This window comes from Neofelis nebulosa, chromosome 7 (assembly GCF_028018385.1).
Source record: "Neofelis nebulosa isolate mNeoNeb1 chromosome 7, mNeoNeb1.pri, whole genome shotgun sequence".
Lineage (NCBI taxonomy): Eukaryota > Metazoa > Chordata > Mammalia > Carnivora > Felidae > Neofelis > Neofelis nebulosa.
Window position 1 is genome coordinate 147,513,206 of NC_080788.1, and position 57,123 is coordinate 147,570,328.

General features: G+C 61.4%; 2 protein-coding genes and 1 long non-coding RNA gene across 6 annotated transcripts; all 3 read right to left on the reverse strand.

The window, feature by feature from the left end:
* Positions 1 to 987: 987 nt before the first annotated feature.
* On the reverse strand, positions 988 to 30,938 carry CDCA4 (cell division cycle associated 4). Of its 4 annotated transcripts, XM_058740489.1 has the most exons (4): positions 30,821 to 30,938; positions 18,728 to 18,864; positions 15,725 to 15,849; positions 988 to 3,415 (listed from the first exon to the last, which is right to left on the reverse strand). In XM_058740489.1, the coding sequence occupies exon 4, from the start codon at positions 3,407 to 3,409 to the stop codon at positions 2,726 to 2,728; it is 684 nt and encodes a 227-aa protein (XP_058596472.1). In that variant the 5' UTR covers positions 3,410 to 3,415; positions 15,725 to 15,849; positions 18,728 to 18,864; positions 30,821 to 30,938; the 3' UTR covers positions 988 to 2,725. The 4 variants fall into 4 exon arrangements, with proteins under 4 accessions (XP_058596472.1, XP_058596471.1, XP_058596473.1 ...); XM_058740488.1 differs by lacking the exon at positions 18,728 to 18,864; XM_058740490.1 differs by lacking the exons at positions 15,725 to 15,849; positions 18,728 to 18,864; positions 30,821 to 30,938 and adding an exon at positions 11,023 to 11,251.
* GPR132 (G protein-coupled receptor 132) lies at positions 23,118 to 30,938 on the reverse strand. Its single transcript, XM_058740486.1, has 2 exons — positions 30,821 to 30,938; positions 23,118 to 25,685 (listed from the first exon to the last, which is right to left on the reverse strand). The coding sequence occupies exons 1-2, from the start codon at positions 30,825 to 30,827 to the stop codon at positions 24,562 to 24,564; spliced, it is 1,131 nt and encodes a 376-aa protein (XP_058596469.1). The 5' UTR covers positions 30,828 to 30,938; the 3' UTR covers positions 23,118 to 24,561.
* Positions 30,939 to 36,399: 5,461 nt separating this feature from the next.
* LOC131517840 (uncharacterized) lies at positions 36,400 to 41,678 on the reverse strand. Its single transcript, XR_009264863.1, has 3 exons — positions 41,282 to 41,678; positions 40,806 to 40,933; positions 36,400 to 39,358 (listed from the first exon to the last, which is right to left on the reverse strand). It is a non-coding gene; the product is annotated as an uncharacterized LOC131517840 (long non-coding RNA).
* Between the last annotated feature and the right edge of the window lie 15,445 nt (positions 41,679 to 57,123).

Here is a 57,123-nt window from a genome sequence, read left to right on the forward strand (position 1 = left end):
TGTGGGTTCAAGCCCCACGTCGGGCTCTGTGCTGACAGCTCAGAGCCCGTAGCCTGCTTCGGATTGTTTGTCTCCCTCTCTCTTGCCCCTCCCCTGCTCACTCTCTGTCTCTCTCGCTCAAAAATAAACGTTAAAAAAAAATGCTATAAAGACACAAAAATACTAGTTAACCTTAAAAATAAAACTGCCAGTTATTTTATCAGCAAAAGATGGATCTACCTGGGAATAACAGAATTTCAGTACAACACAAGCAAGCTCTGCCCCAGAGCCAAAAAAGCAAACCCCGCGAAGGGGAGGATGCTATTTTATAGAGGAGTGGTGGGTGGGACGGACTGTTGTAAGCAAAAAGTCCATTGGAGTAAACTGGGAAGTAAAAAGTGGGAAGTACTGAGGTTTCTCATTGGCTGAGCTGGGACAGTCTCTCATCTGCTGGGCTATGACCATCTCTCCTGGGCTCAGCTGGGACGGTCTCTCATTGGCTGGGCTGTTGCCAGGGGAGGAGGAAATCTCCCTTCCTCCTGCTGGGAGAGTACCACAGTATCCACGAGCAAGGCGCAATTCTTCCCATTGGGTCTGCAGTAGGCAAGGAACGGTGGGCGTGAGAACTCCCCCTGCTGGCCTCCTGACTCCATTCTAAACGAAGTTCCCTTACTAATTGTCACATTGCTTCAGGTTTATTGGTTATAAAACACATACACTCTATTTTCCACGAGGCAAAAGTACTTTCAAAATCGGAAGGCAACAGCAACCCGTGGGATGTCGCATCCCACCACTGGCTCCTCCAAGGGCGCTGCCCTTGCTCCTGCCGGGGGAACTGGGAGAGAGGAGGGGTGCCGAACCAGAAGCCCGTCTGCTCAGCAAGGTGGAAACGCTCCACCTCGTATTTAACACATATTTAACACAAGCGAAATAGATAATCCAGCCGAAAAAGATCCACTCAAGGATTATGCTGTGGCATAACGAAGCAGATAATAAAACACACTTCCATTTTGTTTGTTGGATAATTGTTTAATAAAGTGATGTATACACGACTGATACTAAAGAATGGTCCTACGCATGAGAGAAAACAAACCTTTTTGGCTAAGGGCTGGGTAAGGAAGAAAAAGCATGAGAAACAGCAACGGGGCAGGGGTGGGACGGGGTGAGCACAGTCTTACTTGTAAACTAGTGAAAACAATACAGAAGGTCTGGGCACTCCCCGTGGCCAGGGCAGGTTCAGGGGTGCACACACGGTACACCAGAGCCCACTTAAGTGGCACCGCCCCACCAACCCCACCATCAACTGCCCTCGGGACTGAGAAGCCACACTGGCAGGAGTCCAGACTTCCTTAGTTCTGGACTTAACCTGACGGTTCTGTCCCAGCACTAGTGTCACCTGGCACGCGGCAGACTCCGTGCACACCAGTGTGGCTAGTGTTGACCTTAAAATAAACGTCGGTTATTTTACCAGCAAACTAGGTTTATTCGGGAATAACAGAATTGTGACCTGGGAGAAACACGCTATGGGAGAACCACAGGCAAGCCCAAGCAACCAACGGGAGGAACGTCACTTACGGACAAAGGAGGGAGCCGGGAGGGCTGCTCTGAACCAAAGTCCACTGGAGAGAAGCGGGGTCCAGGGTGACGAGGGCTTCTCTCTGGCTGAGTGGTCGCGGGCCGTCGGCTTCTGGTGGGAGAGCAAATGTGCATCTTTTCCCGTGGGGGCTGGCACTGACTCCTTCCCGTTCAGGGGTCTCCTGTAGGGTCTGTGACCGGCAATTCTCGACGTCCGCAGGTGCGGCGCGGAAGCCCCCTTCTGGCCTCCTGACTCCCTTTGAGCGAGGTTCCCCTTGTTTAATGTTCACACCGTGGGGGGACTCGACAGCGGCGGGACACAGGGAAAGCCCAGTCGCGCTGGGAGCACCGCACGGGAGGGGCCGCGAGGGTCGGATCCTCTGAAGGCACCACCTGAGACCCCGCCCCTAGATCTCCGGTGGACAAGATGGGCCCTTCTCCAACACTTACATATAAATAGGCATAAATAAACCCCCCAGAATCCGCATGTGATTCTAACGAAGACACAGCCGGCGCAGCGGAGCCGGTAAGGACACTGGAGACTAAGAGGCACTGCTCCGCCCGACGAGGACGCGGAGAAGGTTCGCACCGACGTGAAGTGGAAATTCATGACACACGTGCGCTACACGGAGCTGCCCGAAGTTCCACCCGAAACAAAGTCCTTATCTAAACCTTAAACAATGAAATACGCCAACTGCAACTGTTCAGGTTATAAGTTCCTAATGTAGCAGCAGAAAATGTTTATAGGAAAAATATACTTTGAATAGCTGACAAAATCTAAAAAGATAAAAGTATAAAACGTTTAAAAAATAGATCTTAAGACAAAATATTGCCCCAAACATATAAAACTTAATTTAAAAAACGTCACCTATCTCAAATTACACCAGGCTGGACACCGAGCCCAGGACGGGCCCTGCACAGAGCTCTGGCGGGACGGAGGGCAGAGGGGCCGGGGCGCCGGCGGGCGTCAGGCCGGCTCGGATGGCTAGCCGGAAGGAAACCGCCCAGCCCGCTGGAGGAGGACAGAGGGCACAGGGCAACGGGATGCTGTTCTGGAACGTTCTCCCCGTCGCAGACACACCAGGGGCCGAGCCCGCAGACGCCCAGGCCACGCGCTGCGGAGGCCGCAGGGGCCCCTCCGCCACGAGTCCCGCCGGGGCCGGCTGCCCTCTCAGGTCTCCACCAGGATCTCCACCGCGTGCTCCAGCTCCCCCAGGTCCGACCTGCAGGTGGAACTGGGGGGCGCGGCGGCCGCGGGGGCGAAGGCCGGGAGCCCGGGGCCGGAGGGGGCGCCGCCCACCATGCCGGTCAGCACCGCGTCCAGGTCGTAGTAGGAGCTGTCCACGTCCGAAAACAGCTCTTCCACGGACCCGGGGGTTTTATTCTCCAGCGTTTCAAATATGTGATCCAGCGACTTCTGAAAGCCCCCTCTGCCCTCCCGGGAGCCGTCCAGTCCCCAGGGGCTGCTCTGCGGGCGCCTCGGGGCCTGTCCCGGGGCCGGGTCTGGCAGGGGGCCGTCTCCCTCGCCCTCCTGCTCCCGCCCCGAGCGGCACAGGATCTCCGTGGAGACGAGGCGGTCCAGGGGCGCCCGCCCTGCGGCCTGGGGCGCCACCACCCGCCAGGTCCCGTCCTGGGTCATCTCTTCCTGGATCTGCCGGACCGTGTTGGCTATGAGGACCGAGCGGCAGAGGTTGGGCTCGACCAGCATGTGGCACAGCTGGAGCTTGACGAGGGACATGTCCAAGAGCGACTGCCGCTGCAGGGTGTAGGAGGGCGCGGCCGGAACGCCCGCCACGCCCCCGTCGGCGTCCTCCGCGTCCTCGGCGCTCTTCCTCTTCAACCCTCGTGCGAACATCCTGCCCTGCGGAGAGCGAGGCGGGCCCCGATTAGCACGTTCCAGTCCCCCCCACACACCCCCCGCCCCGACTCAGTCTGCAGTCGTCAAAGGTGGGGGGTTCGGGCGGGGGCTGCCGCGGCCACCCCTTCCCCCCTCCGTGAGCGTCCTTAGGTACCTGCAGCACGGCCACGCCCGGCACCCTCTTTAAACAGCCAGAAGGTGCACCTCCAGATCATTTCTCCCCGAGGGCCTGTGTGTCTACAATTACTCCCAAATAAAAAGCCTAAAACACTAAGTAACCCTAGCTTATCGCCCCCCCCCGCCCAGACTACTTTTCCCAGAACAGCAAACAGGTCGGACTTACCCACAGTCTCTGAAACTCTCTACCATTTCCACCACAGCACCTGGCTCACACTGACTTGAATCAGCGGTTTGTAAACCAGTGAATTAAAGCGTTTACCACCAAAACACATGAAAGAGGTTTCACTCACTGCTGGTGGGACAGGATTCAAGGTTTTTGTTGTGGCGGCAAAATACAACTTGTACACAAGTTTTTTCTCTCATCGCTTTTGTAAAAGTCACTTACTTAGAATTGATGAGTACACTGAGAATCAATGTAAGATTAGGTCAAACTACAAGATAACCTGTGAGGGGGCGGAAGGGGGGGAGAATTAAGTGTCCAGGGTTCCTCTGTGGCAAACCACCGTATCTCTTCGGCTTTTTTTTTCTTCGAAAGAGAGGAGTGGGAGCAGGGGAGGGGGCGGGGGGGGGGGGGGAGCCAGAGAATCGCAAGCAGGCTCTGTGCTGTCAGCGCAGAGCGCGAAGTGGGGCTCGAACTCACAAACCGCGAGATCATGACCTGAGCCGAAATCAAGAGTCGGATGCTTAACCAAGCGAGCCAGCCAGGTGCCCCCCGCCCCCCACGTTTAACTTTTAGTTCTCTTTTCAACCAACTCTAAAATCCCAAACCTGGATGACAACCGATTTGACTCAGGGTCCAACAAAACTCACTCAAGTGGCCCGAGTTACCACCAGGACTCTGGGCTGCCTCTCCTGCTGGCCCTGCACGGCAAGGGTGAGCACCACCACGGGGGCAGCCGGGAGCAGAGACCCACAGCTGGCAGAGCTCAAGGCGCCACATCGAGCACCCGGCTCCCTGGGGGCCCACCTCCCTCTCCTCAGGGGTCCTCTGCAAGCCCGAGACGTGAGTTTGTGAGACGCGAGTTTGTGAGCTGTCGGTCCAGCAGGGGCCTCTCACGCCCAGGCTGGACTCGGGGCCAGCCTCGCCGGGACGGTCAACAGCGGCTGCAGACCGTGCTAGACACACATCACAGCAGGAACCGCCCAGAGAGAGCCCTTATTCATACCTGCTCTGAAAGACCGTATGTTGAGGACGGTCGCTAGATCCATCTAGGACCCCGACCCTTCCCTGTAGCAACCAGCTGAGAAAACAAAGACAAACTCACTAAAACGGAGAGGCTGGAAGGGGGAGCCAGGACCACTCACTGTCCGATCCCAGGAAGAATCACCAGTTATAGGCCCCGCAGGGAAATAAGCCCACTGCCTCCCCCACAAGGACCTGAGCACCCGTGCCACTCAGGCAATGAGAAAGTCACCACCCTGAACTCCCGCTTTTCTCCTTCTCCTTTCCTCCAAACTACCTCCTTACTCTCCTTTGTTGGATTTGCCTATGGCTTTGAAAAAGCTTGCTTGTCCTATTAACTTTAAAAATAAAACTTCCAGGACACCTGGGTGGCTCAACTAGTTAAGGGTCTCTCTTTTTTAAGGTTTACTTATTTTTGAGAGAGCGTGCGTGAGCGGGGGAGAGGCAAAGAGAGAGGGAGACACAGAATCCGAAGCAGGCTGCAGGCTCTGAGTCGTCAGCACAGAGCCTGACGCAAGGCTCAAACCCACCAACCGTGAGATCGTGACCAGAACCGAGGTCAGATGCCCAACCGACTAAGCCACCCAGGCGTCCCAAAGGTCTGACTCTTGATCTTGGCTCCGCTCGTGAGATCGAGCCCCCAAGTCAGGCTCTGTGCTGCGCATGTAGCCTAATAGTCCCTCTCTCTCTCTGCCCTTCTCTTGCTTGCACACGCTTTCTCAAAACAAAACAAAACAAACAAACAAAACAAAACAAAACCTGCCAGTTATTTCACCAGCAAAAGATGGGCGTATTTGGGAATAACAAAATTTCAGGTTTTTTTTTTTTTTTTTTTAATGGTGGGGGGAAGAGGCTAGGGAATGGGGCTATTGTAAAAAAAGTCTATTGGAATAAACTGGGAATTGGAAGTATAGAAGCCTCTCATTGGCTGAGCTGGGACCATCTCTCATTGGCTGAGCTGGGACGGCCTCTCATTGGCTGAGCTGGGACGGCCTCTCATTGGCTGGGCTGGGACGGCCTCTCATTAGCTGGGCTGCAACCATCTCTCATTGGCTGGGCAGCTGCTGGGGAAGGAGGAAACCTTCTTTTCTCCTGCTGGGACACTAACAGGTAGTACCGGTGTGCAAGGGGCATCTCTTCCTGTTGGGTCTGCAGTGGCAATGAGTGTGAGAGCTCCCCTGCCCACCCCCGGACGCCATTTGAAACGGCGTTTCCTTCTACGATTTTTCACACCTGGAACCGCTATTCTGTCATTCCCAAATACACCCATTTGTGCTGGTGAAATAACTGACTTATTTATAAGGCTAACGCAGCCCAGGAGGTCAGACTTCTATCTCCAGTGACAGGCCAGGAAGCCGATGACTTCTGTCACAGTCGCCCCAAGGAAAGGACTTCAATAACTGAGGGCTCCCCTAATACTTGCCCCACTTCCTCGAAACGCCAAACGTGCTCCCCATAAACCCACCAGGGCTCCTTGCTCCCCCAGCCTGCAGGCCCACCGGGCCCCAGAACCCTGTTCCAGGAGGCAGTGCTGCCACTCGGCCGTCTGTAGCCAAGTGCAGCTACCCGAGTAGCTGCAAGCCAGGCAGTGACCCACTCCCTGGCTGCAACTGCGTCCAGCTAACGGCGTTTGCTCTTCTCACATGGGTGCCTCCATTTGCCTCCGCAGCTCACTGTCGACAGCTGAGAAGAGTGTCAGAAAGTACAGGACAGGGGGCCTGGGCAGCTCAGTCAGTTAAGAGTCCGACTTTGGCTCAGGTCATGATCTCACCGTCTGTGGGTCAAGCCCCGCATCTGGCCGTGTGCTGGCAGCTCGGAGCCTGGAGCCTGCTTTGGATGCTGTGTCCCTCTCTCTGCCCCTCCCCTGCTCATGCTCTCTCTCAAAAATAAACAAACGTTTAAAAAAAAAAAAAAAGAAGAAAGTAGAAGACAAAAACCACCCCGGCCCCGCCCCTCTGAACCAGCTATCACGCAGGTTCTTAGCATCGTCCTAAGCACACTCTTCTCTGTGCATCTGAGAGCTCGTTGCGAGTTCTGCTTTCCTGCTGGTCACATTTTCCACGTCGTGTAAAGGTTCACCATCACCTCCGGCGGCCGTGCGTCGCTATGGAGAACAGAGCCTTGTTCCCTGACATTCACACTGCTCACAGTCCTCTCGGTCACAGTGATGCTGGGCTCTAACCCTGGATGTTGGTATTTGTAGCACTTGATTCCGGAGTTTCTACGAGGGCTTAAAAAGGTAGGGGCAGTTGTAAGGCTCACGATGGCCGATATCAAGCCGCTCTCTGGGAAGGCTGAGTCAGTTCACCCTCCACCAGGTTTTTCCATATGGTTCTTTCACAATCGCTGGAAGCTCCCCTTCACCTGGCCCATTATTCCAGCTCCTCCTCCGTGCCTCTGCCATTACCCTGTGTCACCACCCCAGACGTAAACATTATCTTCAGATTCAAAATAAGCAAGTCGAATGGGTAAACTGTGGGGTCTCTGACAACAGAACGCTCCCCAGCAACAAAATCCACACTCGTCTATGCAACAGCAAGGATGGGCCTCAAACGCTATGCCCAATCACAAAGCAAGACCAAAGAAACAGGTACCACACGACTCCATTCATATGAACTTCTGGAAAAGGGAAAGCTAACCTAAGGTGCAAACTAGCAGAGGGGCTGCCAGTGGAGGAGATGGGATCATCCAGAACCCTCCAGGACGACGGAAATGCACCCTATCCAGACAGGAGAATGGCATTCGTCAGATTCACTGAGCAGCGCAAGTAATAACTGTTCATTTCACTGTATTAAGCGATGGCTTGATAAAGAAAAACACGTAAACGAGTTGACGGGGGCAGGCGACGTTAATGTGAATCCAAACCATTTTAGACACTGCCTCCCGTGTATCCCTAAGTGCCTGGATCAGCATGCCAGGACCAGTATGTGCTCAGAGTCGCTCGAATTATTGGCTTCAAATGGGCCAAATGCTGAGCAACTGTTAGGTTTTGTTATACTCCGTACAAGAAAATGCTGGCAGACTTGCGACTTGAGAAGGACTTCGAGGACAGCACGTGCAATCGCAGGAGCCACCGGGCTGCCACCAGAGCCTGTGTCAGCGTGATGCGTCAGGCCGAGCCCAGAAGGTGGCCGGTGAGACTCACCCTCCTACATTTGTGTCCGGGACACAGCACACAATATGGTTCTGAAGGCAGTGGAGGTGAGCACACCGATCCCCCGGCTGGACGGGTCCGAGCCCAGCTTCTTGGGCAGCCCGTGACTATGGCCTGGGGCGCCTGACCCTTTGAACACAGGACACGAGACCCCAGACTCCCCAGGCTGTCCTAACTGCAGAGCCTACTCACCATTAAGTTCTGAACAAGAAAGTACAGTAAAACCTTGGACCGCGAGTAACTTGTTCTGCAAGACCAGTAAACATTTTGAATCAATTTTAACTTGACACACGAGCGGCGTCCTGCGATAGGAGCCGTACGTGCCGCCCGATGTCACATGATCACAACTAGCCAATAGTTCTCTCTCTCTCTCGCTCACTCACTCGCTGTGGGACTGTGGGTGATCATCTCCCATGCTCAGACGCTCGGTCTCAGGCCGCGGTGTTTGGAAGAAATCAGTGATCTTTCAGGACGTTGGAAGGTGCCCACAACTGGCACTTGTGTATTTTTGTCACTTCAAAGCGCCTCTGGACCGCCCTTTGCTTTTCCATCCAAGAGGGAGCTCGGGAATGCTTTGCTTCGTTCTAGGTCATCGGACAGGTTCCTTGTTGAAGTTGCGCGAAAGGAAAGATTCCATGGAGCCAACAGAGAGCGGTGATTCCGTCAGTGATAAAAGTCATCCTACGCGGCAACCCTCCTCTCTTGTGCCCCTCACACCAGCCAGGAGGGTTTTCAAAGGGCAGGTTAATTTAGCTTTGTAATCTGCATTTTATTATGTCGTATTACAGCACCGTAACCATTTTTATATGAATATATTTGGGTTGTACGACGAATCATCTGAGTTTCCGGTATTTCTTATGGGGAAATTCGCTTTGCGATGCAGGTGCTTTGGATAACAAGCATGTTTCCAGAACAAACCTCTGTATTACACACCTCCGTCCACTCCAGATAGCCAGAAGGTCTTGCTGAGTCACACCCCACCAACTCCTCAGGGTCGATGGTGTTTTGCTCAAACCCTCCTGAGCCATGGACAAGCAGGCCAGCAGTGTCAACCCCGTGGTCAAGGCACAGCAGCCTCCAGAACAAGGGGTGACCAACAGAAAAAATTGAAGAAGACAGACTGAGTGGTTCCATGTGGCAGGTGGAGCCAGGGAGGGGTGCTGTGTCTGCCCAATCAGGGCCCCCTCCCCAAGGCAAAGGGGAGCCTGGCCTGGTGGACCCCTCACCCTTCCTGCCCACTGGCCTCTCCTGCAGCTGCTCTCACAACGTGTGGCCAGCAATCTCGAGGCCGGTGGAAAATGCAGATCCCCAGACTCCGAGCAGAAGAGCTGGGGCAGCAGGGGACAGACTCCGCTCAGACCTGACCCTTCACCACGACCTTCAGCCCATGGCACTCAGGTTTTTCAGGCAGACCAACATGGACTCTCAGTTTCTGGCACACGATCAGACCGTCTTTGAAATACCTCACCAGAGGAAAATGGGACGACAGAGCAAGCGTGGCAAAGTCTTGAGAAGCGCTGCTTGGGAGTCCAGCTGTGGGTTCATCACCGTCTGAGACTTTCCTTCAGCAATTACTAGCAAGTGAATTTCGGGGACTTTTGCGACTTGGAATGATACACAGATTCCCTCTACATGGAATATGTCCCATTAGCAAGCTGAAAAAAAACTTCCCAGCCCTCTTCCCAGGATAAAACCTGCCATTCTACTTAGAAAAAAGTCATAACTGACTTTCTATTCTGAACTTCAACTTCAATTGTAAAACGTGCCAAAACTTGAAAATAAAGAGTAGTTATATACAGGAAGTTTATAAGACATCAAACTTAATTTTGTAAACAGGCAATTTCTTTCTTGTTTTAAAACAACAGTTAGCTCGGTCCTGCTGTCCTGTGCATGCGACATAAAGGCCACCAGAGGAGGAAACAGTTGGGAAACCCTGGATTTGGACCAGCTCATCTCCTGGCAAACTGTGGTTACCTGGTAAGCTCTTTTCCTGGCGATCCTATTTTGCAGACAACAGGCTTTCAGGGAGGTGGACTCAAGCTTGCCTCTGACTAGTGGAAGAGTTTCTGATCCCTTTCCTAGTCCCAGCACCACCAGCTCCCACACACCTGAGTGCCACCGCAGGCAGCCACAAGGAGCCGACTGAAAAGTTTCCCAACCGGGGTCTGGGAACCCTCCTCTTCCCACATCCCACCCCGCCCTTCCCCGATGCCCGCCTCCACTGCCCACGCAGCTAGAGCTGAACAGCACAGGGGGCAGGCGCCATCAGCACCCTGAAACTGCCCTGCCAGTTTAAAGAGAAGCTGGGTCTGCTACAGAACGGGGGACAGAAGCCATTGCGAAATATCCCCAACGTTCCTTTTTCAAGCAAGTCAAACCCAGAAACAAAGGAAAAGAAGTGAAAGTGGACCCTCCCGGGCTGCGGCGGACCTCGCTACCCTCCAGGGCTCCAGAGCGTGGTGCCCCGGGCTGGGCCATTCTGGAAGGGCATCAGATTACTAGCGGAACCCGTGCTGCCCAGAGGACTTGGGATGAGGCACCAGCACTGCGCGGCCAGCCACCCACTCACTCCGTGAGGAAGGCGGGCTAGGAGGAAACCCAGGAGCGCGGGCATCCCGCACCACCGGGGAAGGGGCGAAAGATGAGCACGGACGAGGGCGAGGAGGGGAGCGCGGGGACTCTGATCAGGGCTGGAAACTCAAGTCGGCCGGGCTCCCCGAGCGGACCCTTCCCAAGTCCAAGGCAGGAAGGCAGTGGGGGCTGCCCTCGGAGGCCGCACCGCCCCAGCGGCCCCGCCGACCCCGCTTCGCGCTTCCCCTCTTAAAAAGCCCGCAGCGTGATGAGAGCCGGGAGGGGGGGGGGCGCAGGCAGTACTTTCGGACGCCAGTAGCGCAGGGCAGCCGGCACGAGGGGGGATTCCCAGGTGGCGGACGGCCCTCCGGGCGGACGGGCGGGGGGAGCCGGCGGCCCGCGTCGCGCCCCCTCCCCGCCCCCGCGACCCCGGCCTCCCCCCGGGGGCCCGCAGCCCCCACCCCGGGCGCCCAGGCCCGCCCGCCGCCGCACAAAGCCCGCCGCCCGCGCCGAGACGCTCACCTGGCCGCCGCCTTCCGCGCCCGCGCCCGCCGCAGAGGGAGGGGCGGGGCCGGCGGGGCGGGGCCGGGCGGGGCCTCTCCGCGCCCACAAAGGGTCGCCATGGCGCCGGCCGCCCCGCCCGCCGATTGGCCGAGTGCGGGGGCGGGGCCTCCTGTTCAAACCGCGGGCGGGGCCCGGCGCGCGAGTTCCCGCGCGGTCGCGTTGGCCGTTGGGGGCCCGCGTCCTGGCCGCCCCGCCCCCGTCCGCTCCCAGGTCTCCGCGCGCGGCCCCAGCGCGCCGGCGCAGGGCCTTCGGGGCGGGGCGTGGCGGGAGAAGACTGGGACTGGAGGGGAGGGGGAGGGGACTCGGCGCAGTGGGCCTGAGCGGGGGGGGGGGGGGGGGGGGGGGGGGGGGGACGGGAGGGTTGGGTGGGAGGAGTCAGAGCCGTGGGCTGGAAGGGGGGGGAGGAGAGGGTGGGGGGAGTCAGAGCTGTGGGCTGGAGGGGGGCGATGGGAGGGGAAGGAGGGGAAGCTGGGGGGAGTCAGAGCTGTGGGAGGAGGGGGGAGCAGCAAGGGGCAGCAGCTCCCCTCCCCCCCCCCCGCCCCCCCCCCCCCCCCCCCGCCCCCAGCCCAGGTCACTGTAGGAACTTCCCCGGTTTCACGTAAGAAGTGAAACCATGAAAGTCCAAAGCAGGGGAGGTTTTTAAAAAATTTTCTCAGGGGAAAAGGTAAATAGAGGAGCAAATCCTGACTGTTAATTCAACCAACATTGCTCTTGTGCAGGCCAGGGCTGCAGTTACAGGGAGTAAAAGCCCTTCTGGGTCTGCTGTGTCACGTGATGGGGGGGTGGCTGTGAGTGTGGTGCCCCTCATGCTGTCAGGAAAAGCCAAGGTGAGGTGGGCACCCTAGGCACACGGGCCTCTGGGAAAAAGGGGGCATGGAAGAGGGAGAGAATTCCGGGCTGGAGAGGAAGGGAGTTTAAGGGAGGGGGTGAGCTGGAGATCACTGGAGGGTTGTGCAGAAGAGGGGCAGGTTCTGAGGGGGGCCGGGAGAGCGTCGCTGTGGAGAACACATGTGGGAGGGGGAGAGGGGAGATGTAGGGAGGCCACTTAGGGTACGGCAGCCCTGGGCTGGGGGGACTATGGGCTGTGACCAGTGTGACCGCACAAATTTAAAATGTCCGTTTGTGAAACAGTGGAAAAGCTGGGGGGAGATTTTGCTCCCAGCCATATGCCACATGCCCCTTACCACACGTGAAAGCAAGGTGGACGAACCAATAGAAAGTGGGCACAGTTCAGTGCCTAACTGGTGGAGAGGCCGGTGCCGGGCCTCAGAATACGAGCCGAGCATATTCGACCACCCTAGATGCCGTTCGTGCTATCAGATGGGCAAAAATCAAACATCTCTGGAATAAGGGTATCCAGAGCCACCACTCTTTCTCACCCAGCATGTTCAGCATTAAACGAAAACAGGCAGAGCCAGACACAAAACCAAAAAATGAGGGAAAAACAAGGGGAAAAAAAAACCAAACCGCCCACATAATACTAACAGACTCATGGGTGATCCTGATACTGGAATTATCAGAGGTTGAAAAACAGCACTCATTTTCTCCATGAGAACTAATGACAAGGAGACCTAGGATGTATTAAGAGGACCCCAATGGAAGACGTAGCAGCAATCTTACACGAAGCGTTCTGGAGAATAAGGAAGGAAGTCTTCCCACCGAGAGGGCCGACATCGCCCCGATGCTAAAGCTTGAAAGGGCGGGGGTGGCAAGAGGGAGGAAGCACAGGCCGAGCCCTCCTCGTCAACTTCCAACCAAAATGTCGGCAACTCCAGCCCCGTGAGAAGACGACCATCACGGCCACGTTAGGGTCATTCCGGTGGACAGAAGGTTAACGTTCCAAACCAACCAAAACAATTCCTGACGTTAATAAAACGCAGGAAGAAAAATAGCTGAAAATCTCCATAGGTGGAGAAGAATCACCTGATGGCATGAGCCCACATCTGTGATAAGACACGTAGCAAACTAAATATACAAATGCAAGGTTAGGAGCAGTGCACAAGGCCACCCCTCACTTCCGACATGCACTGCAAGTTGGGGGCCGCCAGGACCACCCTGAGTTCCATAATTCAGTACAAAGACTCACCGAACTGGTTGAAAGCTTACAGTCGTGGTCTATTACTGAAAGTGTGCCCATTAAACTCCTGCACGGGAAGAAGTTCATGGGGCAGGGACCAGGAGGGCCCCACGCCTGGGGCTTCCACACCAAGTGACCCGAGGCCCCCTCCCTGTATTCTGCTCTGCGGTGTGGTCCCTGCACCCCCCTCCAACACTCGCCACCGCAGGCAGGACAGCCCAGGGGTTTCGGGATCACCTCCCAGGACCCGGGGCAAAGAACAGACCCCTCCTTGGGCAAGGCCCATATTTCTGCTACACAACAAGGGGGCTCACTCCATTGAAGTGAAGTGCATTTACAAGAACCTACGGGCAGTGCCACGGTGACTAGTCAAACAGTAAAAGCTTCCTCCTGGGATCAGGAGTTAGGGGCGGATTTCTGCTCCCACACTTATACCGGACATTGTGCGGGGGGAGGGGGGCTGGGGGTGGCAAATAGGCGAGGAAAAGGATTTGCAAAGAACTGAAGTCATTATTCCCAGACGATCGGTTTTCAAATGTAGAAAATCCACAGAACCTCATCTTAGCCTGGAGCGCTGCCGAAACCAGAGACCCCAGACTGGGGACTGAGACCCTCGTGATTTGTGTTCTCACAGTTCTGGAGTTTGGAAGGCCAAGGGGAGCGTTCGGCCATCCTGGTTTGGTTTCTGGTGTCCACAACGGGACAGGAGTGCCCGGAAGGGGACAGGAAGGAAGAGGGGGAGAGCTTTCCCTGTGCTGAAGCCAGCAGCCCTGCCTTCCCAGCTCTTTTAACCTTAATTACCTCCTAAAAGCCCTGCCTCCAAAGACCATCACACTGGGGGCCAGGACTTGGACAGAGGAATTTGAGGGAGACACAATTCCGTTCATAGCAAATCGCCAGGTGAATGGATCAAATGAATAAAGATTTAAGCATGACCATCAGATAATCATATTTATATATGCAAGTAACAGGCCACTATAACATTCTTTAGGGGCGCCTGGGTAGCTCAGTCAGTTGAGCGTCGGACTCGATTTCGGCTCAGGTCATGATCCCAGGGTGGTGGGATCGAGACCCGTATTGGGCTCCGTGCTGAGTGTGGAGTCTTTAATGTTTTAATGATACCGTTGCAAAGCACCAAAAACATCGGCACCTGATAAATCTAACTACAGATGTGTAAGAACCGCCCCTGGAAAGCGCAAAGCCCTGCTGGGAGGTCAGTGGCTGTTTAAGTTGGGGAATGTGGTGGGGCCCCCGCTGGAAACTCACCTTCGTAAAGATACCGGTTCTCTCAAACCTACCTTCAGTTCAGTGCCCTCCGAATCCCAGCCCTCACTTGGTTTCGTGGACACTGACAAGTTGATTCTAAAATCTGTATGGAAAGGCAAAGGGCCAGGGACAGCCAGGAGGTCGTGGAGAAGGGCGGCCACACTGTGAGCTGGGACGACTGCTCCGGAGAACCGTGGGACAGACACCTGTTCACAAAAACACTTGTACCCGAATGCCCATAGAAGGGACTCTCCATTACAGCCCCAAAGGGAAAACAACCCAAGCGCCCCCAGCAGGAGAATGGGCATGAGGGGTGGGGCCTGCACCACCAGGCCACACCGCCAGCTAAGCCGTCACTGCCCAGGGCATCGTGGATGGATCTCAGCACAGAACATTGAGAGAAAGAAGCCAGACTGCAGAGCGCACGCCCATTCCACAGATGGAAAGTTCAGATCAAGTGGAGCTATTCTGAGGAAGGGGACAGTGGGCTTGGGGGAGGCCCCGGGGAGATTTCTGGGACCCCGAGACTGCCCATACTTGGTCTGAGTGAAGGTGGCTAACGTATGTTTGATACGGTCCCGTTGGGGACATTCTCTACTCGTGCTCCAATAAGTAAGCCGATTAAGACGTCTAGGGCAGGGTCCACAGAGGCGGGCCCCAGCGGCCAACCCAGGCGATGCACTGGCCACGGGCCCAGGTCGGCTTCGAGCCTCATGTCTGCCTTTAATCCTGGGGACTCCTTACCACATGTGTGTCTGAGCCGGTCAAAGAATCCAGTCTCTTCTGTACTAAAGAGAACCGTGCATGTGGCTCTCCGGCCTCTTGCAGAGCCCCCTCTACAGAGCCAGCCCTGCATGTGCCCGGGCTACGTCCAGGCAGAAAGAGGGGAGCCACAGCCCCTGACTGTCCCCTCGCACTCTGGGACACCTGGGCTCGCCTGGGACCACGCTCTGGGGGGGTCCACTTGTCGGCTCCTGTCTGGCAGGTAGATAGAGGTGGGGTGGGGGTGTGATGGGCCCGGGCATAGTGTGGGGGTGGGGGGTGGGGGTGACGGGCCCGGGCACAGAGGGGACTCCGAGGCTGTGAGCCGTGTGGCCCTGCCCCAGAAATGCTCCAGGCCCACCCGCTGGTGTGGACCCTCGCTGGACCCCAACCCTGACCCCCCACCCCCTTTCCCAGAATCTCTTGTCTGCTGCTGGAGGGGGTGGGGACTGGGCAGGGGACACAAATGCTGCCAGCTAAAGTAGGTCAGGGGGTTTACCTCACCAGTCCGGCCTCATCGCCCAGCCCTCTGGACATGGCCACGCTTACACTTACACTTTGAGGGGTCAGCTTCACGTCGACATCGGGAACATTGCTGCCGGCATCAGTGTGTCACTTGTGAACCTTTCCTACGAGATGTCCTCAGGTGGGCAGAATCCTGGAAGTTTCCTTGTTGTACTCTGTTGTTTACGAAAATTAGAACAAAGAAAAAGGATGACATTAAGAAATGCTTTCCTTTATGTCGTTTAGTTTTGTGCTGCTCAGAGCCGCCCTCATCACAGACGGGCTGGATGTGCCGCAGGGACAGAAATCCGCCCAACTCTCTGGGGCTGCACGGGAAGGGGGGTCGGGTGAGCCGGGCCCGGGAGCCCAGGTGGACAGGAAGCGCGTCTGCCTTCGGCCCCTCGTCTCCTCCCCGCACGCCCAGCCCCGGCCAGCGCCACTCCTCTGCCTGGGTCTCTGGCCGGGGACCGTGCTGTTCTCTGCCCGTGCAGACCCCACCCCCAGCTCCCCAGCCTCTGTGTTCCCGACCAGGCGAACAGCCCAGACCCCCTCGGTGCCCAGGGAGACAGTCGGCGGGGGCCGGGCATCTCCCTTGGGGCCACCGGCACCAGCCGAGCAGGGGAACCCTCCCCTCTGTGTGGGCCCAGGCCTCAGGGGCAGGCAGAGGGTCATGGACCGGCACCCTGAAAATGCCCCTGGCAGCCCATCCCCCCAGCATAACCTTGGGGTGCACACAGACCACACGGTGCCTGAACTCACAGATGCCACCAGACCCTCGGGGTCCCCTCTGCCCACCCGCTCCCCCCCCCCACACACCTCTGAGGCTTGTCTCTCCACGCATGACCTCCAAGGGTGAGCCCTGTAGGTGGGCATCCTCGGAGGGCTGGGACTTGATTTTGTTGAAGGGGCCCTCGGTCTCCTTACAGGGGTAACTGCTAGCTATGCCCACGTGCCCCCATCACCATCCGTGTCAGCCACTGGGTGGCCCCATCTCGGGGACCCCTAGAGGCCTGTTGGCCCACCTGCCTGCTTTTCCTCTGGGCCTCCCTGGGCCCCCCCTGCAGAACCCCATCTCTGGTTCCTCCTCTTCTCCCCCCTCCAGATGTTGCAGTGTCCCAGGGCCCAGTCCTCAAACCACTTCTGTCTACACCCTACACATCTGAAATGGAAGTCTGCCTCCCCCACCCAAAGCATCCTGTTCCCTTTACTGGTTCAATCAGCTGCTCACCACTCCGCCAAAGACCTTGGGGTCCTCCCGACGCCTCTCTTTTGCTCATCTCTGCCTCCAATCTGCAGCCCTCGGTCTGCCCACGGCCTCCGCCTGGCTCGGACCTGTGCCAGGACCCTCCAACCACCCTGGAGAGCCCACTCCCACAAATCAGCCGTGTCTTCGCACTCTGCCCCCTTTTTCCTCCTTCCCTTTCCCGCCGTGGGGACCAGCCTTTGGCTGTTGGGGACCGCACAGGAGAATCCCCGAACGAATGGAGAAGGGTGCCAATGCAGCTCAGCCCAGCGCTGGGGTGTCGGGAAGGTGGAGCGAGCAGAGGACACTCAGCTTAACATACGGGTCTGCACGCGGGTTTGTGGACACACGCACAGATCTTCCCGCTCTGGAAACGGTGCCGCCTGGTGACAGCAGGCGTCCCTGGGCCCGGCTCTCACTCGCACTGTTCTCCGCTGAGAGGAGCTGGGGCCCCTCCGGGAAAAGGCTGAGCTGAGTGAGCTCGGCATCTTGTACCAGAAGGTAAGGAGGTGCCTAAACAAAACGACGTGTCCACAGGACACAGGATCCCACTGAAAGTTGCGGACGGTAGGCCCTCGAGTAGGACAGCAGCCCAGAATCCGTGCTGACATCAGTCCAGATGTAAGAAGGTACACCCCCAAGAGGGAAGGGAACCCCGGCCTCGTCAAAGAAATCACAAACGCTGTCCCTATGAACTGCTTCGTAACTACTTCCTAATTAGTGAGTGCAAGGTGCTCAGCAGTTATCTTCACAGGGAGGGGTCTTGGCAGGTGTTATCTCACCCAAGTGGCGAGACCTCACGCGAGCGGTGCTGGCTGGATGGGCACTCAGGGCCTCCGGCAGGCGGGACGTGAGGAGAAGGACACGGCCTCGCCTCCCAGGGGGCCCCACAGAAATACAGAAAGCACAGGACACAGACACGGCTAAGGAAGGGGGCATTCTGCAGAGACACGTGCAGCGTGTCAAGATGGTGGGCATGTTAGATCAGCGGTGGTTTCCCGATTTTTCAGACCGCACTACGCTTATGCAGGAGAGACTCCTTATTCTCAGACGGTGCAGAAATAAATAGTTATATGGAAGGAGAGAGTGACTAATCAGGAAAATGCCATAAAATGTTGACAGTTGGGGAATCTAGGCAAAGAGAGAGAACATCCAGAATTTCTTAGTACTAAGTGTACCACTTTTCTGCAGATTGGAAGCTATTTCAAAATGGAGAATCGGATAAAAGCAAAAACAATCCCGCGTAGTTTCCACGGGTGCCTATGTGGCCAAGTCAATGTTTAGGAATAGTCTGGAGGAGTCTGCAAAGGTGCCCGTGACGATCTCAAGGGAGGAGAACAGGATTGGAGGTGGGGGGGCGGACGAGCGTCAGCAGGGCCCGTGACACCCCAGCTGCCTGCACGGAGGTATCACAGGCAACTCGTAAGAGCAAACGTGGGTGTGAGAGTACAGGAAAGAAAATAGCATCCCTGTGAAATCGCAGAGAAGCCGAGGCGGGTGCCAGTGTGAGAGAGCGGAAGGAGAGGAGGTTTGGGGGGGGGGGGCTGCCATGCCCTCTGAGGGGGGCGGGCCCCGGGCACAGAGCAGGGGGGTATTGCAGGACGACGTCACTGGCCCTGACGCGGCCAAGGAGTGGGATGGCAGGTGCGGGACACGGAGGCCCTCCCCTTGGTACGGGCTTTCTGGTTCCGTGTCTTTGCCCACAGTCAGAGAGTGACTGCAGCAGCTCCAGACCTCGCACCTGGCCTCGAAGCGGGTCCAGGGAAAGAGAGAGCCTTTCCTCCAGGAGGCAAACTGAGTTCCAGGCCCACCTCTCACTGGTCGAAATTGGATATGCGCCGTTCCGATGGCATCGGGCTGAGACTCAAAGGCTCTCTAGGTGTGGACATGAGCCAGGGACTCCCAGATGCAAACGCTCTGACTCAGGAGCCATGGGGCTGGGTCCCTTCTGTATTTAAAAAAATTTTTTTTCTTAATCTTTATTTATTTTTGAGAGAGAGACAGAGTGCAAGTGGGGTGAAACAGAGAGAGAGGGAGACACAGAGTCCGAAGCAGGGTCCAGACTCTGAGCTGTCAGCACGGAGCCCGACACGGGGCTCGAACTCATGAACTGCAGGATCATGACCTGAGCCGAAGTCAGATGCTCAACTGACTGAGCTACCCAGGTGCCCTTGGGTCCCTTCTGTGTTTAACAGGGCCCCTCAGTGATTTGGATGTAGGCTGACATTTAAGAAATCAGAGCCCACCCTGGGCCCAAACCCAGGGGCAAAAGGACAGGCTGGGCAGGGCTGCTCACCCCCAGGCTGGTCAGGAATGATCATGATGCAGGAAGGGGACTGTCTCCTGAGCAGCACGGACAACAGGTGCCCTGCTGACCTCCCACCTGACGGCTCGGGGCTGAGGCTGCTGGGAGGCAGATCCTGAGCTGCCAGGCCCCCTCTGCCGCCCTGTTGCCTCAAACGACACCGGACTGGGCTGGGCTGGGGGGGGGGGGGGTGCATCTGGGTTTCTCCCTGCCACGGGAGCCGAGGATCTCAGCCTCCCCCTGCCCCCTCTGAGCCATGGTGGCCCCAGACTGTCCCTTCAGGGGCTTTGGGGCCACAGTCTGATGCATCTTTGTTTTTTTAAACTGCTTCATTGAGACATAATCACATACCGTACAGCATACCTCTCTGAGGGTACGAGTCAGTGGTTCTGCCACAGTCACAGGTATGTGCAACCAGCCCCCCAGGAAGAAGCCTGTCCCCTTTAGCTGTACCCCCTACCACCCCTCCCAACTCTGAACCTGCTCTGTCCTCACAGATTTTCCCATTCTGCACATTTCAGAGAAGTGGAATCCTACTCCACGTGGCCTTTCGTGTCTGCTTCTGTCTCTCCGTGCTGTTCTTGAGGTCCGTCCGTGGCCCAGCTGCCCTCCGGGTCGGTCTGTGGCCCAGCTGCCGTCGGGGTCCGTCCAAGGCCGAGCTGCCCTCTGGTCCGTCCGCGGTGCATGCAGCGTGTCAGTATTTCACTCTTCTGGGCTCAGCCACGTCCCACCGGGGGATACACCGCATTTTGCTGGCCTGTTTCCACCCTCCGGCCATCGCGGGTGTGCCCCGTGGACCTCCGGGTGCGCGTCCCCGTGTGGACGGTGCCGTCAGCCTCGGGAGGCCCCAGGCGTGGTTCTGCCCGGCAGGGGGCGACGCCTGAGTAGCCGTTTGGGGGGCCGCCAGGCTGTTTCCGGGAGCAGCCGCCCCCTCTCCGTCCTGCCGGCCGTGTGCCAGGGCTGTGACCTCTGCGCGTGTGCACCAACACTCGTTACCGTGTGCCTCCGTGGTCCCGGTGGAGTCTGCGGAGGGGGCGCAGGGCGGGCGGCGGTGCCTCCCGGGGGGACTTGCTGCCGCCGCCCGCTGCCCTGGCGCCCAGTCTCTGCCCCGCTGGCCTCCGCCCCCTCCCGGATCCGCGAGGGCGCCCCTCCCGGAGCCCAGTCCTGAGCCCCACCCCTGCCCCTGGCTTGGGGACTGATGGCACTGTCAGTGATGGCGTGGCTGTCGTTCGTCGCCAGGGCTCAAGGCCACTGGTCGTTTCTCCCCTTAGACTCAGCTCTGCGCGCAGGAGGCTTTCGGGGTCAGCAACCCCCCTCCGCCCAGGCGGCTGGGCTCCGCCGGCCCCGACCGTGGCCTCCTGCGCCTTCCTCCCTTAGAACAAGAGCGGGGCCAACGGGGCCGTGCTGCCCCCTGGTGCCCGCACGCGGCACCTGCAGGGGCCGCCGCGAACTTGGCACCTCCCAGGACCCCAAGAACAGTGTCTAACCTACTTAGAGCATACACCCTGTGTCGGGTCAGCTTAAGCCAGGGACATACATGATCTCAGTTAATGTCCCCGGCGGCCCTGCAGGCATTTCCCCAAACAGTGAAGACACAGGGTGGAGTGACCTGGCCAAAGCGAGCTGTCCTCAGGAGCCCGTGTCCCACGGCCAGCCCCGCCTACTCCCTGTGCACCACTCAGGAGAGCCTGCACACACCCCTCCCAGGGGCAAGAGGCTTCGGGGTCGGGGACATGCCACCCCTTCTAGATCGACTGAGGACCGAGGGGCCTGGAACTCCCGGCTGCGCCCTTCCGGCCTCTCTTGCAGGGTCCACCCAGGGTGTGCACCTGTGGACCAGAGCCACCAGCAGTGCCCAGAGGGTGGGGTGGGCTGAGGAGGGGCCCCACCTGCACCTGACGTGCTGGTGTATTTGTCAGGGCAGGAACAGAGGGTGCCCGGTAGGTTGGTCCTATGTGAGGGTTCTGTGTGGGCTCCCCAGCTGGCACGGAGCTCGCCCACACACGTGGCTATCTGGCCCCCGTTGTCCCTCGAGGAACAAGAGGGGACTACTCAGGCACAGGCCGTGTCCAGGGAGCTGGGAAGGCCGTAGTGAGCATACAGCGGGTGGCCCCATCTGGGGACACGCTTGAGGGAAAGAGCCTAGGAGTGAGGGTGGTGGGCTCCAGGTGAGGGGGGGTGCCACCCTGCAGGGGTCTCAGGGCTCCCACCTGGGGCTCTGGCCTTGGGACTGTGAGGGTGGACCTCACTGCCGGCGTCCCTCCTCCCTCCGGCGCCCAAGGGAGCACTTCGTGGAGGGAACAGATGGAAGAGGGGAGAGGGGGACCCAGAGTGAATGAGTGAGGCATTGGGAGGTGGGAGGGACAGGGAGAGGGGGTTAGGGACTGGGGGGGTGAGTGGGGGAGTAAGTGGGGGGATGAGAAGGTGGAGGGTGGAGGGGAGTGGGGGGTAGGGTGAGTCGGGAAGATGGGGGCATGGTGGGGGGTGAGTGAAGGTCTCATGTTTGGATATCTGGTCTCACCAGCACAGCCCCACTGCTCACCAGAGAAGTTTCTGGAAGCAGCACATGTCAGATGAAAACACGAGAGGTCTGCGGTCAGCGAGTGAGGACGACACTATCACTAATCTTCAAGGAGGGGAGCATAGCCAGGCGGATGGGACAGACCAGGCCAGCCCGTGCCCACCATGTCCCCAGCTGTCCCTGTCCAGCTGGGATTCGGGCCTGGTGCCCTCTGCCTCTTGTCCCCAAGATCTCACACTCAAGGGCAGGGCCGGCCTTGCTCCCTGGGTGCTCCTGCACCCACACCGGAGCTGGCACGTGGCCAGAGCCCAGCCCCTCCCACCTGGACTCCCCCAGCAGCCCCTCAGCTAACACTGCGGGGTGTGGATTGAGTAGTGTCTTAGTGTGGACACCGAGCTGGTTGGGCCTTCAGCACAGAGCTTCTCCTTGTCCCCAGTGGTCACCGTCTCTCCCCACATTCATTTTCTAATCTCATGGGTCCCCATGCTGTCACTGCAGACACCCTCTGAGACCCCCAGGGAAGGGGACCCTGCAGGTCACACCCCCGGCCCTAGACCCGGGCCCACCCCGGCTCCAGCCGCTCTACCTCGTGCGTGAGGCCCCACCCCACCAGGCGTCAGTCCCCTCCCCCCCCCCCCCCCCCCGCCGTCAGCGACCTATGGTGACAAGAGGAGACACCCCCCACAGAGCCCCTAGCACAGAGCTCAGACCCACGTGCCGGCGAAAGCCAACCGTCTGTTCCTTCTCTCCTGTCCGGAACGCGCTCCTGGGGTGGTAGTGAGGCACCGGGACCACGCTGCCTCTCATGCTGAGGTGTGGAAAGACCCGGAAGCCCCCCCCCCCCCCGCCCCTCACCCCCTGCCAAAGCAGCACCGGCCGGGGGCCCTCGGGCAGCCTGGTCACCCTGGTGCCCACGGGGAGGGGATGCAGGCTCTGAGCTCCCTGAGGACAAAGGACAGGAAGCGGAGCACGCTGGGCCGGGACAGCTGTGAACCCAGCGCGCCTGCGCCCGTGCCCCACGGCCACTGGAGCCCAGCACGTGGCCCTGGGACAGGGAGGAGAGGCGGAGAGTCCCAGAGGAGAAGGGCGCGGACACGGAGGCCGACGCGGGAGTCGGGCCGGGGATGGCGGGCACCGCCCACAGCTGAGAGAAGAGTCTGGAAGGGATCCCCCCCCAGAGCCCCCAGAAGGAGCCCACCCTGCAGACACCTTGATGTTGGACGCCCAGCCCCCACGACGGCGGCCGGAGAGAACAAGTTTGGTGCTAAGCTGCTCAGTCTGCGCTGAGTGGTTATGGCCCCCGGCAGGACGGCGCGGGCTCAGCATGGACGCCTTGTGGGCCTGTCCGCGGGCTCCGGGCTCCGTCCCCAGCGCCCCGTCCAGGGACACCGGACTCCGTCCCCAGCGCTGAGCGTTCCGGACTGTGCCCTGAAGCCACAGCCGTCACCCCAGAGCCTGGGCACATACCCCTCCCACGGGCTTGGAGCCCCCAGACAGCCCTAGAGGAAAACACGTACCTGAAAAGGGGAAGGTGGCATTATTTTGGTAGGAAGGCACCTGAGACTGGCGTGTATTTTCGCATTTTTATTTCCAAGTGTATCTTTTCAATGGCTCTCACTACAAAGAACCACCACGGACAGTGACCGCTGCCTCACAGAAACGAGAGCACAATGTAACATGACGGCCCGGCACAGCTCGGGGGGACCCGGGGTTCCCAGGCCCCCACGCTGGGCGCACAACCCGCCGGGCTCCTGTTTGAGGCGTGAGCTGCAGGTGTGTGAAGTGCCCGAAGGACAGGTAGTGGGTCAGCGTGCGGTAGGTGTCGTTGGCCTTGTTACAGATAGCGAAACCGAGGCAGCAACGTGACCTGGCCTAGACGAGCCCGGACGTGACCTGACGCTGTGCGTCTTCAGGGACCCCACTTTTGGGCCCCATGGCAGACCAGGTTCCATGCTCCACACACACTCCATCCGCACCTGGTGGAGGGGCTGGAGGCCTGGGGCTGTCACCTGCTCACTCCCGAGCCCCCCCGTTGCAAGCCCTCGGCGGCCTCTCCCCTGGCATTGAGGCCGGGAAGCCTTGACGTGAAGGAATGAATCGCAGCCGTTCTCCGGGCCTCTTTAGCTGAGCGTCTGACCCTTCCCGGGTGTCCGCCGGCACTCTCGACCTGGGCCACCCTACAGGAGGCCCGTCGGCTGCCCTGCTGAAGTCAGAGCAGTTGGTGCCCCAGCCCACGGCTCCCCCGAGGAGTCCCCGGCAGCCCGTGACATCAGACCTGCGCGGCACAGAGTCGGCCCAACCGAGGGCCCTCAGGCCTGGGCTCCTGCCCCCTCATCGGCCTTGGCTGTCCCACAGCGAGCTGGCCCTGCGGGAAGGGCATCCTGAGACAGAGCACAAAGATGCCCTGCTGTACTATCCGGTGATCCAAGCACTGCTTGCAGAAAAGCACGGGAAATAAAGTCATCACTGCACGTGACCGGGCACCGTGCAGGGCCACACTGGGCAGGCACGCGGCCCCTGCCCACAGCCCTGCTGTTTGCTAGTGGCCGGGTGAGCCGGTCGGGATGTGTGTGGATGAAGAGGCCGGCCTGCCAGCCGCGCGCTGCCTGGGCGAGCCGCCTCCTGTGTCGGCCCGGTGGGGGGGGGGGGGGGGGGGAGCCTGGGGGGCCGGGACCCTGATGGGCCGACAGAGAGCGTGGCTCCAGGAACAAAAGATCCTGGCAGGTTTCCCAGAGGGGGACTTCTCGGCCAGCGCCATGGGCACTCATTGGCAAGCTCAGCGGACGGGCACACCACCGCTCCTGGGCTCCCACGCGGGCTCAACACGACTCTTCGCCCGGCCTCTCCAAGGTGCACGGTGAGCCCCACGCACGCGGCTGTGGCTCCAGGGGCTCGACGATCCTGGGGATCGCGTGGCCGTTAGTGAGCGTCGTGGGCAGGGGCGCCTCCTCTGAGTCCTTGGAACACGTGAGCTTGACAACATCTGTCCTCACGGAGCACTTCCTCCATTCCCTGTGGATCCTGGACACCTCTTGCCACGAGTGGCCCGTGGCCAGCACGTAGATGATGGGGTCGGCCACGCCGTTGGCCGTGGACAGGCACAGGAACACCGCGGAGGTCGTGTACAGGTTGGCTTCGAAGGCGCACATGGAGCCCGGGTCTCCCTTGTAGTAGGAAAAGGCGACGGCCTTGACGAGGAGCGCCAGGTGGTAGGGCGCGAAGCAGATCAGGAAGATGAGCACCACCGCGATGGCCAGGCGCTTCGCCTTGGCCTTCTGGGCGGCGCTCAGGCCCGCGCTCAGCTTGATGCTCCTGAAGATCCGCTGGTTGGTGAACGCGATGACGGAGAGAGGGACGGCGAACCCCACGGCGAAGCGGGAGTAGCAGTAGCTGGCGACCCTGGTGTTGGTGGGCAGCGTCTCGAAGCAGGTGTCCCCGTCTTCCATCTCAAACACCGGGTAGTGGATGAGGCCGACGACGAGGAAGACGGACGCCGAGATGAGGAAGGCGGTCCTCTGGTGGCGGCGGCCTCGGGTCTCCAGGGCATACACCACCGCCGCGAAGCGGTCGCAGGAGACGCAGCACAGGAAGAGGATGCTGACGTACAGGTTGCAGAAGAAGACGTAGGCCGTCACCTTGCAGGCCCACGGGCCCAGGGTCCAGCGGTGCTGGTTCCGGATGTAGATGACCCAGAGGGGCAGGGTGCCGATGTAGAGCAGCTCGCACAGCGCCAGGCAGAACAGGTAGACTGCCAGCACGTTGCCCTGCCGCGCCTGCAGCAGCGTCAGCCACGCCGTCAGGCAGTTGGCCGGGAAGCCCAGCAGGCACACGAGGCTGTACGCCGCCACCAGGACCACTCTGCTGTCCTCGAAGGACACGTTACAGGGGCCCGCGCCGGGAAACGGGGTCGCCGAGACAGGGCCGCTTACTAGGGTGTTGTTCCCTGTGGGACAGAGACAAGCGTGAGGACAAGAGCGCCTGGGAACCAAGAGAACATACGACTCGTGCTCGCTCCAGACCAGAGGCACCAGGCGTTTAAGGGTTCTCCAAATGCCTGTCAGATTTTTGGGCCCCAGCCTGGCGGCGTCACAGCCCGTGGGCTGTGCGACGCCGAGTCCTCGTAACTCACGGAGGTCATTTCTCAGAGGGTTGCTTGTGTGTCGGAAAACAGAGTGTATTCTTTTTTTTTTTTTTTAGTGTTTATTTTTGAGACAGAGAGAGACAGAATGTGAGCAGGGCAGGGGCAGAATCCGAAGCAGCTCCAGGCTCCGAGCCGTCAGCACAGCCCGACGTGGGACTTGAACTCACGAACCGCTAGATCATGACCCGAGCAACGTCGGGCGCTTAACCAACTGAGCCACCTGGGCACCCCCAGAGTGTATTCTTTAATTGTTGAGTGAGTGTTCTTCTGTGCACATTTTCAATAGAGTCTGGGTGCCTCCCCCCCCACCGCCCTTCTCTAGCAGCTTTCATGCTTTGACCCCCACCCCTGACCCTGGCTCGTGCACACCACCATCTTGCCTGCTTCAACCGTCAGTTATGGAGAAAAGTGATTAACCACCCTGTCGTGATGGGGGATTTGTGTACTTCTTGTAGTTCTCTCAAGGTTTGCTTTATGTGTTTTAAGCCGTTGTTAATTGGTGCATGTGAGTTAAAAACGGTTCTGATTTCCTGATGAATCGACCTCTGTACTATTATGTCATGGTCTCTTTATCTCTGGGGTAGGCGGAATAATGCCCCCGCCCCCTAAAGACGTGCACATCCTGATCCCAGAACCTGTGAATCTAGCAGCTTGATTGGCTCATGTGCAACTCTGGTTCCGTGGCAAAAGAAGTTGCAAATGGAATTGGGTTTGTGAATTGCCTGGCACTAGGAAAAGAGGGAGGCTGCCGTAGATTGCCGGGGCAGCCTCGGTGCTGTCACAGGGTCCCGGAATGTGGGGACGTGGGGGTCACTGGCCCTTCTGAAGAGGGAGGAAGAGGCTGCCAAGCCGGGGACGCAGGCAGCTTCTGGGAGCCGGACATGCAGGGAAACGGCTTCTCCCTGAGTCTCCAGAAGGAACGCGGCTGTGACACCCTGATTTTAGCCCATTTCTCACCTCTCATCCCCTGAACAATGAAGATGGGCATTTATAAGCCTCTATGTTTGCAGTCATTTGCAACACAACCACAGGAAGGCAGTGTAATTTCTAATAATGCTTTTAATACTAAGTCTTTGTTTGGTACTTAACATAAAAAGAGCAGCTCTCTCTCGATGACTAGTCATCGGTATTTTTTTCCCCACCTTCTACTTCCAGACTGTCTGCATCCTCATGTTTTGGATGCGACACTTCCGACTGGAGTTAGAAATCTGACGCTCGCTGCCTCTCAGTTACTGATTGCAATCCATTTATACTCTTGACATCACTGATATGGTTTTGTTGGTTTTCTCCACCTTACTTTGTGCTCTTTTGTCTGCTTTTTCTGTTTGCTTTTATTCCCCTTTTGTCTTTTGTTATGGGTTGAACTGTGTCCCCAAAAAAAAAACACTTGGGGGACCCCTGACCCCAGCACCTTAGAACATGACTGTATTTGGGGCCGGTCTTTGCAGAGGCGGCCGGGTTCAGATGAGGCCATTTGGGTGGGCCCTAATCCCTTGGGACCGTGTTCTTATTAAGTGGGCACATTCACACACACGGACACGGGTGGGGAAGACGGTGTGGGGACACAGGGAGACGGCAGCCCTCCACCAGCCAAGGAGAGCGGCTAGGACAGACTCTCCCCTCCCGCCAAGCAAGCAAACACGTCTTCTGGATTTGTTTACTTCTTAAATTCTGTCTCCCGCCTCTACTCGTTTGGAAGTTATTATCAAGTCTATTTTTAGGTTTTCAGAGACTACCCTGGCAACGAAATGTGCTCCTCCGTGTGTCCGGAGCTCGTCAGAGCCTACACCCTCCTGAGCGTGTGGCCCGGGAGCCCCGAGCGTTATCTCTCTGGGGCCCAACTGGCCGACGCACCGCTCCCCCCAGGGTTCCAGTCGTGCGGGGGCTCGCGCGTTTCTAGCTTCGCACGTTGGCCTTGTCGTCTGCCCTGTGCGACGAGCCACGTGGCGGCCGGGCTCCTGCCGGCTCACCTGCCTCCTCTGGGCCGCCCACCTGAGACCCCTTGTCCTGCCTCAGGACGTCCTCTGCCAAGGACAGGACCTTGCTGGTAGGAGCCCCCGCGGGTCCGCCTGAGACGCCCTCTTCACCCAGGGGTCCCCCGCGGCTTTGGCACGTGGACACCCTGTGCTCCGTCCTCTGGCCTCTGAAGCGGGGAGCAGTCACCCGTCGGTCTGACTGTCCTGCCTTCGGACCTGTGGAATCCGAGAATGTGTCGATCCCACCAGTGTGCAGGGACCCCGGGTTTCGCCTTCGGGGTTCTGCTCGGCTGTGTCGGACACACGAGTCTCATCTCGCTGTGGGGCCTCCTCCACCTCGGCCCCCTTGTCCCGTGCCATCCAAGGAGCCTGCTGGTGTCCAGCTACAGGGTAGGAGTCCCTTCATCGGTGTCTAACTCATCCAAGTGATACAGCTTTCATTCCTGGAAACTCCATCTGGCTCCTTTCCAAGTCTGTCCGGATGGCCTCTGGCTCAGTCCGTGCCCTGCGTGCCCCCGACGCGCCCCAGGTACCCCTGTCGCACCCATGAGGCCGTCCCAGCAGTTGGCACCGAGGGCTGAGGGCTCTAACCCCGCGGCACTAGCCCTCTGGCCCCTGCCCATGCGCCACAGCCCGGCTCCCTTGAAGGTGGGAGGTGGTTCTGAGCCCACGTTTGCTGGGCATTACCTGCGGGCATCGCCTGAGTGGAAGGGGCATCGCCTCCAGTCACCAGTCGCCTGGGACCCCCATCCGAGCTCTGGCAGCCAGCGGGCAGGGATCCTCAGATTCACTCCAGCCCTCACTGCCCAGGGCTGTCCTTTGGGGTCCCGTATGCAGGTGACCCTTTTCAAGCCCCAAACCCACTCCCACACCAGAGCCGCGGCTCACCTGCTGTCCCTGCCCATTAGGAAACGAACAGCAGTGAGTCAGGGCGTAAACGTAAAACGGCCTCTGTGCTGTCTTAGGCCTGTGAATGTCCCTGTGCTGATTCTCACTGAGGTTCAGTAACAGGGGACAGTCACCATCATGTGGCATCACACGAAGTCCGAGGGTCAGAGACGCTCAGGGCTCTGGAGTTCTGGGGACCCCAATGCCCCGGGACGGAAGGGACCGCGTTGGTGCACAGCCTCGGACACCCACCCGGCCCGGTGCCGCTGACCACCTTCCCCACCCCTGCTCAGGGTTTTCCTTCCCCTCGAGAGTTCAGACAAGCTTTCACAGGGCTCGGCCGATGTGTGACCCAGCTCTGAGGTGTTTCGTAGCAGGAACACGTTGAGGCTGGCCGACGGGGCCACCGCATGGGAAGTGGGAGCCCCAGGGAGTGCCCCTAGTGTCCCTTCACCTACAACTGGGAAGATGCCCGGACACGGGGGCCCCTGCAGCACCTGCTTGTGACAGAGGCCCCTGGAGGAAGGCGTGACCTGACGGCCACCTTTGAGTCACCACCCCGTCCAACAGCAAGAAGCCGGTGAGGGGAACAGCCCTGAGCCCCGGCTCAAGCTGCCAGAGCCCGAGGTGGGTCCTCACTGCCTTCCTTCACCGGTGCCCCTGAGGGGCAGGCGCTGTGGCGGGCAGGCGAGTCACAAGGACGAAGCGTGCCCTCAGGCGTGAGCCCCCAGCTGTAAGCGGCAGGGACACTGCGGACTCACGCACTGTCTGGGGACCCGCCGTGGGGAAGGAATCTGCCGCGTCCCGGGCGCCGCCCTCTCCTGCCCAGCCCGCTCTCCTGGGCCCCCTCTGACCGCCCGACCTGCGCCCGGGGCCACCCTGGACCCCGTCCTCCCTCCCCCGCCTCCTCTGGGACCTGAGACAGAAACGAACGTCTGTGTCCTTCCTGGTGACACACGCTTACCAGAGCCTTGGCCCCCGGCCCCTGCCTTTCAGTTCCTCAGGAGACGCTGGGGACGCTTGCAACACTGCCACACTGTCCCCGTTAAACCGGTAGTTAAACCCGAAGTCCCCTCGGCTCCCGCAGCGCCCGCGCCCCGTTCTGCTCAGTCCCTGGGAGTCGACCCCCCCAGGCCCCCGCAGGAGTGGGGTCCCACAGGATTTGCGTTTCTACGTCTGGCTTCCCTCACTCGGCTTCAGGTCCTCAAGGCCCGTCCCTGCCGCCACCAGTGTCCGAACGTCCTTCGGCGCTAAGGCTGGGCTGCGTGCGTTCACGCAGTCCTCCGTCAGTGGAGGCCCCGGTCGTTTCCACTCCCCCCCCTTTCGGACGCACGCTGCCGAGAACTCGGGCGTGCAAACGTCACTTCGACACCGGCTTTCACTTCTTTCGGGTAAATACCCGTAGTGGGATTGCTCATCACACGGCAGTTCTGTTTTCAACTTTGTGAGGAACCGCTGGGCTGTTTCCCGTAGCGGCCGCGCCAGCTTAACGTTCCTACCGACGGTGCACGGGGACCCAGTCTCTGGGCGTCCTCGCCAACACTTTGGTGTTTTGTTTTGTGAGGGTCGCCGTCCTAATGGTCCTAATGGGTGTGAGGTGGCTTCCCCCCCACCGCTCCCCGGGACACGCACAGCCATCCCCATTTACCGGCCAGGGTCCGAGGCACGGGGGCCTGGGCACTGTCGGGCCCACTTGTCAATTGTCCCCCCTCCCCTGCAGGCGCACACGAGGGCCCCGACCCCCTGGGAAAAGGGCGGGAGACAGGTGACAGGTGACAGCTCTGGGGCTCGGCACTTGGCCAGAGATGGGCATGATAGGAGACCCCGGTCCCTCGCGGTCCTGTTCCCGGTGTTTCCTAGCACCTCGAGAGCAAAGAAACGGACGCTTCCCTGTGTCTTGATGGAGACCCTACACCTTTATTGTTTCGGAGACGGTTTTTTTTTTAGACAAGGCTATTGTTCACGCTAAGTTTTGAAGTAATTACCCCCATGTTGAGGTGATGTGCATTCTAGAAAAATTCTTGCAGTCCCTCCTAAGTGGTTAAAGTCGGCGGAGACGCGAAGGGGGCTCACCTGGCATACTTGAGTTGCTCCGATCTCAGAGAGGCTCTAACACGCACTCCGGCTTCTAGTACATGTCATGTGTCTTCTCGATCCTACTGAGCAGTTTGCTCCAAGAGTTCAAAGTGACCTGGACAAAGAGTAGGACGGAATGGCTTTAGGAAAATCAGATTAGATCAGAAATTAAGTCATTCAACAGATGACTCAACCCTTAGTGAGCATTTGTTATGTGTCAAATCTTGTATTTTGATATATAGATATAACTATGTATGATATACAGGATATATATAGATATATATGATATATATGATACATATATGATATATAGATATATCTATATATGATATATAGATATGTTTTGATATATATAGATATAACAGCAGATCCTCAATATACAAAGAACATCTACAAATCAATAAATATAGGAAGTTTTGGGGCGCCTGGGTGGCTCAGTCGGTTGAGCGTTTGACTTCGGCTCAGGTCATGATCTCACAGCTCGTGAGTTCGAGCCCTGCATCAGGCTCTGTGCTGACAGCTCGGAGCCTGGAGCCTGCTTCAGGTTCTGTGCCTCCCTCTCTCTCTGCCCCAACCCACTCGCATTCTGTCTCTGTCTCTCTCAAAAGTAAACAAACATCAAAAACAAAATTTAAAATGAATGAATATAAGAAGTTTCAGAGCCCATGAGCAGATACTTTGCAAAAGACGTAATAAACAGCTCCTAAAAATCCAAAAGGTGCTCGACTCTACTTATAATCAAAGCAATGCGAACATAAACGTCAAAACGGCAGTCTTTTCTTGCCTATCAGGTTGACAAAAACAAAGGACTCTAATTCTCAGTGTTGGCGAAAGTGTGAGGAATCGGGTGTCTTTACTGCGTTGATGGGAGCGTAAACCGGCATGAATGTTTTGGGCCCAATTGTGCAGCATGCTTCCAAAAGTCTGGGACGCACTTAACTTTTGATCATGTAAAATCCTTTCTAGGAATTTCCCCTGGTGAAACGATGACCCAAAATGTGAAGTGCATGTGACTTGCAAGCATGTCACGGCACCTCCCCCCTACGGAAAGGACCAGGACCCCCAGGAGAGCGCCCACCGTGCCTGCAGGGCAGGGCGTGGGCGGGCCTGAGCTACAGCAGGGCCCTGGCAGGTGGGGGACAGCGTCCACGGCACCATATCTCGATACTTCCTTCCCAGAAGGAGGCGCCCTCATCCGCCAGAGAGGGTCTGGGAGAAGCCGAGCGCTCTAAACCCACGCTCCCACAGTGTGCAGGGCACGCCCGGAGCCCCAAGGGGCCGTGGGCTCCTGCTGTGCTCCGTGAGGCAGGCCCATGGGCCTCTCTGTCCTGCAGGGGCAGAGGCTGGGCCCAGAGGGGCTGCTGTGCTGGCCCCAGTCCCGCCCGAAGCTGCCTGGGCAGGGGAGGTGCACCCTAAGAGCGCGGTAGATTACCCGCCCAACCCCCCCCCCCCCTTGTTTCCAGCAGTCAGAGGTCACAGGAAGCCCAGGGCGTTTGCCCGAAGCTACAGAAAGTAGTGCCTGGAAGTCAACAAAGGTGAGTCTAGAAAGTTGTTTCCCAAGTGACGTTGACCTTCTGAGCCCACGTTCCCAGACACGCTGGCAGGCGTGGGCCCGGAGGGCCGCCGCTGGGCCTTGCCCATCCCGCCCCCAGGTCTCGGGTCAGCCCCCTGCAAGTTGGGAAGGCCCTACAAGGGGGGCGGCCCCCGGGAGTTCCCTGACAGGTCTGTGGCCTGTTCTAGAAGGCCCTGCCCTCGCAGGAGGCGGTCTAAGGCGCTCCCGGCTGTGACCCAGCAGGGCCCGTGTGGCGCAACCCCCCAGCACGGAGTCCCGGCCGGCCAGGGGTGAGGGGGTGGGCCCGACTAAGGGGGGGGGGCCCCAAAGGAGGAGCCACGGGGACGCCAGGCCACCTGGAAGCCGTCAGGACGTCCTGCAGCCCCGGGAGCGTGGGTGCCAGCAGCCTCAGCCCGGGGCCCCGAGTTCCACCGTCACGACGGTGAGCTGCCTGCCGCAGGGGCTCCGGGCCCGGCCGCCCGCACGCTCCCTCTCCAGTATTCTGGAAGCTGTGAGGCTGAGCCCGTCCCCGGGGGCCGCACTGCCCGGTCTCCCCCGCGCACACAGGAGCGGGGAGGGGTGGGGTCTCTCGCAGCCGCTTCTGCAAACGCCGGAGGAAGTGGCGCCCGAGCAAAACAGCGCGCTCCTCTGAGCTGAGGCCTGCGGGGGCCGCGCGGAGAGCAGACCGGTGCGGGGCGAGGGGGGTCCTGGGGCAGCGTGCTCACGCGGCCCGTGGGGGCCCGGTGCTCGTGTCCAGGTCCGGGCCACCTCCCTGACCGTCAGGCACCGGCTGTGCGGCCCGCCCCGGGCCAGCGCCCTGGCGGCCCACCTTCTCCCCCACAGCCTGTCCTGCTCCCTGCCCCGTGGACGCATGGCTCCGGATCTCAGCCCACGGGCGTCCCAGGGCCTCCCTGGACCTGGGGACCCCGTTTTCCGCCGTCCCCTGCCCGCCACCCTTACTGCCACTACTGTCTGCTGCTTTCCTGTGCTCCCCACCCCCCCCCCCACCCCCCGCCCCTGAAGGCGAGCAAGCCCCAGAGCCGGCCAGCACCTCGCTCCTGCCCAACCTCGGCGGGTCCCTGCATCATCCCGGTGGCCGGGACACGGGGCAGCCCAGGCCTGCGTGGGGGTTGGGGGCGCTGGCCGCAGCACCCAGCACGGCCAGGGTGGCAGTGGCCGTGCCCTCTCGGTGTCCCCACCCCACCCGCCGCAGAGCACCCTGGCCGTCCCGCGGGCCTGGATGTTAGGTGGGGGGGCCAAGAGCGGCGGGGGTGGCTCCCCGTGTCCCTCCACAGCAGCTCATGGTCACGCACGGTGGCCAGTTCTTTCCGAGAGCCACCCCATGTGCGGGCGGCCGTGGGGACCCGCAGAGGCGGGTGTCAGCTGTGGGGCAGGCGGAGTGACAGATCCCGCGGGACGGCCCGCTGCAGGTGCCAGGCCTCACCCAGCTGGCTGCTCCCAGCCCAGGGATGCAGGGAAGGGACAAGCCCGCCGTGCCTGGAATGCCAGCCTGGGCCTGGTGGCCTGGGGTGGGGGGTGGGGTCTCTGTCCTCGGTCTATTCTCTCGGGGAGCTACGGCAGCCACACGGCCCCGGGCATGACCCTGCGCCTCCACATCCCCAGGGGCCCACAGGCCCCACCTCCCCCCAGCCCGACCGGGGCTCCGGTGACAGCTGGCTCCAGTCCCCTCGCGGCTCCTTCTGGTCCCCCCGCTCCGCTCCCAGCGAGCGCCCTCACCGGCCGCTGTTCGAACACAACCCGCTGAACGAGCGCATCTCCCACCACGTGCTGTACCTGCAGCCCGTCCCCCCAGCTTCTCAAATATATTCCTCAGCTCTGACGACAGGACTTTCAAACAGACCCCGAGGCACAGCCACGGGACACCCACCGTCTGTACCCCGCCCTGACTGTCGCCCCCGTCCCGACACGTTGCTGAAAGCCCCGGGGATCGTCTGTGGTTTCTGGGGCCGTTTCACGAACACCGCTGGACATTTCGGGTTCTTCCACGTTCCCCACATTCTCACACCCAGCCCTGACTTCGTCTCTGTGTCCCAGCTGGGAGTTTCTGCGCTCCCGGCCCTCATGGCACACAGACCACGTGTGTTTCCCACGCCAGGTGGCCAGGCCACTACTCTTCCCCTTTTGATAGACTCTTTTTGAGTAGGCTTTACAGCCCAGCGTGGGGCTCGAACTCACGACCCCGAGATCAGGGGTCACGTACTCCGCCGACTGAGCCGGCCAGGCACCCCCTCCTCGCATAGATTTTAAGTGCGAGTCTTAAAAATTCATTTGCGAGGGTGCGCGGCCGGCTCAGTGAGTAGAGCACAGGTCTCCCGACCTTGCGGTTTGAGTGTCCTTAAAAATAATTGTTTTAATTCATTTCATGTCTTCGGCAACAAGCTTGATGCCCCCCCCCCCAGCCCATCCATCTTTATTGTCGTGTCCCCCTCCGCCCCAGGTGGCTGCCTCCCCCCTCCTCCTGGCAGGTCCCCTGAAACCCTCCTGTCACCTTCCTGGGCACACACGTACCTGGGAGAATGTGGGGTCTCACTCCCCGTCCCGGCTCTCGGCAGGTACGGAACACCCCGCTGGCCTTGGCCCCACACCGGACGGCGTCCTGAGGGGCCCCAGGACCAGGCCCTGCGGCCAGGCTGACTGTCGCCCCAGCAGAGACCCCGCTGTCCCGCCTGTCCTCCTCATGCCCACGTGGCCCCAGCAGCCCTGGAGGCCGGGGAGCCAGACGCTTTGTATATCACCCGCCAGACACCCTGAGAATCAGCCGCGGTCCCACAGCGGCCAGGAAGTGCCACTCCCCGCCCCGGAGAGGAACCTGCCTCTGAGCTCCGACTCGCTGGCCCCCCGGACCAGCGACCACCGCGAGAACTCGGAAGAGGCCGAGCGAAGGACCCCAGGTTAAGACCCTCGACCAAGCCCCCACCTTTGTGCCGACAAATCACCCCAGCCCCCCCCCCCCCCCCCCCCGCCGACCGCTCCCCAGCACATGGAGCCCACGACTTACTCAGGGAGGCAGACGTCATGCTCAGCTGTGAACTTTCAGGAAGTAGCAGGGGTCCAGTGATCTCTCGCAAACTCTCCTAACTGCGAACGGGCGGGCCCAGGATGGCCGGCGGGGTTGGGGCGTCCGTCATCCGCCTGGCGCCTTGAACTCTCCTGGAGGCAGATGCAGGGAAGCAGCCCAGACCTACTTCTCCTTGTGGCTCGTGGCGGTGACAACATCAGACACAGGCCACACGCTCCGCAATCGCTCAGGACCTTCCCAGCTGGCTCGGCCCACAGGCGGGAGCAGCTGGAGCGACCGCTGGTGCGCGGCCGACCCAGACACACGCCTCCTGCCCTGGCCCCCTGTGCGCCCTCCCCTGGCGGTGGTTGACAGGGTGACCTCCCTCCTCACTTCCCGTGCCCGGGGCGGGGCTCCCGCTGGAGGCAAGGGGCCTGCGCGCCCTGTCCTCGGCTCGGCGTCTGGCCCCAGAGCTCATCCCGGCTGGGAGCAGCGGACTTGGCCGGTGGGATCTCTGTGAGGGGCCACACGGGTTCCCTGGGACACAGCGTCCTGCACCGAGGCGCTGCCCCGCCCTGACGGGCCCAGCTGCCGGTCCCCCGTCCGGCTCACAGGACCCCTGGCCGAGGCACCCACAATCCAAACCCCCACGCCACTTTCTTCGGGAAACGCTAGGGGGCTGCCGGTGATCCGCTGCCTTCCCCCACTGCCAAGGCCTGACCCGGTCCTGACTCTGTCAGTCCAGGGGGCGCAGGGATGGGCCCCCCCGCACTTCTCGGGTGGCCGTGCCCAGCCCTGCAGCAGGGACAGTACGTGGGGGCGGATCTAAGGCAGCCGCACCCCCAGGCGTGTTGGGGGCCGGGAGGGCCCCTGTGGGGGGTGCCCCCAGGCCGCCCTTTCTCTAAGGGACTCTCGGGACTCAGCCTGCCACCCTGCAGGCTCTCGTGGCTCCGGGCGGGGGTCTGCTCGGGCCCGGCCCGAACAGCGATTCAGCGTGAGTCTAGAACGCTGGGCCTGGAGTCCACGCAGGACTGGGCGCAGGGCGCACCTCAGCCTCCCAGAAACACCCGCCTGGGGCCTGGCCACTGCCCACGAGCACCACGCGCCTCCCGGGGCTCCACCCCCGGCGGGTGGGGCCGCGGCTCGGGGTGGCCTGGGAGGTGGGGCCTCAGCAGGGCCACAGCCCCCATCGGGCCGGGTGTGCCGGGGATGGCGGGGGCCGGGCCGGGCCTCCGCGGAGGGGTCCGTGTCTTCCGGGGCTCCCCTGCGGCCCCGCTGATGGGTCCAGGTATGACACAGCTCCAACCTGCACCACCATCGGCTCTGGGCCCTGGTGGCCGGGTCAGGGACGGCGGCCGGTTCCAGTTAGGTCCGCTGAGCCCTCCACCCCCACCGCTGGTAGGGCCTCTTCCGGGGCACGGACTCCGGCCCAGCGAAGGGTGTGCGTGTGTGGGACGAAGGTCTCAGCCCCTCACGGGGCTGCCGAGAGGCAGGGGTGAGCTCACCTGGCCGAGGGGCCGGGGGCCTATTCCCGAGGGCCGACTGCCTTCCAGGTGGGGGGAAGGGGGCCGTAGCCACCTGACGGTGCCCCCGGGGGTCACTGGCTCCTGACTCCTGCTGGGAAGGTCCCCCACGGAACCCGGCAGGACTCTACGCGTTGCATCGGGGCCACCTCATTCACACCGTCTCACCAGAAGCGGAAGTCATTCACCATTTCGAGTAGGTCCTATTGTCTCAGATTGAATCTCAGAAGGTAGGGAAGGTGGGCAGGACGACTCTCTCCCACCTGCTCCGGCTCTCGGGGTGTCTGGTCAGGGCGGTCTGCACCCCCAGCCGAGGGACTCAAGGGTGTCTATTCTCCTCCCGAGTCCTAAAGTCCTTATAATGAAAAGGAGGCAGGCTGACGAGCCCTCGAGGAACCACCACCTGGATTCAACAGATGTGAAGACCTCGGACGGGCTTCGTCTAGAAGCGTCCACGCGTCTGAGTGGAACGCAGGCCCCCGACTCAGCCCCTGGGACACTGGCGCGTCCACCTCCGGCCCCCCCCAGTGCACGCGGCCACCTCGACTCTCACCCGTGCTCTGTGCCTCCCCGGTTGCCCCCACGTGGTCTGACAGCGGGTCCCTCGAGCCAGGGTCCGCGCGAGGGTGGAGCACCCCTGCCCGTGTCTGCTGGGCCCCTCCCACCCCCGCCGCCCATAGGGTCGATGGTTTAAAGTGACCCGGCGGTTGGATCTGCTCGCTTGGGTCCTTCTGGTGTCATTTACCGTGTTCTTCTGTCACCTGTTTCCCAAACTAGGAAGGGGGTTCTCCCGCCTGGTTTGGGGCAGTTTGGCGTTTCTGGCGGCCGCACCTCTGGAGAGCGTGTGGTAACACAAGAGGCTCACCGCCTCCCCTCCCCTCCTCACCGCCTCCCCTCCCCTTCCTCACTCACCCTGGGAGCCTTAGCGTCACTCGGAGTCCCGCCAAGGCAACATTTCACCTGCTTTGCTAAGTGCTGATTTTGCACTTCCGTGACGCTTCCACACGTATCCGCTGGCCAGCGTGTGTGGGAGGCACCGTCACCCCGCATGTTCCTCTGGCGAAGCTCTCCAGAGGTGGCTGAGCACTCAGAGTCTCTCTCTCTCTCATTAAGGACTCATCGGTCTGCTCGAATGTGGGAAATTATAGGTATCACAAAACCTACAGTTCTGACCGCCTCTCCGTGTATGCCTCAGTGGCATTAAGTACATCCACACTGGCCACCGCCACCACCGCCTCCAGGACACGCCCAAGGTCCCAGGCTGAAGCCCTGTCCCTGTGAAACACAAACAGCCCTTCCCTGGCCGGCATCACTCTGCTGTCCGTGTCCGCGAAGCTGGCCACTCTGGGGACCTTCTATTTGTGGCTCAGACAGGCTTTGTCCCCCTGTGACGGGTGCGTGTCACTCGGCGTAGCGTCCTCAGGGCTCACCCGTGCCGGAGCAGGTGTCGGGACGCCCAGCGTGCGGGTGGACCGTACCTCGAGTGTCCGTTCCCGTGTCGAAAAACGCTGGGCTGCTGTCGCCAGCCGGCTGCTGGGGCCTGGGGGACGAGGCTCACGGGTCTCCGGATCTCCAGCGTGTCTCCATGAGGCACGGTCATCGTTCTGAAAGATGCCAAACTTGCCCCAAACCCGAGCAGTTGCCCACGCTGCCTCTGTGGGGTTGATCGTACGGTTTGTCTCCCTAGACCCGCCCTCGAGGTGCACTTTCTCCGTCGGCTGCCCACGCCACGTGCCTGGCACAAACCCTCCCTTGTCGTGGGCGTGGGTCTCTCCGCGGACGCCTGGTCCTGTTTGCTGGGATGGTCAGTTTCTGCTGCTCCGAATGGTCCTTCCAGCCTCCCTGACTCCTCGCGTCTCCCCACCCTCCCGTGGCTCTGCCGCCTTCGGCGGTCGTGACGGAGGAGGGGAAGGCAGGGGGCTGCGGGGGCTTCCTCCTAAAAGGACAGGAGTTCCCCCAGACGCGGCTCGGAAGAGAGTGGCCCTGAGAGGGAGGAGGCGGGGGAGCAACGGGGCTTCCGAGAGGGGCCATCTCAAGAGCTCAGTGATTTTGAAACCCTCGTTGCCACCGGGCCACACGCTGAGCGTGAACCATAAACCCTCCTTCAGCCCAGGACAGGCTGCCCCCACCCGCACGGATAAACACGCTCAACACACAGGGGTTTTCTCTCTTGGAGCTGACACGGAAGCGTCCACAGCCTTGGGAAGCTGGTGTCTGATCTCGTGGTCAAAGGTGGCTGCTTGAGCTCCGGCCTTCACAGCTGTATTTCATGCATCAGGAAGGAGGACCCTGGAGGATGGTGGAGCCCCCCGCCTGTAAGGAGGCGTCCCAGACTTCCGGCCCAGTCCTTCCAGCCCTGCGTCCTGGGGAATGCGGTGCTGTGGCCACGCCTGGCTGCAGGGGAGACTGGAAGGCGTGATCTCTGCTGTGTCTGCCGATGCCTAAGAGAGAGGGGGACAGACGCTGCCTCGGGCACACGCGGTCTTCTCTTCGACCCGGCGAGGTCGGGGGGTGTGCACTCGTTAGGCCCTGGGATGAAAGTGGACCAGAAGGGGTCGAGCTGGGAAAAGCACGGAGGAGCCTAGGGACCAGACGAGCTGGGGAGAGGGGCGTCCGGGGGAGGCCCCCGGGGCGTGATGGACAAGGGGAGGCCCCCGCGACCCCTCCGCGGTCCAGCCTCCGGAAGCAGGATGGGCATGGCTCCTGGCCTCTGTGCGCACCGACAGAGGTCCGCCCTTCCGGGGGGAGGTAGTGATGCCGAATAGCCTCGTTGCTCAGCCCGGAGTCTCCGAGGGCCACCAGCTATTCAGCAGGAAGTATCAAGTGTCACTTTGGGTGATATTTTGGGGGTGCACACACGGTCGCCTCTACCTGCTGGGGACGCAGAGGATCCCAGAGCCCTGCAGAGGGAGTCACAGCCACACCGGACCCTGCTCTTGTGACCAGCCGTCGGCCCTGTCTGTCCGCCTGTCTCTTCAGTCCGCGAGCCCCACGGGCCGCGGGTCGGCACCCCATCCACTCTGGTGCCCCCGAGCCCACCGTGCCCTGAGCGTCCTCCCCGTCAGTGGGAACCAGTCTCAAAAGATTATGCGTGGGTGCAGCCTCCTGACGTCAGAGCTGCTGCCGGGTGGGCGGAGGAGGACGCCCACCCTCGGATTATGGGCGTTTGGGGCACCACAAAGGGTCCCTTGCCCCCAAGAAAACCTGTTCCAGGGGGTCGCAGACCAAGTGGCAAACAAACAATACGCATCAGAAGAGAGCGGAGGTCTTCACGTCCTGGGTGCTGTCGGGGTCGGGGCACGGCAGGGGACCGTGGGCCCTCGCTGCGGGACGGCCACCCGCTTGGCGGGACAGAGGCGACCGGCGCACCCGCGAGCTGCGTGTGAAGGTGCAGAACCAGGCCGTTCAGGGAGGACTGTGCCGGAGGGCGCCGCGCCGCCCCGGGACACCAAAGGACCTAAGAATCCCCCCAACGCACCGGGAGGCCCCCGCCTGCTGTCCCTCCCCTGGCCACTCCAGGAAGCGCTGTCCAGGTGGCCAGGTGGTGAGGCTCACAGAGCACCGTGCATCAGCGTCCGCCTTCTTCTCCGGCTCGTTCCTCCAGTCCCCACACTGCCGAGGTCGGCCCCAGACGGGAGACAAAAACCTGGTCCTTCCCACCGGATTCCTCCTGCCTCTGGAGACCCCCGGCCACCATCGCCCCCTTGCAGCACGTCTAGGCCAGGGCCTCCCCGGTGGTCCCCAGGCAGGACGATGTCTCACCCAAGGGGACATTCTTGGTTTCACAACTGGGGCGGGACGCTCCTAACGTCTGGGGCTGGGGGGCCATGGGTGACGCTACACGTCCCCTAATGCACAGAACACCCCTCCCCCACCACAAAGAATTACCTGGCCCCAAACGTTGGCAGTGATGGCGCTTCCAGAGAGCCTGCCAGCCTGTGGGCACCAGGGGAGGGCTGGGAACCGCTCTGCCCCCGTCCCCATGAGGAGGGCGGGCTGGGCACACAGGCCGCCTGCTGCAGAGAGGAGGCCCCTAGCCCTCAGCGCTGCCCCCCGCCGAACCATCCCCCCCCCCATTCAGGGCAGCTTGCCTGGGAGCCTGGATGAGACCCTGTCCCCTGCCGCCCCCCCCACCTTCCTGCCCCCCCCCCCGCCCCGGCCCGTGGCATCTGGGACCCGGAGCCTTCCTCCCGCCTGCACCCTCTGCAATACAGAGAAAAGCAGAAGTGCCCTCCGGCGGGGAATGCCAGGGGTGGGGTGGGGTGGGGGCTGCGGCTAGCCCCCCCCCACCCCCACAGCTGGCTGACACCTCCTAGAGAGCAACCCCTGCAAACACACTGCTGACATCTGACACTACGACTCACACAGGAAGCAATTTGGTTTCCTCTGCAGGGCCCCTAGCCAGCCTCAGGTCTCAGCAGTCTGGTAACGCCCAGTGTGTGTGTGGGGGGGGGTGGAATGGTGGGGAGGGGGCCCAGGATGCCAGGCCCAGGTGCTTACAGAGCCCCTGCCCTGTGCACCACCTTGCGAAGCTTCTGGAGACCAGGCGGGTCTTCCGGGAGCCCACAGCCCGCGGAGGGGCCCCCCTGACGTCAGCGGGCGCCAGAGAGAGGCCGCTGTGGCCACCCCAGGAGTGCGACCAGAAGCATTGCAGAAGGACTTGGGGCCTGGAAGGGCGTCAGGGCAGAGGGACAGGGACAGTGAGGCTGGGTGGGGTGAGTGCCCGCTGGGCCTGCAGGGTCTCCCGGGGCGGGGGGGGGGGGGGGGTTGGTGGCGAGGGGCCGAGAGCTCCGTCACACGCTGCCCTGCCTCTTCAGGGTGAGGGCAGAGCCAGAGGGTGGCATCCAGGCCTGCGGCCCCAGCACCAGGAGACAGAAGAGCAGGGGTGGGGACCCACTGGATACGGGCAGGAGGGGAGGTGGAGGCAGGAGCTGGGCATTGCCCAGTGGACAGCTAGGCCGGGGGGCGCGGAGGGCTGCCCAGAGGAGACCCGGGGCCTCAGGGCACTACTGGTCAGCTGCCTGTGGTGAGGTGGGGCCAGGCCAGAGGGCGGGGGTGCAGGGGTGCGGCTGGCCCACTGCAGAGGTTATGCTGGGGGGGGGGGCGGGGGGAAGGGGGCTGCGCGTGAAGCTCTGACGGGCTCCCTGGGGGCAGCAGGGGCCGCTTCTCCCCCTCATAGAAAATTCAGGCCAGAGGCTGGCGCCGTGTCCACTTCCTGCCGCCCAGTGGGGAGGGGGACCAGGCCTCGGTCAAGCCTTCCACCCCAGCCCCGCCAGCACGCACCTGGAGACCAGGCCTTGCTCACCTTCACACGCATGCGTGGCTGCACACGTGTGCACACACAAACACACCACACACCCACCTGCACACCATTACGTGTGCAGGAAACGGCTCCTGGGGGGGGGGGTCACACGGCGGGGGGGGGGGGGTGAGGGCGGGGCCCGGGGGGCTGGGGGTGAGGTGTCACCTGCGAAGCCCTCAGCAGCCCCCGGGGGGAGGGGGACGTCTGGAGCCCCTGAGCCCAGAAGCAGGGCTGGGGACTGCGAGCTGGGAGGCTGGCCTCCAGCCTCACCTGTCTGCTCCTGGGCCTGCCCCCCCCCCGCCCCCGCCCCCTGTCAATTTTCTCCACCACTGGGGGTCCCTCGAGACTCCACGGGCATTTCCCAGTCCCTGAACTTGGGACATTACTCACGTCGTCCGTAATTTCTTTCCGCTGTGCAAATCTGTGGTCTCCTTGGATACCTTAACTCCTAAGTATTTCATTCTTTTTGATGTTATCGAAGAGGAAATTGATTTCGCAACTTCCCTTCCGGGAGGTCGCCACGAGCGCCGGAAATGCAGCGGGACCCCCGCGCCGCCTTTGTGTCGGGCTCCTTCGCCGGCTGCGCTTATTGGAACAGGCTTCTCGTGACACCTGGAGGGTTTTCTACGCGTGGGACCCCGTCATCGGCAAACAGTCTTCCTTCCTCCTGCCAGGTTGGATGCCTTTCGGGTGGGTTCGCTGGGACGCCCACGCGGCTTGTGTCTGCACAGAGAGCCCCCTCGTCCTGCTTTACCTGTGTGACCCCCGCTCAGCAAACTAACATCCCGGCCTCAACCCGCGCGCGAGAAGCCACCCCAGCGCCACCGAAAATGTTCCTTTCTTGCTGGAGGTTGCACGCCACCCTGGGTGCCTCGGGGTCCCCCCGCCGTCCAGCCCCGAGGTTTTCCTGCAGCAGAGGTGATGGCACATTGTCCGCGGCCCCAGGCCGCACCTCAGAGCCTGGTCAGTGTGGTGGGGGTGGGGGTGGGGACAGGGGGAACAGGCCTCCGTCCAGGCTGCGGCCACAGCGGGGGGCGGGGCTCTCCTTGGCTCTTCTGCCTGCGGGAGCAGAGTGTGACCTGTCACGCGCAGGCAGGACCGCTGGCCCCGCGCTGGCTTCGGGGCTGCTGTGCTGCGACGCTCGCTGCCACCTCCACATCCGCACTTGCCAGACCCAAGCGTCCACACGGACGACTTTGAACCATCGTTTCCATGGACCTGCTGACCATAGGACTAGTCAAGCTTTTTCTTTCTATTTTTCTAGTAATTTGTCTGTCTCATCTATGTTTCCAGAAATGCTGACATACGCCTGTTTACAGTATTCTCCTGTTCACCCTTTCTTGGAAATGATTTTTTTTTTTTTTTTTGCATTTAAAAAATATTTAATTTACGAACAGTAGAAGTCACACCGGTATTCGGTCCCATGGGTCTTAAGAGAGGCACACTGCTGTGTCCCCGCCACAGGGGAACCACACGGAACAGGGGCACCCCCCAAGCCCCCTCGGCCTGCAGCCCCTTGTGAGTCGGTGCTTACGCCCCACTCCCAACCCCTGGCAACCGCTGGTCTATTTCCCCCTCTCTCTGCTCCTGCCTTTTCCAGAACATCACGAACAGAATTGTACAGCCTGTGAAGCCGGCGTGTTTCCCACCAAAAACGCGTGAAGATCCGTCCGTGGTTTGCAGGTGAGTAGCCCCCTCCTTCTCGGGCCTGGATGGCATTTATCTCACGGACGGACCAGTGTGTTATCCATTTGCCCGTGGTTTTTCCCGTCTTTCGTGGTTATAAAGGAAGCTGCTGTAGAGGATGCGTGATCGTGAGTTTTCATTTCTCTCGAGCGAGCTGGGCACGGGGTTCCGGAGTCGTCCCACGGGGACCACGGCGGCTGCACCACCCACACCCCTGCACATCTTCAGCCCTCGCGGCCACTGCGTGCGGGGGCGTCCTAGGTCCTAGCTGGCGGCCCTGGGACCGCTCAGTGGCTTTCATTTGCATTTGCCTAATGACCCGCAATGGGGAACGGCTCCCGTGCTCACGGCCTCCTTCCTGCCACGCACCTTCCTCGGCACCCCGCTCACGTCTGCGGCCCATTTTTAAATTGGGTCGTTTCTTCACTGTTGAGCCCTGAGAGCTCTTCACACGTTCTGCATACGTGTCCTTTACCTGACTTACGTTTGCGGACACTTCCTGCCTGTCTGTGGCTTATCAATACTGCATCTCATTCATTGGTGCCTTTTCTGACCCTTCTGGTTGCTTCTGTCGCTGGCCTCTTCCATTGGGTTGTTTGACTTTTCAAATAACTAACTTTTGTCTTCATTGACCTCTATTGCAGCTTTGTTCGCTATTTCATGGACCTCCAATCTTACTATTTTTTAATAATGTTTTTAATGTTTATTTTTTATTTTTAAGAGAGACAGGGCAGGGGAGGGGCAGAGAGAGAGGGAGACACAGAATCCGAAGCAGGCTCCAGGCTCCAAGCTGTCAGCACAGAGCCCCATGCGGGACTCGAACCCACGAACCACGAGATCGTGACCCGAGCCGAAGTCGGACACTCAACTGCCTGAGCCACCCAGGCACCCGTCCAATCTTACTTTTATCTCTGGTTCCCTCTCTCTCTCTCTCTCTCTCTCTCTCTCACACACACACACACACACACACACACACACACACACACTTTGAGAGAGGCTGCACAAGCTGGGAAGAGGGAAGAGAGAGAGAGAATCCCAAGCAGACTCCGTGCTTAGTGCAGAACCTGACTAGTGCAGAGACTGACGTGGGGGCCCCACCCTGCAACCCCGGGATCACGACCTGAGCCAAAATCAAGCGTTGGACGCTCAACTGACTGAGCCACCCAGGCACGCCTTCATCTCTGGTTTTCAACTTTCTTTGGGCTTCTTCTATTTTTCCCCCCAACATTTTTTTATTTCATTTACAAAATTGGGGATAGCTTACGCACGGTATGGTTCACCCTGCCCAGGATGTGGTTCCAACTTTTGACAAATGCATGCGTTTGGGTAAGTGCTGGCCCCACAGATTAAAACGTCTCCGTCATGCCCCGAATTGCCTCAAGCCCCTTTGCAGCCGCTGCCTCCCCCGGGCCGTCTGCTTGGCTTGCAGAGGTGGGGGCCCAGCTTGCAAATCCTGAGGCTTCCTCCCCGCCCAATGCAGGCTTTGTGCTGGCTCCCCGGAGGGGCCGCCCTACCGCTCTCCCCTCTGCAGACGCACTGTCACCTTACCACGCAGTTCTGGGTCTTTTAAATTTCTCATTACAATCTCTTCTTTAGCTTGTGGGCTATGCAGCAGTCCGAGTGTATGTGTTACAGTGCACATCTATAAAACTTTCCCCAACGCTGGACTGTACTTTCAAACACTCAGCACACTTAAAAGAATCACACACTGAGAGCCCCTATGCTCACTCTTAACACCCTGTAGTTCGGACCTTGCTCTACCCCTGTGCTCTCACACACCCCTCCGTCCACACTTCCTCCATCCACCTGTTGGGGAGGAAAAAGTGTCCTCTACCCTTCAAAGTTTCTTCCAGCTGGTCTACAAATAAAATTGACATGAGACAGATTAAAAAGACAGAAGAAAAACAAATTAATTTTGTATGTACAGGAACCACCGTCTCTTTTCTGGTCTGGAATTTGTACCCAAGAAGACGCAATGCAGGCCTTGGGGGGGGTGGGTGGGTGCAGGGAGGAGGTGGCCATGGGCAACAGCCATCTGTAGCAGCCCCAAGGATCCAACCGCAGGATCTTTCTCTTGGCTTCCCAGTCACCAGGGCACAGGGCCTGGAAGGTGCTCTCAGTTGAAGCCAGTCCCCCACGATAAGATAAGAAGTGGGGGTCACAGGAGAAGGGAGAGGTGGAGTGAATGGATAGAGAGATGGCCAGGTGGAAGGACGAGGGGATGGGTGGGTGGTTGACAGATAGATGGTTAGATGGAGGGGGGAATACAAGGGAGATGGTTGGATGGAGGGAGGGAGGGATGGTTGGATCTGAAGGCATTCAGGCCAAGCGTCCCCAGACTGTGCCATTTTGGCGTGAGAACTGTTTTGAGCCGAAGGCAATCAAGACCCTGTGGCCTCAGGAGGAACTTCTGGTCCTTTCTTAAATACCTAGAAGAATCTAAAGTGGGAGCCTTTCCCAGAACAAGAGTGGTCATCAGAGAGAAAGTTTACGTGACCCATCCGCGTGGCAGGGCAAGCATCTAATTAGCAACTGTCTGCTCTCCTTGTTGTCACCCTGGGAACTGCCCTCCTCCTCTTAGAAACCCAGGCCCCTGTCCCATTACTTAGCTCCAGATGGCGTCGATGCCCATTTGCCTTCTGTCTTAGAACCTCTGGTGCCCCGGCGAATGGGAAACCGAGAGAAAGGTCCTGCGGTTGGATCCTTGGGGCTGCTACAGATGGCTGTGGCCCATGGCCACCTCCTCCCCGCACCCACCCCGCCCCGGGCCTGCATTGCCTCTTCTTGGGTACAAATTCCAGACCAGAAAAGGGACAGGGGTCTCCGACATTCCAAAGGCTCAGAGGTTGCTTTCTAGGTGCCGGGCCAGACCCTTCTTTGGGATGGGCAGGGTGTGGACCACCCGGGCCCGCTGAGTTAACCGTTCACTGCACAGGCTCAGGAAAGGGTTCTTGGACACCGAAGCCGAGCCCTGTGGGGTGAGTGGAGGGAAGAGCTGAGGAAAAAGACAGAGGTGTCGACGGACACGGGGCGCGAGTGAGGTGGGCAGGAGAGGGGCAGGCGGGCGGGGCCTGGCCACTGAAGGGAGTGCGTGTTCTGTGAAAGTGTAGATTCAGGTTTGGATACACCTGCCTCAGCTGCTCCATGTAAGTATCATTCCAACCCACCCAGGGGTCTCTGGCAACTTTTCCAGCCATCAAGCGGTTGTACATTTCTCAGGACGGAGAGGACGTTACCGTGGGCACCCAGCCCAGGGCCTGGGTCCTCGTGGCTCGACTTGGGGGGACGGGTCACCTGCTTCCTGATCACGCTCATTAAACCGTGAGCGGCAGCCACACCATGCGGCTTTCAGGGGCCACAGCAGTCACTTGAGCCCAAAGTCTGGGTTGGCAAGCAGGGCACAGAGGGGCCAGGGGCAGCCTGGGGCTCCCTGGGGACACAGACCTGCCCCATCCCTCGCTCCCCACATCCCCACAGCTGCCACACTTTGCCGTGAGACAGTGAGGGCCCACATCCCTGCACCCCACCTGGCCCTGACTACCCCCAAGAACACCAGCGGAAGAGGAGAAGAGGGGCCGGCAGTGGCTAGTATCTAAGACCCCCCTGGCCTTTCTCTTCTCCCTTTTTTTTTTTAAATTTTTTATGCTTATTTATTTTTGACGGAGAGAGAGAGAGACAGAGCACGAGCAGGGGAGGGGCAGAGAGAGAGGGAGACACAGAATCTGAAACAGGCTCCAGGCTCTGAGCTGTCAGCACAGAGCCCGACGCGGGGCTCGAACCCACGGACCGTGAGATCATGACCTGAGCCGAAGTCGGACGCTTAACCGACTGAGCCACCCAGGTGCCCCCTTTCCCCTCTCCTTTGACCCCTAATTCTGCCCCCACGTCCAGAGGAGGGACGCCGCTGGCAGCCTGAAGCTGGAAAGCCCCCTGACTCCCGTCATGACCTCATACTCCTTCTGAGTGGTGGCAGGAACCCAGGCAGTGCCGTGGCTGGAAGAGGGGAGTCCAACCCCACCCCTCCTCCCTCCACGGAGCTGGCCTGGTCGGGCAGGCGTCTGGGCGGGGGTGGGGGGGGGTCTCCCGGCACAAGGCTGGCAACATCCGGGGGCGGGGCGGAGGGGGGAGAAGCCCCCACTGGGCACAGTGCCCCGGGGCTGGCTCTGTGGCTGAGCTTTGATGTGGGGTGAGGGGGTTACTGCTGACAGCTGGGCTCCCTCACCCCCACCCAGGCTGCCCACGGACAGCGAACCACTAATGACTCAGGCCCTGCCACCTGCTGGAAAGTCAGCTGGAAAGTTTTTTTTCGTGATTCAGGGAATCCCCCGCTTACCGTTACCTTCAGATAGAAAGGCTACCAGATCCTTCTCCCCTGCGATTGACATTTCCCCAAACCATACACCAGGGAGGGGTGCTGAGGTCAGGGTCAGCGGGCCGAGGCACAGAGGTCTGGCCCTCAGTGCCCCTCCTGTGCTCTCTCTGACCTGTGCAGCGCCTCTGACCCCCAGATCCCTCCACCCCACCTCCTGGCTAAGTGCTTAGTCTATGGGGAGCCTGGCCCACATTCCTGCCCAGCCACAGTGCCTGGGAAGGGAGACACGACGTGGCACCCCCACCTGTGAGTGGCCAGGCCCTGGTGGGAGATGTGCCCTCGCGGCGGCCCAGCCCCCATGGCTGGGCCCCGATCAAAAGACCCCCAGGCTCGGGTCAGGAGCCTCTAGTCCCAGAGACACTCTCCTGTGTCAGCCACTCCCCAGCTAAGCCCAGGGCTCACCTCCCCCTCCTCCAGCTCGGGCGGGGCTCAGCCCTCCCGCTGCAGGGACCCCCTTTCTCCTAGGAACCGGGAGGAACAGGCGCCTGGGACTTCCCCGGCCCCGTCCTGGGCCCAGCTGCAGCCACAACGCGCTCTGCCCCGCCGCTTGCTGGCGGCTGCCCGCACTGCGCCTCCGGGCACGGCTCCGGGGTCGCTCCCGGCCGCGCGCGCGGGCTCACCCCGACCCCCGGCCCGGCGCCCGCGCTCAGGGCTCGCTTCTCCGGCCAGGGCCGCCCGCGTCCCCCCACCGGCTCCTGGGGGCTCCTCGGGACCCCTCCGCTGCTCCGACTCCCTCGCCTCCAGCCCCTGCTCCCGCCAGATGCACTGCACACCCGGGGCCTCGGTTTCCCCAGCAGGAAAGGAGCGCGCAGAGCCCAGAGGTACGGGGAGTGCGGGTGGACAGGAGGGGGCATCTGCCCTAGGGGAGCAGAGGGGTCCCGGAGCTCCCCGCGCCCTGCGCATTCAGAGATTCCGCGCTCCCTCGGCTCACCCCTCCCGGACTGCTCCCCCTCGCTGCAGCCCCCACACCCCACAGCCCTGCCCCAACCGCCCCAGCCCTCCTGCCCGAAGCTGCCCAGACTCCTGGCTTGCCCGGGGGCTTCCTGGTGCCCACCCCCCGCCCTCCCCCCACCCAAGCCGGCCTGAGCGCGCCGGGGCCTGTCGTGGCCGCTGGCTGAGCTCTGCTGGGGCGGGGAAGGGCGGGCGGGGGGAGGGGGGCTCGAGGACTGGCCCGGGAGGGCTGGCCGCGCCCTGGTTCCCAGGCGGCACCCCTGGGGGGCACGCACGGCGCCCGCCGCCTTGTCTTATTGGCACAGTAGCTCGGGTAGAGCGGCCGCTGTTCCGTTTTCCAGATGCGGAAATCGAGGCACAACTGGGTTCGCTCTCACGCTCCAGACGCCGCCCCCCAACGCACGCGGGGATTCGCCCAAGCGGGCGGGCGTTTGCGACCCCGGGGATGGCCACCGAGCCCCAGGGTCTCCTCCCGCGACCCGCAGGGCAGGGCCTGCCCCGAAGGTGGTGAGAATTCGTGGCACCCCTGCGGGCGCCCGGGCCTCCCTCCCGGGGAAACGGCGAGCGCTCCGGCTCGGGCGGAGACCCGCTCCTGCCGGGGCTGCTCTGGGGGTGCAGGGGCGGGCCCCCAACCCCGCCCTAAGCCCTGGGGCCACGCCGCCCCCTCGGAATCCAGCGCTCCGCGCCAAACCGCCGTCTGGGGCCGTGAGGGCGAAGCCGAGCGCGCTGACACACGCGCCTGGAAGTCCCGGGGTGGGGGGGGGGGGAGCCGGCGGCCCCCGTGGCGCGGGCGGGGTGGGCACCGACCCCTCCCCCCAGGGCCCTGCATCCCAGACACCTGGCCGAAAAGTCTGTGCCTCTATTTCCCCATTGTGCAAAGGGCGTTACTTCCACCAAAGCCTTGCGGGGGCGGGGGGGGGGGGACCCGCTGGAGCTGGGGAGAGGTGCCTGGTGCCCGCTCAGGAAGCGAGTTCTTGTTACAGTTACGGAGAGAAAGGAAGCACTCAGCGTCCAAAGCCACCGAGCTCCTGCCCTCCCCTCCCCCCAACCCCCCACCCCCACCCCCGGTGTTCAGGCTTGGGGAGGCTCACACTCGTGCGTGGGGTGCGCGTGTCATGCACGCGCGTTCTCGTGAGTGTGAAGGTGCTGGTGTGAACGCGTGCTCACCTCTGTGCACGTGTCTGCCCTCGGGTGTGTGTGCGTGTACGTACGCGTGCACACGCACACGGGCACTTCTGCCAAGCCCACTCCTTAGGTGGGGAGTTGCATAAGCATTTCTCATGCGCCAGCCCCTGGAGGCGCTGGCCCCTCGGGCTTGCCCAGCCTCCCCACACACACACCCTCACCATGAGCACATTCTCATCCGGGGTCCAGGGAAGTAGGAGGCACCCGGTTCCAGGGGGAGGCAGGCTTGAGCCCCAAGCACAGATGTTCACCCAAGGGGTCCCAGCTGCCAACAGGGCCCAGGAAGGAGGGCCAACCCCGCATTGTCCCCAGGAAGCTTACTGGCTACAGGACAGGTGGGGGCACTCAGGATTGAGGGTCTGGGGAGGAAGTCCCACGCTTGGGAGCTGGGGATGTGGGGGTGTATGGGGGGGGACGCTCGCTGCGGAGGCCAGAGGGTGCACAGAGCCCCTTCCCCAGGGGATGCTGGAAAGTCGGGAGCCTCTCCCCAGAGCTGCTTCTCAGCCTCCTCCTGTCCCTGCCATGACACCTGCCCCCACCCCGGCCGGTGCCTCACCACCCTCACAGTGATGGTAGCTTAAGGAGCAAGGGCCACAAGGCAAGATACGAGCCAAGACTTGTCCCTTTGCCCTGGGCCCAGAGACTGGGCAGGAATTGCCCCCTCCCCCAGCCTGAACCCTAACTCAGCCCCCTGCCCAGAGCCAGAGAGGCCCCATGGACTTGCCTCGCCCACCCTGTGCCCGTGTGACCTCCACCCCGCATGGCTCCTCTCTGCCTCCCTACCCCTACGCTGGGGGTGCTGGGCCGATGACCCTGCCTCCCACCCACCCTAGCCTCGTCCTTCTTGCCCCAGATTCCTCAGTGTTCGACCGTCATGGCCCACTGGCTCTGACCAGGAGGGGCAGCGCAGGGCCGGTGGCTGGACCCCAGGCTGGGACGAACAGGGCACAAGGGTAGACTGGGAGCCCCACAGGAGGCTCCCCATTCATTCATTCATTTAGCAAAGTCCCATCCACACACTGACGGACCGTGGGCCTCCCAGGCCAGTGCTTCGGTAGGTGCCACGGAGGACGGGAAAGGGTGGGCCTCGGAGGGAGGAGGGGTAGGGGGGGGCCTCGGAGGGAGGAGGGGTAGGGGGAGGCCTCCCAAGGCCACCTGGTACTAAGGTCTGGAGAGGGGTCAATGTCCCGATCTCCTGAAGGCCCCGAGGGCTGGCCTTCACCTCCCCCAGCCTGGTGGCCTGGAGGCCTCAGACTGACCACACCCCACATCTGAGCGCCCCTGGGGCCCTTGGGTCATCTGCCGGGAGCCTCGCCAGCTCCCATAGCTGGGGCTGCCCTCCTCTCGAGTTCGGACCCTGCCCCAGGCCCTGTTTCCCCTGCAACCACCCTGGGATGAGTCCGTCGGGCCTTCAGCTGCCCACAGGATCTGCTCCAAGCTCCTGACCTGGTGTTTGCAGCCTGCCCTGCGGACGCCCCAGGGGGAGTGACACTGTCCCCGGGCCCTCCGTCTGTAGCATTCGCGAGCCCCCAGGGACGCCGCTCCAGCCCAGGAGCCCCTGTGCCCTGTGGCCCCCCCACAGCCCCTCTCCCCCAGGCCCACTCCTTCCCCTCCCTCCTCCTTCTCAACCTGTGCCATCATCACCAAGGACAGAGGACGGGTGGCTTCATACCATCAGTGGCCACCAGGGGGCGCTTGCTTCAGGTGCAGCGTTAGAGGGCATCAGGACCCCTGAGCTGGGGGCTGGGCTGGGACTGGGAGCAGAGGAGAGGCTCCTGGAGAGCTCTGCCGGGTGGTCACTGCGAGCCTACTTCCCAGGCGAGGAGACTGAGGCCGGAGAAGGGGCGCGACCCACCTGGCTCTCGGGAGCCTAAGGTCTGCGTCTTCAAGGTTTCACCGAGCCCGCCTTGAATCTGCCGCGTCGCCACTACCTTGCTGTGTGACTCTGGGAAAGTCGCCTGACCTCTCTGGGCCTATTTCTTCACCTGTGAGGTGGGGGTGGAAGGTGGGAAGGGCCGACCCCCGACCCCCCGGGCAGAGGGTGACGCCTGGCTGGTCTGTGCCCTTGGGGGTCAGGGCTCCACCCCCACCCGGCACAGCGTGTCTCTGCGGCCGTGGCCTTGCCCTGTGGGGTCCACAGGCACTTCAGCTCTGGCCAGCCGTGCACTGACCCCTCCCCACCCCCCCAGGCAGCTCTGGGGCTGCAGCCAGACAGGCAAGGCCGCCTTCCTGCCAGAGAGCAAGTTGCCGCAGGCTGTGTGTGGACGTGTGTGTGCACGTGTGAGTGTGCCAGCATCCTGTGCTCCGCGTGATGACGCCTGCAGGGGACGGCCCCCTCCCCCGAGATGCTCTCCCTGCCCCTGTGGGCCCAGAGGGCTCGGTGGGAGTCAGGGCTGGGTCTCCCCCAGGTAGCGAGGGCGACTGCCCCCCGCCCCTCCAGCTGCCCGGCAGCAGAGAGTCCCCACCCTCCCCAGGAACCCCCACCTCCTGGCAAGGTGGACCCCTCGCCGGTCCTGCCGAGGCCCTTGAGGGAGGGCGCAAGGGGCAAAGGCCACAGCCCGGTGGCGGAGGGCGCCGCCTACCTGGGAGCCGGCGGAGGCCTGGTTCCCACGCTCTGTGGTGCCAGTCTTGGCGCTCCTGCCCTGCCCCGCCCTTGCCTCGTGGCCACCAGGGCACCCGGCATGTGGCTGTGGATTCCGTCCCCTGGGGCCACGGATTCCTGTCTCAGTGGGCGAGGGCGGAGGACGGCTTTCCGCCCTTTGATCCCTGCCAGCTCCAGGGAGCCGGGCGCGCCGGGCCTTGCCAGCCAGGCCACAGGGGAAGCCGGGGGGGGGGGGGGGGGGGCCCAGGCGGGTGCCCCGGGACTTTCCTGATTCCCCTCTTCCCAGCTGGGTGGCGGTCCTGGCCCCTCACCTGTGGGCCCGGGTCTGTTCCCCACCCGCAGCCTGTCAGTGCCGCAGCGCTCTGCCCCTCCCCCAGCCTGCCCCGACCCCGGCCTTGACTCTTCCCTACCTGCCAGGCCGTCCTCTGATCACCTCCCACCTCCACGTCCCCTCTTGAGACCCCTGGGGCGCCTCGTGTTGGTCAGGGCTTTGGACCACCCAGTACCAGGAGGGGCCCCGGGACATCCGGGGCCTCATCCCTGATGGCAGGGGAGCCAGCCCCGAAGAAGACCACAGGCTTCCCCTCTGCTGTGCTTGCTTCCCGACTGGAATAGCTTCCCTGAGCCTGTGACAACGGCCCATTCACTCCGTGCACTCCACGTCACTGCCGCTGAGCACCCCTGACTCTGGAACGAGGGGCCGTCCTCTGAGCGCCTGTGAGAGAGCGGAGGCTCAAAGCCCCAAGCAGGTTGGGTCTCATCAGGGGCTCCTGAGGGGCAGAGGCCCCAGCAGGATGGCCAGGCTCCGTCCTAGGTCTGCTCACCTGCCGGATGGAAGTCGCCAGCTGGCATCCCCCCTCCCCCAGACGCCTGTCTGGGACCCGCTCCATCCACCCCTTGCTGCTGGGAGAAGGGACCCCAGCAGGGCACCACCTGCGGAAAGGGGGGCGCCCAGGCGCCCCGAGCCCGAGCAGCCTGGCCCTTGGGGAACCTTCCCGCCCACGTCTGGGCCCTGCGTGTGTCTCAGCGGGACTCAGGCTCTGTTCTACTGCCCACCTGGTCAGGCCTTGCTCCCAGGCCCTGCCAGAGACCTGGGGTGTACTTTCCCAATGGGGTGCCTTCCCCTGGGGATGTGGGAGAGGGGCAGAGCCGGGCCAGGTCCTCAGGTCTACAAACGGGGAGTGCTTCCTGGAGGAGGGGGCAAGGCACGGTCCCCTGGGTGCAGGCGCGCGTTCGTTCTTGGCAAAGCCTCCGCCCGAGTGGAAGAATGGAGTGTGGCAGGACCCACGGGGTGTCCAGAGCCTTCCACGCGCCCGGGGCGGGGCGGGCGGCCGAACGCGCCTCCGTGCCCGGCTTCCTGAGCGTGTCGCTGCGGGCCCGGCGGCCGCCCCCGGCCCGCGCCCCGCCCCGGCCCCTCGCGCATTCCTGCATTCCTGGCGGGGCAGGGAGCTGCGGGAGGGGTCTGCGGGCCGGAGGGGGGCGGGCCGACGGACGGCCCCGGGGAAGGGGTGAAGCCATCCCGGAGCACCCCCCCCCCACACACACACACCCAGGGCGGTGGCCTGGGCGCGCTGGGGGGTGGGACCTGCGGTGCGGGGGCGGGCTCGGGGAGGGGGGAGGTGGGGTGAGCGGGGAGGGCCCGAGAGCGGAGGCGGGGGTGAGGCGGCCCGCGTGGTCAGGGAAGCAGGTTGGCGCGGGGCGCGGCGGGGCCTGGGGCGGGAGGTGAGAGCGGGGGCCGGGGGCTCGCGACGCTGTGTCGTCGGACCCGCCGACCTTCACCGCTCAGCCCCGCCTCCGGGCCCCTGTTAATTCATTTAACACCTAGCTGCGCCCCCGGGTCCGCTGGGAGCCGCGCCCCTCCTGCCTTCGAGGGCCGTGACTCTCGCGGAGGTCGCGGAGGGCTGGGGAGAGCGGGACGGATCCGGGGCCCTGGGGGAAAGTGAGGGGCCCCCCAGGGACGGCTGGGCCTGGGGGTGGGCTGGAGGGCCGGCTGGGCCGCAGGCCGGTCCTCTTTGCCCCAGGCGGGTCCTCACTCCTAGGCCCGGCTCACCTGGGCAGGAAGTGCTCCGAGGGCAGGGGGAGTCTGGTGGGTCTTAAAAGGCACAGGCCGGGGCTCCCAGGAGCAAACAGATCAGTAGGAAAGGTGCCCCGCCCCCTGCGCAGAATGTAACTGTGGTCGTCAGCATGGAGGAGGCTGGGCTCCAACGCGGTCCTGAGGGAAGTGGGGAGCCACAGAGGTGTTTGAGCAGGGGGGACTGACATCGTCAAGTGTGAGTTTTAGGAAGACCAGCCCAACAGACATGGAGAGGGTGTGGTGTACAGGGTCGTAGAATAATCCATCTTTCAGGTTGGACCAGTTTCTACTGAATAAATCTCCTATTGTTGGGTATTAAGGTGGCTTCCAGATAATTCTGCAGTGAAAATCACTGTCCATCACTGTTTGAATTTTGAGTCATCGAGACAGATTTCTAGAGGTGAGTAAGGACTCAGTGATCTTCCGCTGCGGCTGACAAAGCTGTGCCAGCCTGACACTCTACTAACGGGACCCCTGGAGGCACACAGCTTCCTCCGGCCTCTCCCCAGCCTCTTCTGTCGCTGGGACCTGGCACCCTCCTGGGTGACCTCGTGGAGCCCCCAGTATGTGCCGGGGACTCCTGACCCCCCATGGGAGCACCACCCAGCCTCGGGACTCTCTCAGTATCCTATCCACAGGCCCCATCACTCAGCACCCCCTTCACTCCGTCCCCCTCCTCACCTGCCCCCTCCCCTTTCTGCTCCCCGAAACCCCCTCCATTTTGGTTACCCGCCAAGAGACATCTGACAGTCTGCTTTAAAGCCGGCAGTAGCTCCCCAGAACCCCCAGATCAGACTCGAGTTCCCGTGGAGCCCCTGCTCAGCAGCGCCCCCTCCGATGCCCACCCTTCCCTTCCCCGGCCAGAGCTCAGGCGTGGCCTCTTGTGCCAAGCCCGTCAGGCCGCTGCCCTCCTCTGCCTCCTTCCATGCTCACACATCCCTGGCATGCTCCACACCTTCTCCCTGCCCCCAGCCCAGGCTGCATCCGAATCACCGAGAAACCCTCTGGCCTCCCCAGGGCCTGCCGCGTCTGCACGTCCCGTGTCTGAGCCCAGGGCAGAGGGAGAGCCTTCACCAAAGTCCACGGAATGGGACCCTTGGCCAGGGCCGGGCCCTTGGCTGGGCGCAGCACCCCAGAGAGTTTTCGTGACTGGCTGGGTGTCATGCATTAACTCCAGGGTCCACCCCCTGGCCTGCCTGCTCCAAATGCCCCTGGGAGTTCAAGCCCCCACCCCACCCCCGCTCTTTAGGCTCAGGGAGGAGCTGACTCTGGTTCTTCTGCAGGGTCAGCCCCAGGTCCCCCAAACCCACCACCACCACACACACACACACACACACACACACACACAAGCTCGGCTGAGCCAGGCCGTGGGTGGGCATGCTCCAGCACGCCCTGGCATTCCTCACAGGCTGAGAAGAACCCAGGCAGGCCTGGTCACCACCCGGATGTCTCTCTCAGGAGTTCAAGCCATGAAGAGCTGAGCAGAGAATGCCAACACGGCCCGCTGACCCGTGACCAGCCATGTGGGGTAGAGGGGCCAGGGCCTCTTGTTCCTGGAGAGGCCAGTATGGGAGTGGCATCCTTAGGAAAGGCCAGGTCCCAGCACCCATGGAGGCTGGTGCTGGGGTCCAGGGCAACTCCATCCAGCTGTGGGCCAGCGGGGATCAAAGACAGACCCAGAGGGACCATGACGCTAGCAGAGCAGAGACCTGCTCCACTGCTCAGAGCCCCCACAGGCCTCCAAACCCACAAGAGTGCGGGTGCTAGACCTGGCAAGCATGGGCCTCACAGCCTGGCCCCACCCACAAATGTGGCAGAAAGATGGCGTTTATTCCAGTCTCCTGTTAAGGCCTGGAAGGATAGTTCAAGTTTTGGGGGTTTTTAGGGGCATTCCCTCCATAAAGGACTTGTGGGTTCCAAATTAATTCCGGAATAGCAATAGCTATTGCTATTTTTTTTTTTTAGATTTTATTTTAAGTAATCTCCACATCCAACTCAGGGCTTGAACTCATAACCCCGAGATCAAGAGTCTCG

Excerpts from the sequence above, each read along its gene's own strand:
- CDCA4 (XM_058740488.1), bottom strand. The coding sequence starts at position 3,409 with ATGTTCGCACGAGGGTTGAAGAGGAAGAGCGCCGAGGACGCGGAGGAC.